The 72,089-nt window shown below is 34.0% G+C and overlaps 2 protein-coding genes across 2 annotated transcripts in view; both read left to right on the forward strand.

The window, feature by feature from the left end:
* The first annotated feature begins 5,035 nt into the window (after positions 1 to 5,035).
* On the forward strand, positions 5,036 to 34,704 carry LOC129225299 (uncharacterized). The gene is made up of 5 exons (XM_054859889.1): positions 5,036 to 5,115; positions 15,194 to 15,332; positions 16,568 to 16,710; positions 29,794 to 29,887; positions 34,533 to 34,704. The coding sequence occupies exons 1-5, from the start codon at positions 5,082 to 5,084 to the stop codon at positions 34,678 to 34,680; spliced, it is 558 nt and encodes a 185-aa protein (XP_054715864.1). The 5' UTR covers positions 5,036 to 5,081; the 3' UTR covers positions 34,681 to 34,704.
* Positions 34,705 to 68,098: 33,394 nt separating this feature from the next.
* LOC129225110 (uncharacterized) overlaps positions 68,099 to 72,089 on the forward strand; it is an 8,766-nt gene continuing 4,775 nt past the window's right edge. Inside the window, exons 1-2 of the mRNA XM_054859669.1 lie at positions 68,099 to 68,154; positions 69,660 to 69,798. Coding sequence (XP_054715644.1) covers positions 68,121 to 68,154; positions 69,660 to 69,798 — 173 coding nt within the window. The 5' untranslated portion in view covers positions 68,099 to 68,120. The remainder of the gene's footprint in view (positions 68,155 to 69,659; positions 69,799 to 72,089) is intronic.

Consider the following 72,089-nt stretch of genomic DNA (forward strand, 5'->3'; position numbering starts at 1 on the left):
AGCATTAAATGCAGTCCAAAATCCAATTCGAAACAGTCAGGAGTGGGGAATTATGGAGCATTTATTGAGTTAGACAAATGATAATGTAGTTAAAATAAATATGAGCGGGTTTTTTTTTTTTTTTTTTTTGAAAGCAAATATATATTGCAAAGCTTTAATTATCATACTTATATTACATCATTACTTAATTAAGCTAATTATCATAATTATTAATTGTAGTTTTGATTGGAATAGTATTATTTTTTCAATTAACAGTTAATGCTTCTGATTTAGCATACTTCCATTTTTAAAGTTCGTGCAACCTTGGACCCCCCCCCCCTTAACAAAACCCTAGCTACGTGCTTGATTCAACTACGTTGTCTCAAGTGAGAACAACGAAAAACGCTAGTCAACTAGTTAACTGGCAACTTTTTCGAAAAGTTGTTTTCACTAACCGCCTCGTGTGTAAGAGACTTATCAACATATCATGGATGTCTGAGATCTCATCTCTTCCACCTCCTTTCAGGTATAAATAATCACATAACGAAAATATACTAGGCGTACATTTTTTTCATATCGCCAAAATGTCACTGAACTTGAAAATGCGTCACGAGTGCTTTTTTCCTTCGCTACCTATTTTAAGGAATGGACTCGTTTTCTCAAATAATTGACAAGGATCATTTGTTCGCAGTCGGACTATACTACTATGTTTTGCCCCAAATACAGAGGAGAGGTTCACCTACCATTTGTACTGGTTATCTCTAAATTTTTTAATTTTGCCCCTTACATCTCTTTGCTTCTCACTGCCTCTTAAGTTTTTCATCATCTACTTTTAAAGAGATTGTTTTTCTTTCTTTCTTTCTTTTTGTCGAAAGAAGGAGTTTTCCGTTAATTTGATTCCTTTTGTATTAAAGGGCACTAACCAAAACTCTTAGGTGTTCAGCACAAAACAACATTTACAAGTACTGTGTGGAAGTGGCAGTAAGTAAGAAGGAGAGAAGGCAACCGAAGTCTTTAGAACCCTTTACGTAGCTAGACTCAGTTTGAACATAGCGGGCTGTGAGAACGTTGAACACTAAAGAAGAAGTTCAAGAAATCTGCTATTCAATGTGCATGCTTTGAAATCTGTAATATGAAGTTTAGAACTGAATAAAATAATATTTTACAAGAAGTTTTCTTTTTTCCCCTCACAATAGAGCAGCTAAAACTTATCTTTAAACGTGTTTTGCTCAGAACTGTAAAATGTCCAGTTACATCCTTTTGCTTCTCACTGCCTCACAAGGCCATATACAGAATTTTTTTCGGGAAGTTCCCGGATTCGCACATTGCCCTTACACACACCCACACACATACATAGACATACATACTCGCATAAAAATATTTAGCATAGAAGATGAATTTTGTTCGATTTTTAATGATTCCACTGTTGAACTGTTGTTATTTTTATTTTAATTTCCTCTTTTTTTATTCACCTTGTAGTGGCGAGGATAACAGGAGAGTGTCCCTTTTAGTCGGATGTAGAACATTCCTAATTTCAAGAGGTCCGGGCGTTTCTCCCCCGGAAATTTTTTTGAAAAATGGATACAATTAAAAATAGATATAAAAAGATGGGTTCAAACCAAAGTACGAAGCCTAAGCTGAACATTTTCTATCTAATCGATAAAAAAAATTAAAAAAGGAATTATAGAAATGGATTCATCTAGTAATTGATGGAGACGCAAAAAAACATGTACAGAGTGAAGAGCTTTCCAACATTGCTAAGTGTGTTGAAAACAAAATTGTTTTCGGTATTTTTTTTTCCATGAGTGTTTTTGTGCGTGTGTGTTGAAAATTTTCACCGTGCGGTGAGGTAAAATGGGTCAAGTTCAATGCAAATACAGTTAAAATGGATTTTTTTTTCTGAAACCAAAGCTTGCAATAATATTTATTAGTTTATTTGAAAAAGATTTTAAATTTCAAAAACAGTCTTTCTCCTGAAAAGACAACATAAAGAAAACATACTTTAAGCACCAAGTATTGGTTTGTCAAACAAACGGTTAACAAAATTTATGTTTATCAAATAACAGGGCAAAATAAAATTGCTTTATAAACAAAGGATTATTGAATCTGATGAATACAATCAGATAAGAAGATACTGATTTTTTTTTCATTTGATTGTAAATGGGTGTGGTGTAAACTAAACCTTAGTTAGGAGTAGCTGACTTCTTTTTTACGTTAATCTGCATTTTTTTTTTTTTCGATTTTTTAAAAATTAAATAATCATTAGCTTAACACCAATCTTACTTATTCTATTCAAATTAAAAACTAACAATGTTTATCAAAGTACTACAAAAATCTATCATCATCAACTTTTCAACGAGATAACTAGAAAAACATATTAAGGGCAAAACTGGACCGTAAATAAACTTTCGTTTCGGAGAGGGTTTTACCAAGCACATTACTCGTGAAATCTACATGATGACTAATAGTTAAATTCATTCCTATAACATATTAATGTTTGTTATAATAGGTTATTTAAAGTGGGGGGCAGACTATGAATAGTCTGCTGCTTTGAAGGCATTAACATGTGCAAATATGAGAGATGACGTGTCCATTAAATGAAGAAAAGAAATCTGATGTGCACACTAGATAACTTCATCCTTGCTAAAAATGTGATGCATTTTTAATAAAAAAGAATAGATGCGTGTACTCATATACCATCATTCAAAGCAATAATTCTCAAATGCATATTTTTTGACACTTATGAAATATGTTAAATGCAGAGTTTGGTACTTCCCAATCTCAAAAAATTATGCTTTTTTTTTGTTAGAAAAAGCAATTCAAAATCTGAAGCGAAACGCTGTATTGTTTTGTAAGAAATGATGTTCGCAGTAAATACAGTAAAAATAAACACTACAGAAAAAGCACCGAGTTTGTACCAATCATCAACAATTACAATAATTTAATTTTACAAATGAAATTGAAGATTTGAAAAAATGATAAACAAATGAATAACAAATAACCCAGTAGTAATAGCTTTTTTAGCGATAAAAAGTTAAATAAAAATCATTTTTTGAAACAGATTTGAAAATTTTCGGATGGGGTTTGAACCTTGAAAACCCACCCCTTAAATACGACCATGGGACAAAAAGCTCAAAATGTAAATTTTTTTAAAAAAAGCATTTTTTCCTGAAATTGAGTACAGAGAAAAAAATCTACAACTAGAGAATAAATCAATCATGCTGATTGTCAGGAATCACAAATAAAGTAGTATTTAACAAAATCAAGAATAACGAATTTTTCTGTCTTCGCCAAAAATTGATATTGAGAAAAGGCTGAAGGTCTATTGAAAATATTGGATGATTCGGTTTTTGACCAATGTCAAAACGATTATTTTATAGTAATGAAAATTAATAACTTAATAAAACATTTTCATATATGTTTTCTGTAGTTACTTCCTACATAAGCAGGTCCGTCATTATTTTAAATTAATATTATTTTCTAATGATGACCCATTTTATCCCATGATGGGGTAAAATAGAGCAAAATTTTAGTGGTTGATTTTTATTCATATAAAAATTTTGTGTTATTCAAAATTATATCCATATATTCAGCATGAATCTAAGTCAAACTGTAATAAATATTAAACATGAAAATAAGTTTGTTGTAACAAAAGTTTAAAAGGCAAAATAGGTCAAAAATAACCCATTTCACCCCACCTTACCCAACTATATTGACGTGCAATCAATTAATTTACAAACGCTGTCAATTTAATCAATAAAAAATGTAATTTTCTGTTTTACTGTTTTTTTGAGCAATCACGATTGCTTCTCGTTCTTACTTGACCGTCCTTGATGTTGTGGTTCCTTTTTCAGTTTGGACCAGGGGCCTCTGCAGCACCACCCCTCACCGGCGCGGCTCTAGCGTCCATGTCCTACACACACATGCTCATACATACTCACATTCACACACGCGCGCGCCTTTATACACGAACACACACCTACGTGCACACACTTAAGCTTACACATACACACACGCTCAACTTTACACACATAAACAACCAGGAGGGATATGCTGGGGGGGGAGTGTTTCTAGAAACAATAACCCTAATGAGTAGGGTCTTGTCGCAGCTCGTGATTGCAGAAAACATAATTTTAATTCAAATTTTCAGAATTCAAATTAGAGTTGATTGGGGTAAGTGGGGGTCACAGGTCTTTTTTTTTTTTTTGAGCAATCACGATTGCTTACTGTTCTTACTTGACTGTTTTGATATTCTATCATTTTATTTTCCCTCCAGCACCCTCTGCAGCATCACCGTCGACCGCCTCCTCACGATGCTGCTCCTATAGCGAAAACCATCTCCAGGTTGCATCCATATGCTACACACATGCGCGCACACAAATACATACACCTACATACACATACACAATCACATACACGCACACAAGCACATACACACACTCAAACACATACACACACACGCATACATACAGACACTTACACATACACACACAATTACCCACACACTCATGCCTGCACACAGACACAAACACATATGCCTACACACACATACACATTCCCCACCACACACAAACACACATACCCCCCCCACCCACACATAAACATACATGCCTATACACACACACACACACACACACTTACACTCGTGATTGCGAAAAACATAATTTGAATTCAAGATGTCAAAATTAAAATTAGTCTTTTTTTTTTTTCAATGTCTCTTCAAAAAAGTTAGTTTGCAGAACCTCTTTTTCTTCTCCTTTTTCTTGGGGAAAATGAATTCCTTGCGCGCGAAACAACATTTTTTAAAATCTAACTAAATTCCTCGATTGCCACAAAAGGTTTTAATAGTGATGTAACAACACATTTATATCATCTGCATATGGCATGGTTTCTGCGATATTCCCACAAGCTTTGAGGGAACAAAATAATGTGTTTTTGATTAATATATTTTGATAAAACAGATGATTATTTCAACTGCATCTGCAGAAAAGATAACAGATATATTGACATTGATTTTATTGAAGAAAAAAGATAAAATTCATTCTCACTGTTTAAATGCAAGAGCTTGGGTCAATAACATTTACTTATTAACGCTTTTCAAAATGGTGAAAATGATTTTCGTCATCGTAGTTTCGGGTAAGAATTCGACTTCTTCTTTACTTCGTTGTGCGAAATAGATACAATTGTATTCACAAATTATTTTATTGTGAACTTTTAGCTAAAATTCCGATTATAATCATCTTTGAATCAACCTCTTTGATCACCATAAAAAACAAATTTGGCCATTTTTACTTACACTAGAGAATTGCTCGTCAAGGTATGACGGGTGGAAATTGCTTCTGCATTTGAACGAAGCAATTACTTGTTTAATGATATTTTGATAGTTAAAATTTTAACCCTAACACCAGTGGATCAACCCTAAACTCCAGTAGATAGCGTTCATTGTTGACCACTTTTTCGTTTCTTCATTCCCCTGAAATGACATAGTCTTACCAGTAAAACCGTTAAGATACCGGATCCAGTTCAGCCTCGTCAAAATAAAGCATTTCCCTGCATGTCAACATTACCAAAACACATTATCAAATTATAATGCCGTGGAGCGAGTTTCATTGTTGATCACGTCAGGAGCGTTACTCGATCATTCGCTATTATATATATGATGATTCAGAACGTTGAACTTTCTCGTAAGCAAACAAGGTTCATTCATGAAATATGAATGAAAATCTACGAGCGTTTTACATGTTTACTCTGGTTCTCCAAAAAGTGGGGGGGACAAGGGAGATCATTGTGACCTCCAATCAACTTCCTGATTTTGCCAATTTTCTATGACAATTTGGAAAATTTAGAGACAGCAGAACAATATTGCAATTTCTTGAATGCCTATGGTTCGTAAAATAAAATGTGTGCATGCCTGCATTGCATCATTTGATAACATTCGAGGTTCTCCCCTTCAAAAAATTAAGTTAGAATATTACTGTATACCTGCGTTTTTAATAGCCTATATTTAGAACTTGGGGATGATGCAAACAACTTCCCGGAATCCACAGCATTTTTTATTCCGTCCAGCAGAGTTAGGTTTCCCTTTCCATCCATCTTGGGAGATGGAGTGCCCTCAAAAAGCATGTTACCTGCCGTACTGCAAAACTATCATACGAAACCAGGGATAGAATGTGTGAAAAACATTTAAAATAAGATCATGGGAATTTGGGAAGCTCTTTGTGAACTGTCTGAAGTATCCGTTTCTGATGGAGTAATCTGATGAAGCAAAGAACTTTCGGCCGAGGCTACAGTTTTTCAGTAATGAATAATGTCTGGTATGACACCTTACACAATGTGAATGTAGTCAGAAAAACTGAGGACAACACTCCTCTACGGAACAGAATTCTTTAATTTAAATTAGTGATGCACTGATAAGCAAATTAGCTGAATACTGATTACCGATTAATCGACTGCTGATAATCGGCCGATTAATCGGCTCAGCTGATTAATGATCACTTTTTTTTAACTGCTATTTCTCCATCACTTTTTTTTTCTCTATTTTATTTCGACAAGAAATATTTATTAGTTTATTTTTGAGAGATGATTTGCCTCTCTCCTCTTTCCTAATTTTCCCGAACCCATAATTTCTTCCATTTTCTTTGAGCCAGTTTTCTAATTATTATTGATGTATTTACATAACGTTAACTAGACATGAAATTTTCAAAATATTAAGGGGACAGCCAGTGGTCAACATGCTAATTTAGGAGCGCTTTTATTTTAAATTTATTTTTTAATTAATAGTAGCAATTTTGTCCAAGACTTCCTTTATGAAAATTATAAGATTATCTAAAAGAATTATTCTAAAGGGGGATAAGTGTCGACGCGTGAAAAATGTTGCAACAATGTATATAGTATGTAGGGAGCTTTTGATAAGGTCCCTACTGAGACTATTAACGATTCTCTCGCACACAAGGGAATTGATCCCATGATATGTACCTGGGTTAATAGTCTGCTAACAACCTGTATGGCAAAAGCTTGCATGCTGGGCAGAACTATGATGGTGGGTAACTGCCGTGGCTGCCCACAAGGGGGCGTTCTCTCCCCTTTGCTTTGGTGCCTGATGGTTGATGAAGTTCTGGAAAGAATTCGTCGCAAAGGTCTGCACTGCATTGGCTATGCGGACGACATAACCGTTGTTATTAGGGGTAGGTTCCATGAAACTGCTACAAATCTCATGGGGTCTGCCCTTAAGGAAATTGAAAAGTGGTGTTTGGAGGCAGGTCTTACGGTCAATCCGAATAAGACTTATTTGGTTCCCTTCACTCGTAAACGTCTCAAAGACTTGAAGATAATTAAGTTCTTTGGTTCGCCTCTTGCCTACTCCAGTGAGGTCAAGTACCTGGGTGTGATCTTTGACAAAACTTAGACATGGAATTCTCACCTTAAGCAAATTACTGATAAGGCCAAGAGAATCTTTTGGTCTTGTAGACGAGCAATTGGTATTAATTGGGGCTTTTCTCCAAAAATCGCTCACTGGGTTTATACTAGAGTAATTGTACCTACGGTTACGTATGGGGCGATTGTCTGGTGGGGTAAAACCTGTACCATTACGGCTGAGGGTTGCCTCGCCAAAGTACAAAGGATGGCTACTATTACTATCACTAGTGCCATGAAAACTACTCCTTCCCATAGCCTTGATCTACTTCTTGGCCTTCTTCCGTTGCATAAGCAAGTGGAAATGGAGGCGATTCTGTGTGCATACCGCCTCAAGCTCATGGGTCTCTGGAAGTCCCCTCGTTACCTGTCTCTGTACGATAAACTGAGTGCAAAGACTAGTAAGCATCCTTACTTTATGATGCCTTCTGACTGGATGTTAAAACAATTCAGCTTCAATGCCAATTATAACATTGTGTTTCCGTCCAGAGAGCAATGGAAGGATGTACAGGATATCATTGGCAATGCACACGAAATCTGGTTTACAGATGGTTCCAAGACTTCGTCTGGAACTGGTTCTGGTGCATATTGCAGCAGCAATAACACTAATCTGTGATTCTCTTTAGGGAAGCTAGCTACTGTCTACCAGGCAGAAACTTTAGCCATATTGGCTTGTGTAAACAACTGGCTAGATCGAGGCCTAAGCAGGAAGGTTATCAGAATATTCTCCGATAGCCAAGCTGTGTTGAAAGCTCTCAATCGTAACTGTTTTACTACCAAAACAGTTTAGGAGTGCCATAATGCACTGGTAAGACTAGCTGGCAGTAATAGGGTCTCCCTTTACTGGGTACCTGGTCACCGTGACATTTTAGGTAACGAATTGGCAGATCAGTTAGCTAAACAGGGCTCCAATGTACCGTTTATGGAACCCGAGCCTGTCCTCTGCCTGCCCTACAATGCAGTAAGGACCACTGCAAAGAACCTTCTTATGGATGAATCTTATGGCCTGTGACTTCAGTCCGAGTCTCAAAGACAGGCCAAGACTCTGAACCAGCAGCCTCCCTGGCTCAGGTCCAAGGAACTGCTTAACTTGACAAGAATGAGATCAAGAAGTCTGTTGGGTTACTAACTGGACACTGCTCTCTTAATAGGCACCTTAATCTGATGGGTGTTATCGACAACCCTTCGTGTAGAGGATGTCATATGGCTGATGAAAGCTCAATTCATGTGCTATGTGAATGTGACTTCTACTCTGCACAAAGATTTGAGCACTTGGGATACCACTATGTAGATCCCTGGGAACTGCCTAGAAATTCTGTTAGGCAACTGCTGAGATTTATTTCTGTTACTGGGCTCCTTTAGTAGTCTAAGCGGGGATTGTACAATAGACCTGCGGTCTCGGTGCTCGCGCTGTTTTCAAGCGCCCCCCCCCCCCTTTTCACTTCATACTTTATATAGTATGTATGCGTATAATTCCTCAAAACAGAAAAAGAAATTTTTAAAAACATTGCTTCGGCTATCAGTTTGAAATAACAATAATGATCTTAATAATACTGATAATAACAATAATAATAATACAGCATGTAAATATTTTTTAACCAAAAAATATTTAATAAGAATAGCTTTCTTGTTTAATCAAAAAGTAATAGTTTAGGGAGTAAATTGTAAAGTGTATGATGTAATCCTATATATAGCTACAAAAAACAAAATGACTGAACAAAAATAAATGTTGAGACATCAAAAGCTGGTGCAAAGTTATAGTAATCTAAATTTAGAAAATGATCCTGACTTTCTTTAAGAAGCAAAACAAGCATTAGGAACATTTTCTTTTTCATGGGAGAGAGTTAATGGGAGATTGCAGTGGGATCATGCATACACATTTGTTTATTTCTGCTATATTTCTAACCTTTAAAAATAAATTTAAATAACATTCATGACCTAAAAACAAAATGTTGCTATAATTGGCAAAGTGGCTGATTATGACCGACTAATCGGTACCGCCGGTCAATCGGTGCATCCCTAGTTTAAAGAATGAATAGTGACACTGATCACTAAATGGATTATCATGCAAACGGATACGAAAAACCCCCAAAACATGATTAAAACGAAACAAAGATTTCAGTTTATTTTTACCCTTTTTTTTTCAATTTTTATTAATTATTTATCCACTGCGAAAATACTCGCGCCTTGTAAGACTTATACTAGGTTTATCTAAATTTATCAAAATCTCTCAAAGATTTTTTTTTTGTTTTGTTTTGTTTTACATCTTGCGGCTCGTTTTAATAATCGCGGATCATAGAACAAAGAAACTAGGTGTTTTTCTAAACTTATCAAAACATTTCAAAGATTTATTCAGTAAATTATTAGATTTATTCAGTCCCATTAGCCAGGGCTAAAGCAGAAATACATGAAATACACCGCCAGCTTAGTCATTTCCAGCCGAGGACTGCAGTTTCATGCTTATTAGCACTCATCAGCCCGGCATAGGAAAGTGACTGAGCTGGAGATGGAAAACCTCTTATGGAAGCCAAGAGGGCCAAACTAACTGGTAGCTAATGTAGAATTAGTACAGACCAGCCGAGTGACCGAAACAATGGTTCGGTTTTACTCGAAAATTGATGGCAAGGCATGGTATATTCAGTAAATTACCGCCCATTAGCCAGGGCTTAAGGAGAAATACATGAAATACACCGCCAGCTCAGTAATTTCCAGCCGAGGACAGCAGTTTCGTGCTTATTAGCACTCATCAGCCTGGCATAAGAAAGTGACTGAGCTGGAGATGGAAAACCTCTTATGGAAGCCAAGAGGGCCAAACAAACTGGTAGCTAATGTAGAATTAGTACAGACCAGCAGAGTGATCGAAGCAGTGGTTCGGTTCTACTCGAAAATTGATGGCAAAGCATGGTATATTCAGTAAATTACCTCCCATTAGCCAGGGCTAAAGCAGAAATATATGAAATACACCGCTGAGCTGCCGGTGTATTTCATGTCATGGCGGTGTTTTTCATGTGCCAGTCTTTTGGTCGCCAAGTTGGCGACCAAAAGACTGGCTATATATCGCCAAGTGTCCGCCAAGTTGTAACACCATTTGAGTTTACATCGAAATTAACAATTATTTCTCCCCAAAAAGGGGTAAAAGATCCTTTTAGAAACACCCAAATGCAACCAAAAGGGGTGGAGGTTCACAACTAGACCCCTCTAAGAGGTTACGTACCAAATTTCAACTTTCTAGGACATACCGTTCTTGAGTTATGCGACATACATCCGCACATACGCACATCCGCACATACGCACATCCGCACATACGCACATCCGCACATACGCACATACGCACATACATACATACGTACATACAGACTTCACGAGAAAAGACGTTGTAATTAACTCGTCAAAAGGGTTATTTCGAGTGTCTATACGTTCTTAGGCACTTATCCAAGTGTGGTCGAGTCGAAAAAAAAACTCAACATTCATTCGGGGGTGAGCAAAATGGAAATTAAGGTCGATTTTTGAGTGAAAATTTTTTCGCGAATACAATACTTTCTTTTTTGTAAAAGGAAGTAAAAAATCAAACATGCTAGCTTTCTTGAGAAATAAATAAATACCTTCATGCTGAGGAGCAACTGCAGAAAAACAAAGTATTTATATCACAAATATACTGATCCATTTTGTCTTGTTTGTTTTGTTAATAGCTATTTTGCTATTTAAGCTGTCTGCTGTTTATTCTTGTTTCTTTTACTGGATGTCTTTACATCCAAAAGCTCACATCTTTTGCATTGAAAAGGGAAATCCTTGAAACCCCGAAACATATGTACGCAGTAATCTGTAGCCCGGTCAATTTAGACATAAAAATAGTGATCAAATAACAAAAATTCCGGGAAAGCTAAATTTTTGTAGGGATCTTGGGCTTACTATTACAAATAAGGTGCCAAAAGTCCCCATCGATCCCATGTGCGCTAAAAAAGTTATTCGGGGTCAAAGGTCAAAATTTTAGGTTTTTTTAATTTTTCTCAAAAACGGTAAGTTTTATCGAAAAGTACCGCAGACCAAAGTTGTAGATCTCAAAATTCCTATAAAAATGTTCCTTATCATTTTTTTTCTCCAAGACCAAACCTTCCCAGATATTGCGTACTCTCAAAAGACAGCCAGTCATTTAGAGAATCGCCTCTACTTGCATGGCCTTGAATAACATCTGGCTATTCTAGTCCGTGTGGCATCGTTCACGTACCCAAAGGGGCCGGACCTACTATGGGCATGGGCGCACCCCTCAATATCGCGGAGCCCCCCCCCCCCTAAGAAGCAAAAGTCCCCCTCCAAAAACTGAGAAAAATACCCCTCAAAACAGCCCCCCTTTAAATGTGTTTTGAGCTCTCAAACTGTAACCACATTTCATACAATAAAACATAGTTTGGCTGGCGAGTCGCATTATTATCTTGACTTCTGACAATGTTTGGCCTTAGTGATACAGTGTGAGTAAGATTTCTGGACTCTAATCTGACTCTAAATCTCTCTTGGTTAGACAACAAACTGTGTTTGACGCTTCTTTGTCTAATTTTACGCATCGTCTCACTGCTTTAGTATAACGTGAGGTATTGGAAATCATATAATTCAGTAGTTACGCCCTCAAGCACCATTTCTTTTAAAGTATTATCTGATATTCTTTTTTAAGAAGATGATCCGAGCTTTCCCGCTTCTGCTTATCAAAGAACTCAAGTTGAAATCTGAAATTGTAAATTTTCGCTATACAATCGAATTTTTTAAACTTGCCAACGTACTATGTTTAGAACATCAGCTCTTGTTCTGTAAACTGGTTACTTTGAGAATCTAAAAAATATAACACTAGGCATTGCGGATGACCATCATCAGAGAACTTGTTTCAAGACGGATTACGACGATCAGTTCGAAGATGGACAATGAAACATGTATAATTCCAGATTTCAATTTTGAAGCAGAGAGACTGCTATAAGCTCATCGATAAGCAGAACTGGTAAAACTCGGCAGCTCCCTCTTTCAAAAAGTGGACTTCCGATAAAACTTTGAAAGAAATTGCTTGGTGGCGTACCTACTGAGTAGTATGGTTTTCAAAACTTCACGTCATACTAAAGCAGTGATACGATAGGTAAAATAAGAAAAAAAAGTGTCAGGTACTCAAAACCTCACGTGTCATACTAATGCAGTGAGACAATAGGTAATATAAGAAAAATAAATGTCAGGTAGTTTGCTGCCTAACCAAAATGGATGGATTTATTCGAGTCAGATTAGAATCTAGAAATATTAAGCCACAATACCATCAAGCCACAATTTCAATTAAGACTGAAAATTATGAGAAGTAAAATAGTTCAACTCGCATGCCAAACTTATGTTTTATTGTAATCAATGTGGTTGCAGTTTGAAGGCTCAAAACCCATTAAAATTTATTTAGCAACGTCTTTTGTTTCAAAGGGTGACTGATGTGGGCTGTTGCAAGCCACATTATTTTAAAATTTTTATACTTAACCTTTGTTCTCTATCATAGGTAAATTTGACATTTTGAGCCAAAGTTATCTGCTAAGTGGAGAATTAAACATTTTTTTACTAGATAAGAAATGCTTTTATTATTTTTTTTTCGTATGTATGTAAGAATTAATTAATATGAAAACAAACTTTTACAAATCATAACTTCTAATTTTTTTTCTCTAAGTACGGAGCAACACGATGTTATTCAATTCTGACTATAGTGGTCAAATTCAAGACTCAACGCATGTGTGGAACTTTAAAATACAGTTTATTATTAAAATGATCTTATGCAATGTGTAATCTACACAAAAAGCCTGCTCTTAAAAGCGATAACATTAAATTTCTCAAATTTTGATATTTGATGAAATTATTATAACTTTTTCCAGTTTTTACGCATTTATGGTCAACTTCGAGGCGCGAGCGACACCTCAAGATATTTTTTGCGGTCGAAATCCTTTTGTTGAACCAAATATCTCTACAAAAGGCAACTTTTCCGGGCTATTACTTAGCGTTTATCAGATTTTGATTTTTTTCAATCCACCCTAATGAGCATGGTCAGTAATTCAAAAGTAAGTCCACCTCGAACAAGAGCGGGATTAAGTGAATCTGAATCCAGCTTTTGTTGTAAAAAACACTGCTTATTTTGTGGCGAGGAAGCGGATGAAGAGACTGAAAAGAACAAAACGCAGAATTATCGCAGAAAAATTTAAAGTTTCCACACTTACATTCAAAGAATCACTTTTAAAATTAGCTAAAGATCGTTCTGAGGTGTGTCAAAAGCTGCTCTTGCACGTTTTAATTTTGAGTATGATTTAGTCGCTGCTTTATGAATTTTTCTTTCATTATTCTGCATTTTCTTCTTCTCAGCCTCCTCATCCGCTTTACAGCCACAAAATAAGCAGTGTTTTTAAAAACAAAAGATGGATTCAAATTCACTTAATCGCGCTACAGTACGAGGAGGACTTACTTTTGAAGTACTGGCCTCTTTATCCTCACGTTGCTGCAGAGATTGAATTTTTCCGGGTGTATGATTTTCTGCAATTCACGCGAATTGTAACGGACTTTTGACTTCTTAAATAATTAGCATTCTTATAACTTCTCCCGAGACATGCATCGATTAAAGTTGGCATTCCATAACTGCCCAGCACAACAGTTTCACCTTCAGTCAAAAGTTTATTGCAAATAAAGCGAAATTGTTACATTTTTCTTAAACATTGATCAGCACAAACAGCAGTAGACGCTTGTGATAAATACGTTTATTCACTCGAACTGCACGTTTAACTCAAAAAGAAGCAGGTACGTCAGGAGTGCCCTCCCCCCCCTAGGAGGGGTCATGGCCCAGACTGCGCCATCGAAATTTTTAGGGGGATTGTTTTGAGGAATATTTTTCATTTGGGGGGAGGCATGCTTTTTGGGGGGGGGATTTCCGCGAAAATGAGGGGGTGCGCCTTTGCTCTTAGCGGGTTGGGCACCCCTGGGTACGTGAACGATGCCACACGGACTAGAATAGCCAGATGTTATTCAAGGCCACGCGAGTAGAGGGGATTCTGTAAATGGCTGGCTGTCTTTTGAGAGTACGCAATATCTGGGAAGGTTTGGTCTTGGAGAAAAAAAATGATAAGGACCATTTTTATAGAGAATTTTGAGATCTACAACTTTGGTCTGCGGTACTTTTCGATAAAACTTACCGTTTTTGAGAAAAATCCAAAAAACCTAAAATTTTGTCCTTTGACCCCGAATAACTTTTTTAGCGCACATGGGATCGATGGGGACTTTTGGCAACTTATTTGTAACAGTAAACCCAAGGTCCCTACAAAAATTTAGCTTTCCCGGAATTTTTGTTATTTCAATTGTCTAAATTGACCGGACTAATGGCCCCACTTAATTCTTAAAGGCCGTGACAGTCGCTGAAACTCAGAGGAACAAAGAGGCCGCTACAAGGAACCCCCTATTTCCATTACGTTGCCATTGATTGGTGGATGCAGGGGTTCCGTTTAGCGCCTCTTGCGGTCAAAACGGGCGAAGTCCAATCAAAAATAAGCAAACTTTGAAACGTTGACATTAAGTGGTGAATGCTTGAGCGGATCATGATTGCCTCGGTTTAACACAGAAATTGTCAAGGCCCGTTAAGCGTCAGCGTCATCTAGTGGTGCCATGCGTAAACTATCAATGAATGTACGAATTTTAGGAGCGAAAAAAAAGCCTCTATCAGCTAAAATAATTTAATTATTCCAGCATGCATTGTGTTTTACATGCTCTTTTTACCCATGTAATATTTTTTCAAGTATTGGCAACACGTTTTTTCTAGTATTAGGCTGTGCAGTAGCATCTCCAGTTTGCACCAATGAAGAATCCCAGAAATGCGTGCCCGAAGATACCTCAACCGCGTTCCTAGAAATGGAGCGTCCGTGGACATATGATGGATATACTTTAGATGCGGAATGCCCGTAAGATGATACTGTTCACCAAATTTGAGATTTTTTTTTGTAATTTAAATGAAACTATGGGATTAATGTATAAGCAAAACGTGCTTGATTGATGTATCAAAACCCAAATGGTCCTTCACGAACCATTTCTGCAAAAGACTCACTTCTCATAGAAGTCACACTAATTTGAATATCGGTAAGGCTTCCTAATCTGCTTCTGACAGTTTATTCGCAAACAGTTCACCATAAAGACTTAAGTTTATGGGGCCCCTCATCTACTTTTGCATCACTTAAGTGTACTTAAATGTTTGGACTTGTTTCTCAAATGCAACAAATTCCCTCCTTCTTATTCAGATATTTTAAAATAATTTTCATAAACCGAGCTTGATATGAAATGAGCGAAGAAACGCAAATTGGTTAACGTGACGTGTTCTGATGAAAGAAATGAAGTTTTTTCTTGGAGTCCACTGTTTAGAGACTAGAAGAAACTGGGAAACTTGATCCAGATTTTGTTTTTTATTTTTATATATTTTTTTAATTTTATTTTATTTTTTTTATTTATTTATATATTTTTAAGTTAAAACGAAATAAAATATATATGTATAAATAGTTTGTTATTTTAAACATTATTATGAATAAAAATAATAGCATAAGTCTTAAGTAGAAATGGTACAAAAGAATTATATGACCCCCTTCATGAACGTAAGAAGACTCATGGATATTGAAATCAAAAACGCAGGTTTGATGGCGGGTTTTTTTTTTTTTTTTTTTTTTTTTGATAAATGAAACTTGAAGTAAAAGTACAAAATGTTCACTCTTTATATAAAGTGCTGCATATATTTCTAGTTAATCTTACCCCACGTCGGCAGAAAAGCAGAAGTCGAATTCAAAACTTGATCAGCACAGACCTAAGCAATATTTCAGTTATTTTTTTTTTAAGTAACAAATCATTGGACGTAAATGTTATTAGCATTTTAGTTATTAATAAAAACTATTTAGTAGACCAAAGTATTATATATTTTAGCTATTCATTAGGTTTAAAAAAGAAAAAACATATCTGGCCTTCATATTCACAATATTAGAGTTATTGTTGAAATAAAATCAAATCATTAGGCCTAAATTACAGTAGTTTAGCTATTCATAAATGAAAATTCATTGAAGAAATATGAAATTAGTGTTTGGGTCAAGTCTCCCACGGCTCTATAATTTTAACTTTATTACAAAGGATGTTAAAATGTTCACTTCTCTTTTTTCAGTGATAAGCTTTCAATCATAGAGTGTGGACTTGCTTTTTCACAAAGATGTTATAATACTTCACTAGGAGCTGGTTTGACAGGTTTTCAGAGCTTAAAAGATCTCTATGATAAATTATGTGACAAATCGAGTGCATTTAGAACTGGTATGTAACCTGAATTCAATTTTATTCTTCGTAAATCTAAAAATCGCTTTTAAACTAGTTTAACCCTTGTGATTGAACAATGTCAGTTCATGTTAAAATAATTTTTGCAAAACATATGAAAATAATATACTAAAACATTTAAGTAAACTTTTGTGTACTTCTTCAATATTTACATAAATCATATTTATTGTGTGTTGTATTTCCTCAAGTATGTGATAAAAACTAAAATACTTATTTAAGATTAACGTCAAACGTTTTCTTATTTAATCGATTCGTTTAAATTTGCTAATGCAAGCACTGTTGGTTAAATTGCTTCTGAACGTTTTAAGTAGTTCATAAAGACGATTTTTAATATAAATGATCAAATTATGTTTGAAATAGCAGCTATAGGAGACTGCCGCCAATAAATCTCTGGTTTTGAACATCACCCAAAGCATTTGTGGGAGTTCAAGGAATCACTGTAGAAACAAGCCGACGAAAAAGGAAGAAATTAATAATGGGAAATTTACAAAAATTTTAAGCTTAATGCTGAAGACATTACTTTTCCTTTTTCTTCTATTTTAAGCTCCCCGTGCAAATTTGAGGCTGTAAAATCGTTTTATATGTTTAAGTAAGGAAAAGGACGCCAATGCCGACGTGGTACATTTTACTAAGATAACAAAAAAATCCTGAAAAACTCTCAAGTAATAGCAGTACCAGTATCATCTCTTTGTCAAACTTTTTGCACAATGAGCCATTTTAAGTTTCAGTAGTGGCAACCTCTTTGTTTTAGCATGTATTTTATGTAATTTTATCACTGTCTTTTTCTCTTGAAAACATCTTTTATATGAACTACTAGCAAAAATACCCTTCAATAATTGTGAGAAACAATCGCTACTTTCATTCGTTTTCTGATTTAACTGAAAGAACTCAAAACACACCGCGTTGACGTGATTAAAAATCGAGCTTCTTCCTTACCCATAAAAGTAAAATAGCAATAAATATAAAAAACAAAGTAATATTCAGTTAGAAACGAAAGCACGACAGTTAAGCGTATCAAAATTTGATAAATTTCCAAAATATGAAATTTCACTTGTATAAAAAGATTTATCAGTTAATATATCTTTCTTTCTTTCTTTCTTTTTTCTTTTTTTTTTTTAACGTAGTCTAAAGCTTTTTCTATATGGCTGTTGAAATACAAATGGTTTTAAAAATTGTAGCCGCCCATTGCTTTAGTTATTTTGGAAAATTTCAATTATTGCAGGTTCTTGTTGCGATTTAAAATGCTACCAAATTTGTGGAGTAATCATTTTGGGATATCTTGGATAATGCTCCCCCTCCCTGCTTTGTAAAACTGTTCATTTATAATTTTCTCCAAAGAGATATTGTTGCCAAGTTTTGAAATATTTTTGGTGACCATAAAATAATACTAAATATTTTCTTCCGATATAAGTAGTAAAACTTGGCCAGTGTTTGAAATTGCTCACAAAGACAAACTAATGGAAGTTTTTGTGCTGTTTATAGATTTGCCTAATTTGATTAGAGGATTTTTTTACATTTCGACAAAAGTTTTAAAGATTCTTTTAATTGCGATATTTTGGTTATTTGGTGAAATGAAAGCCGACAAACATTATTACGTAATCTTTGGTTGCAAAAACAGCGCCAGTTTAAAAGATTGACTTATGTAATAATTGATAATTGAATCGTTGTGATTAATTATTACTATGTTCTTATTTCGATGAAGTTTAATATATATATATATATATATATATATATATATATATATATATATATATATATATATATATATATATATATATATATATATATATTAAGTAACTGATTTCCAATTGTACGTTTGATGCATAAACTCGTTAGTAAGTAATACACTTACACATATTTTGAAAAGACTTTTCTCTAAGAATAGGGAAAAATAGGCTTTTCTGCCTATATGCTCAAGCCCAAGTGGTCAAAATCTCTTATGTGATTGAGAAAAATGGATGTCGTATTTGAAATCAGAGCATCCAATAGAATAAAAGTCACTCATTACCGTACAATCACTTTTTCATGACCCGAATTTTGCAAGCCTGTGTAGTTTTAGACGATAAACACTTTCTATTTTCAAACTGCTGCCAAAATCAATTGTCTTTTTACTTAGCACCGTTACCGATTATTGGCATAGATGAGGACAAAAATCCTAAGAAAGCAATAAATTTCTTGCTTGCTCCAGAGAAGCCTTGATTCAAAATTTTCATTATGATTGCTATTAATATTGCTGTTGTAAGGCAACGAATTTTTGCAACAATGGGTTTTATATTTAATCATTTAATGGGGAAATTACATGAAATTTACTGTTTTCCATCATAACTTTTTTAAACTAAATTTTTTAGGAATAAATTTTAGCCTAAGTTACTTCCTGACAATGTAGCTATCTATGGTGAAAAAAAGATGGTTGAAATCGATCCAGTAGCTTTGAAGATTATCCCGGATATCCTTACATACAGAAGTAGCCATTTATGCATATAGATTAAGCGAGAATCTTAGTTTAATTTTTTTCCATTAAATTAAGGATTCTCCTTTCTTTTTTTTTTTTTTTTTTTTTTTGTAAGTAGATGATGATTTATTTTGTCATTAATGAAAATGCAAATAATAATACAGAGTAGACATTGAACAGCTTAAATTAACTGTCAGTAAAAAAAATATTTTTTTTTTTTTAACTTCTTGAAAATATTACAGATTCAATGCAGTTGTTAGTTTTATTTTTAAAATGGATGTAATAGAGCGGACTATAGAAAATTTTGGGACATAAATTAAAAATATATATATATATATATTGAGGATTTATTTTTTGGTAATGATATTGCTATTACCATTTTTATGTGAAATCACGTTTTTCGTCCTAGTGGTTTAAAGCTGGGACAATTAATATTCTCCTTCTCCTTAAATAAAATATTTTTATGCATATGTCATAAAATTATTTTGTTTTGCCAGTACAAAAAGTGGATTGCACGTCGTTTTGTTTGGATTTATATGTCATAATTTAAGTACAAGTCATTGGTAATTGATCATCTGAAATAAATGGCGAATCAAGTTAAAAAAATATTAATTCCTGGTAATTATTAAAATAGATGTGAAAATTCCAAAGTGTCGGGCCTTATTTGTTCTGTTTTCTCTAGAATGACCCTGTTACATCACAAAGACAATGCCCTTAAAAAAATTAGGAGGCGTTAACCCTCCGAAACTCGCGTAAAAAGAAGAACCCGAGAACACGCATGCAAGAATTTTGCTCTATTATACCTACTTCCTTCAAATTCAATAACTATGGAATGTAACTGATTTATTCACTTATTTTAGGTCATTTAGATACATATCTGATTCAATATTTGACGAAACAAAGTAAAATCAAGTTTTCGATAAATCACCCTAGCATTCGCATGAAAAGAAATTCCTCAAAAGGCAACAAATTGCCCCATGAATATGCGGTTTTGAACAAGAATAACAATAACCACAAACTCGTTGAGATTCAGAATTGTACTAACCAGGCATTAATAAGAGGGCACTATTTTTAAAATGGCGACAAAACAAGAAAAGTCTTAACTTGTGTGTGTTACGTCCTGGTAGCGTACAGCGTCGTCCAAATATTGCACAAAGGGATTGCGTATTAAATTTTAAATAGATGTCCTGGGAGGCCATGGTGGCTGATCAGAAAGGCAAAGAACTCGTAGCTGAAGGGTTCCGTGTCCGATGCGAGCCGGTCAAAGATCCTTCGTGTTTGTTAATTGCGACTGGGGCATGTTAAATATTTCGTAGTCACAAAGTCCTAAGAAGGAAACGATACCTCAAAGGGTGCAGGGTAACGGATTTCTCTGCCTATAGTCCAGATATAAAAAAAAACACAGCTCTCTTCAGAACTCCATCCAATCAGTTAAACTACAAATAGTTGTAAGTACGGGGACCCTGGAGTGTGATAATGTCTTGGGCTGTCATCACTGTGGCATGGATGCTATTTTTGAGTTCATCTAATGCTTTTTGGGAATAGGGGTGCATAAAAAAGGTCATTAATGTGCCTCAAAAGCAGTGCAAGAACAGATGAACCACATGTGTATTGTAACACACACAAAAAAAGGCTTTGTCACCATTTTAAAAATACTTCTCTCGCATTACCACACTGTTGAAAGAATTCTGAATCTTGATGTGTCTGTGGTTATTCTTGTTAAAACTAGAAAGTCGCCCGCCAAGGTATGACAGGTGAAAATTGCTTCTACATTTGAATGAAGCCATTGCCTGTTTAGTGACATTTTGATAGCTGAAATTGTAACCCTAAATCCAGTGGATTCACCCTAAACTTCAGTAGGTAGCGTTCAATGTTGACCATTTTTTCGTTTCTTCATTCCCCTGAAATGACAATGTCTTACCAGTAAAACAGTTAAGTATACACTGCAAAAAATAATTGTTGTTTTTATAGTAATATACTACTTTTTCCTACAGTTTAATACTGCTCTGCCAAATAACAGAGAAAAACTGTAAAAATATTTTAGATTGCGCAAAACGATGCGCAAAAGCTGTTTCTTTCATACGGGAACAGAAACTAATGAATTCAAGATATTGGCAGCCATGTTTTTTGATGATTCGGGTGTGCTGAGGCAGGACTGCTCAACTGTAATCCAAATTAAAGGTAAGTGCTGGTTATATTATTCATTCCCTTTTCCTCAAAATATAGTTTTCTTTATCATCGAGAATGTATGTAAAATAACAGTTTATTTTGAAATCGCAATTCTTATCCCAATATTCGTTGATGCTGACTTTGCAATTTCTTATAGTTGCTAAGTTGCAGCGATTGCTTTCTAGCAAAAATCTGAGTAGTTGTTGTGATTCTGAATATTTTACTGCACGTGTGATAGTTTTTAAACATTTTCTGAAACTCAAATTTTATTTAAAAATAAATCAATTCCTTTCTTGATCGTATTTAAAGTTATTAGAACATTAAACTTTGTGTACGATTACATTTTGTGTTATATACTATGTCCGTACTTAAAACTTGAATTTTTATGTTCTCTAGTGATTTTTTAACATATCGCGATTGACTTCTTTCTTCTGTTTTTTTTTTTTTTTCTTTCCTATGTTCAGTTTTAAATTCTTTAACATTTTGCATTTAACCATTTTAATGAAAAACTTTACGTTATAGCGTCAGTAGCTTTTATATTCTGTACATAATTCGATTAATAAACTGTAAACAAATAAAATAACAACGTGACAGAGAGACATGCAAACAGTATACAATGTACTGATATTTTTTGTTGAAGAATTTGACACTGTGGAAATACAATACTCTGATGTCTGAACGACTCAAAATTCTCTGAAATCTGGAGCCAGCTTTTCATACTTATCGGTCGAAAGTAAAATGATAATAATTAAAAAAATCATCAATAAAGAACTCAAAAAAAAAACTAAATAAATAAATAAAAAAATATATATATATATATAAAAAAAAACTTAAAAAATAAGCATCTTAAAATACAAACACGAAACCCTTGTGTTTTAAAAGTTTTATATTTGCGTCAGCAGGAAATTAAAGTTTTACTTCAGGAAAATTGCACTAGTACCATTGAAATTTGTGAACATAAAAATAATTTTAGAAACTATATTTAAAGGCACTCGATTGGAGGTCACGGAAAGTCTCTATGACCTCCCCAAAAATGCCATATTGGGAAAATTTTGTCTGGCTATTCGGCAAATTTGGGGACATAATTGTAATGTTGCGATTTTTAAATTTTCGAATGACCAAATTTCATTAGATATTGTACTTAATTGTGCGTACTTAATGTGTGCATTCACCAAAATTTTATTAATCGGCAAATATTTAAGTTCCATTTGGCAAATTGAGATTATACGTCTTCCCAACATATTTAAGTTCAGGCCGTGCCTGGCTATATTTTAAAAATTTCGGCTTTTCATTTCTGATCTGGAAGTGTTTCGTTCTCGTCAAAATTACAGCTTTTAAATTTAAAGTAGAATATTTACATTATCATGCATTGTTTGTCATATTTTATTCGCTTTGATGGACATGCTCATTTAGAAAAGTAGATGCTCGAGAACTACAGTAGAATTTGAAACTCTTATAACCTTGAAACTCATCAGTTTCCTTACATTTTAACTTTTAGAACACTTTGAGTCTTAAATTTTGGCATCAACGTGTTCAGGATGAAGACAAAAAGTATATTATAAATAATGAAAAGTGTGATTCTGTACTTCACTGTCTTTCACTGCTTATCAAAAGTAAAAATATGTCAGATTGTTATCCGTGTAAAATGAAAAAATCGGAGAATTTCGTTTAAACCTGTAACGGAGATTCAAGCCAACGCCCGGTAAGATCTTTTGCATTTGAATACGATGGGTTCCTTAGCAGTTGAGTTCTTTAAAAGGGGGGGGGGATTATTTTCACAATAATAGACGATTTTTCAAGAAACTCTCCAGTTTATTTCTTCAAGAAGAAAAGTGAGGTTTAAGAACACTTTGTCAGGTTTCAAAAGATAAGAGAGATTTGTGGCAAAGCTCCGATAACGGAAAGGAATTTCTGAACTCCCGGTTTGAAATTTACCTTAGCGACCAAAGCATAAGAATCGAAAAAACCAACAAATCCTCTAGTTAACAAAGTAGCGTCATAGAACACTATAAGTTAACATTAATGAATGGAAACTTTTAAATGAATCGAATGTGCCTCAGCAGTTTTGAGCCGAAGCAGCTATGTACTTCCACTGCTTACGGACTAGAGCGATTTTAAAAGGGAAAACCAAACCCTTTTTTGAGTTTTTTGGAGGAAGAAAGCCATCTATTAAACAAAACCTATTAACAAAAACAAAACGCTCTCCAGCAATTTCCTTTTTTTTTTTTTTATTGATGCTTTCTCTTCAATTTTTGTGTATAAGCTACATTGGTTCCATTTCCAAACTAATGTTTGCAATGCGTATCTATATGCGGATTTAAAAGAGGAGATTTGTGAGACAAGCTGATGGGTTTGTCGATCCCTGAAATCTAAATTTTGTCTGTTAATTAAATGCAGGGATAAGTATTATTCTATTAACACGACGGTTCTAAAGTCCGAATCGTGAAACCGAGGTTTATTGTTCTGAAAATAACATTGAATATGACACAAAATATTTTAATTTCACTTGTGATGATAATTCAAGAAAAGTATAGGATTTTTATGAAGATAGGGGGGGATAATTCAAGTATGCTAGAAGCTAACATTTCCGAGATTTAAAATTGGCAAAACGGAATGGCTCAAGAAATTAAGGTGATATGAGAAAAAAACGTTTACGTATTGGTTCCACTAAATGAAAGTTTTAGAAAGAAAAAATTGTACAGATGGTTTTTTTTATTTAAAAACAAATGAGCAGAATGAAATAATGCGCTTCAAGACCAGACTGGTAATTTTAAATACCCACCAGGTGGGGGGGGGGTACTTTTCGGAAGTGTTCTCTTTTGAATTTTTGTGTATAAGCTACATTGAGTCCATTTCCATGTAGATGTTTGCAATGCATATCTATATGCGATGTAAAAGAGGAGATTTGTGAGACAACCTAAAAGGTTTGTCCGTCCCTGAAATCTAAATTTTGTCTGTAAATTGAATAAATCATTGTCATTCTGATACAGATTACGCCTCGAGTCACGACGACCGGATTTCAATGGGGGGGGATGAAAGCGGAGTATATTTCAATTAGTGAATAATCTAAGGATGTGGGTTAAAGGAATTTTAAATCAATTGGCTACGAAAAGAGTTCAGAATTTTAGATTGTCACAGTACAGAGTACTATTAATGAATCTAGTTACAATCGATTTTTCTAGTTCTGCAATAGAAAATTTCAGAACTAAGCAGATTGATGTGGGGTACTATTTCCTGAGGAATTTGATTGATAAAAATGAATTTGGAATACAATTTGTTGAAACTAAAATAATGTAGCTGATTGTTTTACAAAACCTTTCTCTAGGGAAAATTTACATAAAGCTTGAATTGCAATGACATATTTTTCTAGAGTTTTTTTTTTTTTCTTTTTCTGAAATGTTTCAGTTATTCCATTATGTTTAACTTACAATTTGTGCACACAAACGGATGGCCTGTAATATATTTCTATTTTTTTTATTCATGTCTTAAAGAATTTCATTCTAGCCGCCTGAATTTCCTTCATCTAAATTTATTCACTAATGCAATATTATTTCTAGGAGTTTAGTGGTATGCAAATGTAAAGAACTACGTAACTTGTGACCAGAATTGAATGGGTGGTCTCATTTTATCAAGATGGCAGTTCGTGGTTGTGTTCCGCTTGGAATTTCAAAGAAGCGTCTAGTCTGAACGATGTTGCGATGATTCACTTAGTGACATGAATGCTGGTATTGGAAGTTTATAAGTACCTTTTTCATTTATATTTTTATGTTTTAGGATGTAATTTGTAATCACAAATGCTTTTGAGTTTTAGAGCGTTCTTAGGCACTAAAGCCTATCCTACGGACTGTATGCCATATTGGGCCCCTAAAGCTGATTTTTGTGTGCCCGTTGTCAGGTTTTATGTTACAATCAAGAACTATGTATTGGAACAAGATAAACTAAATTTTTTTTTATTTAAATGTGATGGATCATACAATTCATTTACGTCTGGGTTTTTTAAACTTGTAAAATTCAACATTGGTTTTTATGGGTAGTTGAATATTATCATTTCAAGAATTACCGGAATATAGAAATTTCTGTTGCTAGTGCTAAATTAAACGTAATTTATTTCATTATTTATTTATTTTTTATTTTTATTTTCCAGTAAATTTTAGAGCACTGATTCTTTGTTTTTACATGTTATTAAAATTGAAGGAACCAAATCAGAATGTTAAGTACTTTATTATTTATTGTACGTATGTTTGTAAAAATTTAAAGGAACAAAATTTAAAGTCAACTTCATAATAAGAGCAACAATAAAGTTTAGAGTTTAAAATACGATGTATTACAGCGTATGAAACTTTCTTCGTATATTCAGACTTGTGACACTTATCAAACAGAATTATAGATTATTTTTATTATTATGCAAATAAAAAGCAGTTTTTTTGCAAATGTGAGCATATTTAAATTTACAGTTAAAAGAGGTGCGGTCCTCTGTCAAGCATTTCCAAGAAGGGTAGCATTGTTTACAACAAGGACGGCGGGCCAAATGTGGACTTACAATTTCTTAATGATTAGAACTGGCAGTATCAGATTTAATCTATTTCTTGACATGTTTGTCGATTTATTCTTTTGTTAAAAACTTTCAACTTTTCTGATCGATTTTCACTTTTTACTGAATTGACTTTAAGCCATCTTGATTTTGGGAATATAGAATTGTTTCTTCCGGGTTTCAGGTAAATTCTGAAAAACTTAAAGATAAATTGTCTAAATCCTATCAAAAGAAGTAGCACTTTAAAAAAAAAGTCGCTGGTGGATTAAATAGGGACATCGATAGCTGTTCAAAACGGGGGGGGGGCGTCCACATTTTGAAAGACATAAAATATAAATGAAACATCTTAAATTATGCTTAAATATTAAGACAGATATAAGATAGAATGCTCTTACGGTATTATTTTATTTCAACTCAAATGATTTTTTTATGCAATTCCTTAGTACTTAGAAAAAAGCTTCAAAAAATTAAATTTAAACAATATAATAACACAATTGTGGAATAAAATATATGAAAAAAAATATTTTAAAAAATTATAAGTAAAATATTTCATATTAAGTACAGAAATCTAAATAATTATTTTACATCACACATTGTTTCACATTCAGATTTCTAATAATGGGCAGCTGTCAAAGAAAAAGAATATGAAGCTGGTATCAGTTGAACATAGCTCGAGCTGTTAACAAGTGTTGGAATGGAATATAAGTTTAAAAAAACGAAAAAGAAAGAAAACACATCTACGGTTTTCAGTGCTACTATAGCAACTCGGGGAGGGGGGGGGGCTAAAAGAGGCTAGATGCAGTATTCATTGTTTTAAATGAATACCTCAATATTTCCCAATTGGTTGTCTTAAACGTCGACCTTGCTCCATCTTCTAAAAAAATAATTCTCTACCGCATCCTAATTATTGCTTTGAAGTAAACATATTGCAATCCAATAATCTGTAGCCTATTATAAGAAGAAACTAGTTTCAAGTTTTATTATCCTTAAGATATATATTCTCCCAATCACCGATCACTTCAGTTATTCGATCGAAAAAACTAAATATTACTCTTAATCAACGGTCTCCTATGTATTACAAAATCCTTCACAACTACCGAAAGTTAGAAGGATTTTTTAAAATTGTATTTCAGAAACCAGTATAAATGCATTTCTTGACATGGAAGATAAAATGTAAGATTATGATCTTTCTTTTTTCTTTTCTTATGTAAAGTATTCAGATTAGGTCTATTTTAATTAGACACTAATAAACCACCGTTTCAATTGCGTAGTTTCCAAATTGCTGCACAGCAGTTTTTTTTTTTCTCCTTAAAGCAACCTATTTAGCGCTTAACTGGTTCCTGAAATAAACGATTCAATTACAATTTAGGTATATGTTAAGCGGTTTAAAAATAAAAGCAACTTCCCGGGGCAATCTTAATTTCAGATCATTCAGATTCATAATTTTAATCATTTTAGGGCGTATTTTTATACCTACGTAATTTGATTTTTCCATGAATGTTTTTTGGTGTCCACAAGTTTTATGAGATTCTAACAATTTTTATTTTGACAGATGCTTTCATGATATAAGGCCTAATGATGGTACCTAAGTCGGCAAAGATGTCACAAAGAAGAATCAAGTTTGTAATATAAAAATGTTGACGTTGAAAAAATTAGCATTCAGTTTTAAATGAATTTCTGCAATTTCACTGTAAAAACTACTAATCGATATTTATAGGTGATGTATACGAAATAAAATAATTTGGCAATTTTTAATGGTGTGAATGTTTCATTTTTTCTCATGAAAACAGTATAACATAATATAAAGTTATATAATTTTTGGAGTAGTAAAACCAATTTTTAACTTTAATACTAGTACTCATAAACCTGCAGATTTTATTATACCGAGTAAAAAATTGTTTCTGTTTAGTAGTTCTGGAATTTTAAACCGTCACATATTTATAGTTTTCATCTATGTAAACTTTAAAAGGTTAATAGGATAAAGTATTATCTAATCTATAATAATCAGTTTAGAATAAAAACCATTCTGTGCAGTCTAAATGCTGTATACTGCACATATGGTGTGAAATAAAATTAGTTTGTTACTAATATTTCTCAAATAAAGTAGATCCAAATGCAACTTATAACATTAAAAAAAGAAGAAAACCATGAAAATATTCTGTTTTACCATAAAAGAAAAATAAATGCACATAATTGCATGCATAAAGTTAAAATAAACTTAAAGGTTTAATGGATTGCATATTGCAAAACATTTCCCTCGTTATGATGCACATTTTAGCATTACAATAATGAAAAAAGTACTTTTAGTGAAGATACGATGTAGTATTTTCAGTTATATATAAAAAACTTTCTCATTTTTACTACCTTCATGGATCAAAAAGTTTTGTATTATGAAAAAGCTATAACTGTTCTTAAAATAAAGTTTCAGACCATATTTTGCAATTTCCCTCTATTTGTAAATTTTTAAGTCTGCAATAGAGCTAAAAGTTTTTTGTAGAAATGAAAATGCACCACTTTTTCTTCTTCAACAGGTGTTTATAAAATATTGAGATGGGGCATTGATTTTTTTTGTGTACATGGAAATTAATATTAATAAAACATATATTTAGCAGCAGTTAACTATTTTTATGTAAAAGTGTTTTATATTTCTTTATTTGTCACTTTTCATAGCTGAAAACATTATTTTTGTTGTTGAAAAACTTTAGAAAAGGAACAGATTTTGTATGTAGGGTGATTTCTACAACATACATACAGAATCAAATGCTTTACTTTTCTATATTGTTCTTCAGCTGTAAAAGCAGTGATTTCGACTATGAAAAGAGACAACGATAGGGTGAAAAACCCTTTTGCATAAAAATTGATAACTTTATTTTATGGTTTACTGCTGTTAATTTTACTGTACAAATCATTTATAAAACCGTATACTACTGCTGCTTTTATGGCGCAATTCAGTTGATTCCGCAGCATAATACTGCTAACTTTACAGTTTGATACTGTTAATTTTGCAGGGCAATTCCGTTACAAAACAGTATATTACTGTTAATTTTACATATTATCTCTGTTAAATTTACAGGTCAAGTCATTCCTAAAACGGTATATTACTGCTAATTTTACAGTTTGATACTGTAAGTTTTACAGGGCAGTTCTATTAAAAAGCAGTATATTAGTGCTAATTTTACAGTTTGATACTGTAAGTTTTACAGGGCAGTTCTATTGAAAAGCAGTATATTACTGCTAATTTTACAAATTAATCATTGTTAATTTCACAGGGCAACTCCATTAAAAGACAGTATGTTACTGCTAATTTTACAGTTTATATCTGTAAATTTCACAGTAAAAGTCTGTTATACAACATTATATTACTGCAAATTTTACAGTTTAGAATTGTAATTTTTGCAGTTTTTCTTTGGAATGTGAGCTGCCAGTATTTTACTGTAAAAACAACAGCTTTTTTTTTTTGCAGTGTATAGTTGCCGGATCGAGTTCAGCCTTGTCACAATAAAGCCTTTCCCTGCATGTTAAACATTACTAAAGCATATTGTCAAATTATCATGCCTTGGCGCGAGTTTCACAGTTGAAACACGTGGGTTACTCGATCATCGGCTATTATTTATATGAAGACTGCATATTCATACGACGATTCGTTGCTTTTTCGTCCAGCGTCGTCCCGGTAATGTCCTGGGATGCGGTGGTGGCTGATCGATAAGGCGTCAGACTCGTAGTTGAAAGGTTCCATGTTCGATGCCAATTTATCAAAGACTTTTCTAACGCGCGGTACTTTTTCTTCATGGTGGGAGCGCCTTGCTCGCGGCGCGAGTTCTAGGGGTTAATGATGGTTATCTTGAAAATTATTTCTCAGTTTCTTCTCAGATCAGAAAAAGTCGTACTAAAAAAAACTTCTCTTTTTCAGACTACTTGGAACACATAATCTGCCTGAATGAACAGATCGAGGAAAGGAGTAGCGTATGTACGGATTTCTTGAATCCTCCTCCTGGCACTACTACGTAAGTCAAATATTACTACATTGATAGTGCAGTGCCGGCTAAAAAAATCTTTACATTTAACTGGTAATTAAACATTTCACCTGCAAATTTCTTGTCATGATTTTATTGGCATGATCCCTAGCGATTTGACCGAATATTGAATAATATTGAATATTCGGCCTAGATTGTGGCCGAATATTCAGTATTCGGCCAAATCACTGGAGGTCACGCTAATTAAGTCATGACAGGAAGTTTGCATAAAAGCTTTTAATTGCCAACCAATTTTTTTTTTTTTTTTTTTTTGCCGGCATTGTATGCCTTTTTTTTTAATTCTCATCGCCTTTGTAATGGTCCATATATTTTTTTCCGGCACTATATGCCTTCTTTTTAACAGTCTCATCGCCTTTCTAATGATCCAAAGCCCTTTAAATTAACAGTCAAGGTAAACCGACGGTAAGACGTGAGACTAGTGACTGAAAGATCTTGGGTTTGATACTGGCCGGTCAAAGATCCTCCGTAAATTGTGACTGATTAAACATATGGTAGTCACAAACTCTTTAAAGTTCCCATTCTAAATCAATACCTTTGAAGGTACTGGACAGGGAATTCTCGTCTCCTGGTCAGGATCAAAACAGTTGTCTTCAAGGCCCATTCCAACCGGTAAAATCGAGTGCGGTGGTAGTCGAGGCCGTAGCCAGCGGGAGGGAAGTCATAACTCCCCCCCCCCCCAAGAAATTTTCAAAGTTTCACATGCTAGGGAAAAAAAAGCCAAATATTTCGTTTTTCGGATTTTAACTTGGAAAAAATTAAGCTGTCAACATTCCTCTCTCTGCCCCCCATATTACCAAAGATCGTCTAAAATTTTGTTTTTTAGGGTTCAATTCCAAAAAAAATCCGGGGGCGCGCCCTCGAAAATTACCGAAAAGTGGCTCCCAAACCTTTTTCCCACTCATTATCAAAGATCTTCTAAAATCTGCCTTTTTGAAAGCTAACTTCAAAATTTTTCCGGGGGAATGTCTTTCCGCTCCTCCCCCCCCTCCCCCTTCTCTCCTTAACATCATTAAAGATTTTTTTTTTTTTTTCATTGAAAATTTTCTAGAGAAAAGTTTCAAAAACTCTTTCACCTAACATCATTGAAAGTCAACCAAAATTACGTTTTTGGAGCTTCAATTGAGAAAGATTACCGGTCCCTTAACCTTACCAAAGATGGTATATTACAATCGTGTTTTGAAGATTTCAATTTCAAAAAATTCCCGGGGATTGGCCTCGAATTCCTCTTTCCTCAAACATTTTTAAAGATCGTCTAAAACTGCGTTTTTGCAACTATAATTTCGCAAAATTTCGGGGGAGAGCCCCCGATCCCCCTCCTTTCACAGCATAATAGGTCATAATCAGTAATTGCATTTAAAAAGATTTGATTTCAAAAAAGAACCGTGGAACTCCCTGAACTTCCCTCCCCCCTTTTACATTACCAAAAATTGTCTAAAATGCATTTTTAAAGCCACAAATTAAGAAAATTTTCGGAGGTGGGTCCTTGAATCTCTTTCCCCCTTAACATCACCAAAAATATTTCAAACCTGCGTTTTTAGAGCTACAATTTAAAAAATTTCGTTGGAGAGCTCCCGAATTTATTTTATAAACATAATTAGGGATATAACAATTTCAGTTTCGAAAAATGGACGGGGAGCAACATCAAACCTCTTCTCCCTTTAACATTATCTAAGATCGTCAAAAATGATTTTTCAAGACTACAACTTTCTGGGGGATTCTCCCCCTGTAGTCAGGGCCGCGTCGTCCCTATGTGCAAGGTCGTGCAGCGCACGACGGCGCCAGAGTTAAAAATGCGCCTAGCTCTACCAATCAAAAATGCTCCAAATGAGTGGAAAAAATTCTCCAACCAAAAAAATAAAATATTGAACTTTTCATTACATCTAATAGTGATGGTGAAATTATACTGCTCATTAAAATAAGCAATCCTCCTCGCTGCCTTTCTAAAAGGAAAAATATTGCCATGTTGTGTCCAAACATGCTATTCAAAAGTGCAATCTTTTACACTGAAAACACATGATGCTAATTTATGCATACATGAGCATTTTTCTTCATTTGTGGAGCCGTGAATGCTGTTTCAGTATATCTATAATTTCACAAGCTTGAGCATACGAAGCGCAAGAAATTTGCTATTCCCCATTTTGGTTCTTGCAGTGAATATGTTGTATTGTAATTTATGCACCTCCAGAATGCTGAGTTGCATGCTTTTCAAAAATATTCTTTATTATTGAAGAGAAAGAAAACGCGTCTTAGGAAAACAAAGTGATTTTGATAAGAAAAAAATAATGATGTTGGGGAAAAACTTAAGTTCCTTTCAAAAAGAAATCTTTGAATTAAAAATTTTCAGTAGGTATAGCTAACTGTTCAGCTATTCCGACCTCCGTCCTATTTCTTTCCTTTTTTCTTTATTATTCTTCTTTTTAAAGTTCGTCTGAAAGTAAGATTGTCTTCAAAATGCTACTCCTCCATTCTCTCCGTCTCCCGCCGCCAAAAGAATTACGGAGCATCTCAAATTTCGTTTCCAGATCAGCATTTTCGCATAAGTTTCAGGGAAAGTCCTCGAATACCAAACAACATCGTTTGAAACTGCGTGCGAAAAACACCTAAAATTGCGTTTTTGGAGCTTCAGTGTCGAAAGATTGCCGACCCTAATGTTAGCAAATATGGTCTTTCAACCGCGTTTTTAAAACATTCGGGCAAGGGCCTCCGAACCGCCTTCCTTTAATATCAAAAAAGTTTAGGTTTTTGAAACATGATTTAGGTTTTTAAAACATGACTTACGTAAAATTTAAGTGAAATAGCCTCTGAACTTCTTTTCCTGATGCCATAGAATATTGTTTGAGTTTTTTTGGGCTTTAATTTTGAAATGTTTTCCAGGGGGAGCTCCAAAATCTCCTTCCCGTAAACATCTTTGAAGTTGTCTACAATTGCGTGTTTGGAAGTTCAATTTAAAAAAAACTGGTGGGGAGAAAAGGAATTGATTTCTGTCTGTTTTACAAAAAAAAAAAGTCGGGTAGAATTCCAGAGTTCCATCTCTTATTCTAACGTCAATAAATATGGCCTATAATCGCGTTTTAAGGCTTCAACTCTACAAATTTCTGCGGAGCCCCTTGTACCGTTTTTCCCCGAAACACCACCAAAGACCGTCTAAAATTGCGTTTTTAATGCTACAAATTTCAAAAAATGTAAAGGAGAATTTTTTTTCAACGTGCCCCTCTAAAACTATTTTGTAGTTGGCCACTGCTCCTGATGTCTTGTTTTGACAGGCATAACTGTTTTATTAATTATTTATCACTTAGAGATTAGATAGATACTCTCAGTGGCGTGATCTTTGATATTTCAAACATTTTCTTTTTTCCAAAATTCATTATTAGCATATCAGAGGAGCTGCTGAACTCTAAATAATTTCGAGGCATGAAGTAAAAACGTACACCATATTTCAAAATTAAATATTCACACATTTTTTTAATAAATTAAATGCCAAACGATTTTTTTTTCATTATATATTTGTTTACAAAATCTGTTTCCAGGTGTTCAATATATTTTCCCCAAAGGCCAGAGCATAAAGGCGCTCAAAAGACATTTGCACGACGGCGCCGATCAGGCTTGGCGCGGCCCTGCCTGTAGTTAAGACACATGTGATATAAAAAATTAAAAATTTCGAATCAAGAGGGAAAATCGAAAATCCTTTTAAAAGCCTTATATTATTAAAAATCAATGCCAAGTATTTTATTTGCTATTAAATAGAAACTGGCAACAGATAAAAAATTTTAAATTATTGCGTTTTATTTCCTTGTCGACCAACAATGAATTCGGTTATCAATCGCATGAGAAAAGGTTTAGCCGTTATTGAAATCTGCTTTTAAAAAACGTTATAATTCGAATTCTATGAAACATTGAAGTTCCAAACACATTTTATCAGACGCGGAAAAAAATTATCTTTATTTTGGTATTAAATTTTAAAATTTTCAACTATGTTTTCACTGCAAAAATCGCGAAAAACCTTTTAAAGGTTTCTAATTAATATCTTAGTTAATCAATGTCTTCCAAAGATGCAACCTAGCTAAGAACACTTTCGATCTACTCTCCTTTCGAACATTTTTTTTTCCAAAATTCGTCCATCCGTTAAGGCGCTAGAGTGCCACAGACAGCACAGATGCACAGATATACAGATATACAGACACGTCAAGCTTATAGCCCCCTTCCTTTGTGTGTCGGGGGTTAAAAAGAGGTCTTCAATTTCTGAAACCTACCATTCATTTTTCAACTTCGGCATGATCCTGAGAGTTGGATCATGCTGCGGCAACAACTTCTGACTAAGAGCAGCAAGTTTAAGTGTTGCGATAGTGTTGTGCACTTACTGGTGATCCAAAAGAAGGTTTTAACCCCTTAGCATTAGCATTTGAGTTCAACAGAAAATCGATACTTACAATATCGATCGATCAAAATAGTGATACTTTACTAACAATTAGTGATGAAACAACTACTACTTTAAATCATTTTTACCACCAAATATTTAATAGCAGTTCTTTCTTGGAAAAGGCGTCTATTCATTTGCATTTAAGCGCACTGGTTTCCTTTTTACTTCAAAGCAATTACAAATATTCTTATCCTGCAGGTGTTCAGCACAATTCAACAGTTATAAGTACTGTGTGGAGATGGATGTAAAACAATCTTGCGGAGAGAAGGCAACCAAAGTGTTCAAAGCCCTTTACGCGGCAAGACTCAGTTTAAACATAGCATCCTGTGAGTTTTTAGAGCACTAGAAATTAGTTTCAAGGAATCTGTTGTTTAATGTATCTGCTTAGAACTCCATAGTATGAATATTTGAAATGAATAAAGCACAAATTGTCTTGAAGACTTCCTTTTTGTCACTCTCATGTGGGGTTTCAATACCGGACCAAAAATGCAGTACCGGTATTCGTTTTTTTTTAACGTGATACCGGAATGCCGGTATTGATACCGGTATTAGATATTTCCCAAGAAACATTCAAAGACATAATGTTTGGTTGCCACATTTCATTATTTCGTTTAAAAAGTGCATTATTTACTTATTGTGAACAAGTATAATATAAAGGAATAAATATCATAATAAAAAAACAATAATAGCAAAAAAAACACTATGCTAATTTTCACTAAGCCTGGAACTCATTGTATTGAACAAACTTCCTGTATTTTCAGTAAGTTATACCATGCCTTGCCTTCAATCTTCGAGTTGAACCGAGCCATTGCTTCGGTCACTCGTCTGATCAGTGCTAATTCTATATTAGCTACCAGTTTGTTTGGCACTCTTGGCTTCCTTATGAGGTTTTCCACCTCCAGCTCAGTCACTTCCTATGCCGGACTGACAAGTGCTAATAAGCACGAAACTGCAGTTCTCGGCTGGAATGACTTAGCTGGCGGTGTGTTTCACATATTTCAAACTTCCTGTACTTGAAAATATTCTTTCTGAATTTATGCTGACCGGTGGCCGCGTCGTACCTCCTGTAGTTGCGTGGAAGTTCTTCATCTTCAAATAATTCGGTCTTTAACTTGTTGGTTTTGAAAAAAAAAACATTTTTGTGAGTGTGTAGGTGTTTCTTTTGTATTGAAGGTAGTTTTTTTTATTATTATTATTTATAGCTTTTGCAAATGTTTAAGGCATAAATACTATCTCGCTCAGTGTAAAACTGAATAGCCAAAGAAAGAACAGCACGCTAAAACCGATAACAACAAATTACTGTTTGTTATACTAACAAGAAAAAGTTTTTCTCAAAATTCAGTACAGTCGAAACAAATTTTTTTCTTTAATATCATAAAGAATAGCTGCATTTGATTGTTGGAATAAACTTCTCATAGCGCAACACTTAAATTCCGAAACTTTGATACATTAAAGATTAATTTTCACAAGAGGGCAGGTCTAAAAAATGGAGATTTTAAAAACGTGGTTCACATAAACTCACGAAAGTAAGACTCATCACAACTTCTAGTGATGAAAATATCATTATGCAATATTTCTGCTACTTTCATTCATTGATGTTCTATAAATTCGTGCTTTTGAAGCCAACTTTAACTTCAATAGATTGATTTTGGTACTGTACCTCATTGAAAAAGAAATTTATTTTTAAAATAACAGTATGTATCCAAATTATTAAATTCAAAACTCTTTAATTACAAGCTGTTTAATTTTTTTAGCCAATTCCGAAAATACTGGTATTTTAGCACAGCAAATACTGGTACTACGAATTTGTGAAAGAACTCCAAATGCCGGTATTCGGTATTCCGGTACATCGGTATTGGAATCACTACTCTCATCCATACGTATAATGTAGTCATCTAAAATCGTGCACTAAAAATTAAGCCGTTATTTACTTAATATTTTAAGAAATCTCTATCCGTGTAGACTTTGAATCCTTTTCATTTCCTCATCTCTCCTCATCCTCTAAAGATTATAACGTAAAACTAGTTTGTTATGCCATTCATCAATCAAAATAACTTCACAGTTGAACTTTTAACGTTTTCTTCTAAATTTAAAGCTAAAAATAATAAAATACACGAGAAAGCTAAAAGGACCGTGTAGTAGGGTAGGCAGAATAAAGAAATGTTTGATAAGTTTCTTCTAATAGCAAAAAAAAGTTGCGTATTGGCATCCTGAACATTACAAAAATAGTTTTAAAAATCTTTCTTTAGAGCGCTCATGAACTTAGAAAGTAAAGAAAAAAGTAAAAAATGGGCATTTTTAAAACTTTTTTACGAAATTACTAATGTTTTATTTTTACACTTCTTTCACCTATTTTTAAAAGTATTTATTCTTTCATAGTTTTTAGTTCGCGTATAAACCATTAATTTTGGCGAAATTCACTAGAAATCGACTTTTGTGGGGGGGGGGGGGGTACTGTACTTTGTATTTTATTACATTTACCTAGAATCCCCCCCCCCTTTCCCCAAAGATATGGCTGCATTTCATACACTATATCACCAAACGTATTAAGACATTTCTTTTAAGACGGAAATTCACATTTTTAACGATTTCTTGAGGGAATAGTTGACCAATTGTTTTGTAACTTTTTTCACATAAAAGGTAGGTTCCAGCTGTCACTTTCCAATAAAAGGTTAATTACCCATGCTTTTAGGGGATCAGCAACAAATTGAGGAAAACGAAAACGTTTTTTGATCATCCTTCATCGTAAATAGCAGAGAAAAAGCTGTAAATTTCAGAAATTAGTTAGCTAGCAATTTACAACTATTTTACTTACTTTCGAGGAAGTATCACCCATATTCACGAAAATATCAGCATTTCTTTCAAAAAAAACGAATTTTATGTAAAGGTTTTTGGCTCATAACACGCAAAGTTTTCCATCAAATCTTAACAAACTTCTAGAAAACTTGACAACATACAAGAAAAGTATCATACTGAAATAAAAGGGGGTTAGCTCCCCTTGGAGGGCTGACACCAACTGTTGGAACTGAAAATATAGAATTTAAATTGCAGAATATTCTCAATGTTTTGAGTTCTTGTTAAATTATTAATGCTTATGCAAATTAACCTTGTTCTACACTGGTGTAAGAAATTCAGAGAATTTTCAGATTTGATCAATTATTTCCTGAACTACTGGACCGATTTCAATGACATTTGGTATGAACATACATTGAAACAATACAAACCGAATAGCCATCAAAAATTTAAAATATTCACGCATAGTCATAAAAAACGCTCGTTATAGTCGGATGGTAAAAAACAGCGGTTGCAAAATTGAACAAAATAATCGGGTTAGTAGGGGATATGATCCCTTGTAACAGACAAATAGGCCTCGCAGTGTGACTCCTTACTTGAAATGAAGCAGTTTATGGGATCCTGAGGAAATTTTTTCCACTCGTTCAACAACACTATACTCAGGCTGTAGAGGTTTCCCAGAAGGGTACTGCGAGTTGCTATTGCCCACCCGAGAGCGTCCCAGACATGCTCTATAGGATTGGAGTCTAGAGATCTGCTTGGCCAATCTAGCATGTGAATATGCTCCCGTTCAGGAAATTAATCGATCAGAAGAACTCTATATGGTCTTGTGTAAACAACGCTTAAAATTAACTCAGGGATGACAGCGCCCCTCAAGAGGTGAGCGTAGGGCTCTAAGACCACATACCTATACCTCGGAACTGTAACAGAGCCTCTCTCAAAGACATGGAGGGGCGTGCAGCCATTTAACATGATGCCTGCTCAGACCGTCAAACCTCCTCATTCATAATGATCGATTTCACGGTTATTGGAGGGCAGGTAGTGGCTCCCGGTTCAGTTTAACCGACCATAATTGGCCTACGTTCATTGGATAGAAACAGGAACTCACTAAATACCCTCCAATATCCGCGAAATGGACCATTATGACGATGGTGGTTTGACGGTCCGAACAGGCATCATGTTGGGTGGCCGCACACTCCTCCATGTCTTTGAGAGAGGCTCTTTGACAGTTGCGAGGAATAGAGATGTGGTCTTGGAGCCCTACGCTCACATCTTGAGAGGTACTGTTAGTCTTGGGGTAATTTTATTGGACGTTTACGCAAGGCCACATAGAGCTCTTCTAGTCGACGAATTTCTGGAAAGGGAGGATATTCACTAGAGGGTATAGTCAAGCAGATCTCCAGACTCCAACACCCTGTAGAGCATGCCTGGGACGCTCTCGGGAGAGCAATAGCAACTCGCAACACCTCTCCGGGGAACATCCATAGTCTGAGAACAGCGTTGTTGAACGAGTGGAAACAATTGCCCCAGGTCACACTGCAAGGTCTATCGGTTTGTTAGAGGGTGTCATACCCCCCATTAACCCACTTTGTTGTTCAATTATGCAACTGCTGTTTCATACCATCTAACTCTAACAAGTGATATTTATGATCATACGTGTGTATTTTAAATCTTGGACGATTATTTGTTTTGCATTGTTTCAATGTATGTACATACTAAATTTCATTAAAATCGGCCCAGTAGTTCTGGAGATCATTGACCATATCTGAAAATTCTCTTAATTTCTTACACCAGTGTATTTTTTTAATACCTATACTTTTTGTGTGGCATCAGTGTGTTGTCCAATGTATAACACTGCCGGTGTTGTGGCGGTCAGTGCTTGCTTCATTTTTCTTCACAAGCGTGTGTAAACCTTAACCATGTTTTAATCTGTTTTTAATAAATATCGTTCTTGTTGAAACTTTGTGCTGTCTCTCGTCCTTAAATTTAGTTACATTATGCTGAAGTAAGAATTCAGGACATTGGTTAAATGTCCCGTACCTGAAACCCTCAATTTAAAGATATTTAGATTTAACACCAACACTATGAGAAACATAATGTAATTACGAGGAATAAAATAATCGCCGCGTCTTCAAAAATACGCAAAATCCTGATTTTTTCATATGATTAATGTGTCACCAATTTTCTTCCTTATTAAATCCGTTTATACACGCTAAAGAAAAATGTCCCCAGCAGCCTAATTAAGTAATTTAATAAAGATTTCTATCTGTGCTTTTTCTTCCAAGTAGACTTTTATTAAAATCAACTATTGAAAAGAGTGCTCTAAATGTTGCGAGTAAAGCAGCTCTGGTGAAATAAAAACTTAGTTCACAGTAACTTAATTTAGTAGTTCTCGTTCTCTATAATGAGACACATTAAATTAGTTGATGCTCTAACAGTACTCAATGTACTTAAAGATTGTTTTGAGAAGGGGAAACGGAAGTTCCCACAGCGGCACAACATCAGAATATTTATTCCCATAAAATAAAGCATTATGATTAAAATAATGAAGGAGATTAATGTTAAGTATGATGCAGAGAAAAGTGAATTAAACTTCTGAATGCTTAAGGTTTTAAAATGACTCATTCGTACCACTGAAATAGCACATTTACTATAAAATTTTATTAATTCATCAACTTTAATACTTCCGTGGGAAAGTAAAGCGCAGTATCTGCAGTGATGAGTTTTTCAGTGAAAAAAAAGCGTTTTGGATTAAATACAAATAAAAAAATGTTGAATTTGACGGTTTTTTTTTTTTTTTTTTTTTTTTTTCGTGCTTATGTTTAACGGAAACCAAACAAGCAAGTTTTGTACAATAACGATCAACTACGATCTATGACAAAAATGTAAAAAAAAATGGAAAATTTTCAGATATTGCGCTCAATAACAATCGGCAATAAAATTGACCAAAATCCAAAAAACTTTGAAGAGCAGGTCTGTCATTCGGACATTTAGGTTGGGAGGTAAATTAACCTACCTCTGGATTTTATTTTTTAAAAATGTAAATATACTCGTACATCAGTACCCATATATGGTACATTCAAGAGCGTGTCTTGTTTATAGACCATGGTTTTAACGCTAATAAAAAACAGATAAAAGTACGATTTTCAATTTAAATATTGTGAAAGGTAACTAATTTGTGAGCAATAATCAAATTGAAATAAATCAGTGTTACGATTTATGGTATATGTCGGAATAAAAAAACAATTTGTCAAAATGCGGGCAAATTGTTTTTGAATATGGATGTAAGCATATTTCATTTGATCCGAATTCGGAGCATTTGAAATGATACTCTTTGAGCAGATCTCTGAACAACAAAATCTTCAAAACACTTGGTCATAATGAAAATTTTAAAAAATTCAAATCTAAGAGAGTTTTTGTGAATAATTATCGTTTGCTAACTTGCGTTGAAAAAGTTTCCGACGTCTTAATAGTGTCTAATCTTTTGATTTCAAGTTTTGCCGCAAAAATAGAATTTAAGTGGGAGTATGACAAATGTTTCCTGATTTTTCTAATAAAAACCTATGCTACCTCGATTTTATTTATGCGATAAAAAAAAAAAAATGTGCAAAAAGTTTTGTGATAACCGCTTGAAACTTTCCTTATATACAGAAAGTTATGTCATTTACTTTCTCTCACATTACAAGCTCTTTAAATATGGCGAGATTTGTGTACCTTCTTTTGCTATCCGGTAAGATTTTTCCTTGTTTTACGCAATGTTCGTAAAATGTCTTACCTTTTTTGAAATCTACTGGTAATAGCTGGAAGAATACATTGCTGTTACAAAATGTAATTGCGATTTACTTCAGTGAAAAAATGTCAGTGGTCATCAAGAATATCAAATTTCTGAAAAGCCTAAATCGAATGTAAAATTTCCACGCAATTTTTTTTTTAATTGTAAGCCTATTTAAAGTCAAGGTAAGAGTGTTTTTATATTCTAAAACAGAGTTTCGTAACGTGGGCACACGCCCCACCAGAAGCATTTAAATATTTTCAGAGGGCTAACATAACTTATATAATTAAAAACTGAGCGTATGTATCTATGTTCGAGTTTCTTCTCTCAAACCCCAGTGAACTGACCGTCGATCCAGGTATCGATAGATTCGTAATTTTCCAGTCTTTATGTTTGACTATTTAACATATTCCTGCGATACTAATTAGCGGAGACATAAATTAAAAACTATTAATTATGATGCTTAGATTTTAACATAAAATCCCTATTTTTCAAATTTTTTCCTCCATTCAAATTATTGTTCGGTGCTTCATCTCATTTTTCCGTAACAATACTTCCATTAAAACTTGTAGTGAAGAAAATCATTGAGAAGAAAGATCTGTTGCCATTTTTTCTCGAATATGAATAAATAAAATTCTGGTTTCTGGTTGTCATCACTTTTACTTTCGAGGTAGAGGGTGCAAAGCCAGGCGACGCAGCTAGCAATGTATTGTTTTGAACTTCAGTAATTTCTTTTGATGCCTTTTTTTTTCTTCTTTCTTTTATTTCTCACGTGTTGTTTCAAAACTTGTTTATACCTGGTTGATGGTCTTCTAGAGTTATGTCACGTTAAAAGCATTTATGCTTTGAATATCAACAGGGAGGCACAGCATATCAGATGTAGAGCCCAGCCAAAGTTCAGGAACACTGTTCTAAAGCAATATTACGACTGTCACGTTCTTTGAATTACTTGACATAATTTCATCTCAAGAAAAAGCAGTCACTTTACAATTAGTGTTTGGGTACATTAGTTTAACAGTCATCTATTAGATATAGATAAATATCACCATCACCAGAAAAAGATAACTTTCACTCAAATAAATATAAAATTTTTCACTCGGAAATGCTTTTTACTCATTTTGGATATAACTAGGTCTGTTTTTCATAGCTTGCAGGGAAAATACTTTGAAAATGGGAGTAATAAAAATAGCAAATGCTCTTTCAGACAAGTTTCTTGAAACTAGAAATCAGAGGTTCCCAAAATCTTTCTATTCAACTGATCCCTCGCAGATTTTTTTCTGTTTTCTGAAAACCAACTACCTGGAACTAGCTCCAAAATTAGTAAGTCAATGTTAATTTGCACTCGCTCGCTTCAAAACAGGTTCAGGAATCCTTCGGTAACGTTTCGCCAAATCACGTCTTATTTGCAACTTATGCACCCCCAGTCTTTTCTTTCATCGACCTAGGGGTCTTTGCGGGCTACTTTGGGAACCACTGATATATGTATTCTAACTAGGGAAAATATGCTTGGTTTTACTGCAATTTAATGATAGTCACAAAAAAACCATAAAATCCAGTGAATGAATCCCAGATGGATATCCACAGAAACTAAAAATAAGAAATCCAGGTTTTAACAAAATGTAACATATTTCGGAGTTTATAATATCTGTGTAATATATTTTCAGTTTTCGGAGGTGTATTAGCTTCTCCAACTTGTACTGATGAAGAAGCAAACAAATGCATGTACGGTGGTGGAAATTTTAATTTTCTGCACCTTGAAGAAACCTTCCCGAAAGATGAAGAGCACCTCACGGAATTTGGCTCGTAAGCAGATTACTTTTAGAGTACAAGTATGAATTACACTATAAGTAACTTGTGGTGATTTTATTACATGAACGTTATTCAGTCATGCTGGTATAACATCAACTGCGAGAAAGGCAAAAATTTCATAAGGCAATTGAGTCAAAGGTGAGCATAAGCTTTGATGATTTTTCATTATTTTCCGGTTAGGTCAATTTGAACGATTTTTTTTTATGTTGAATTTTAAACTTACCTGCAGCACACACACTGTAAAAACAATTCAGAAACAATCTTGGAAAATAAAAATCGGCTGATGGGCCCAATTTTTGAAGGAACATATCTTATAAGAAACGGGAACGTTTTCAGGCAAAAGTCAGTAACCTTCCTGAAATTACACTTGAACCTTTCTGACGAATTTGGAAATCTTCAAATATAAAACCAGTCATGTCTCTCGAACCTTCAGGGGAGATCAGTTAGATTTCATGTGATTGCTTAGAACCCTCCTGATGTACAAAGGAAGCTTTGGGCGCATTAATGCAACCATGACCAAAGCCATGGTTGCGTCAAGTTCTTACAGTAGTTTGTTCTTACAGAATTGCATGTAAGAACCAAGAATCTCCATTGCATTCCATTCTTGCATTGCAGAAATGCAGAGACAGCCTGGACGGGCCGTAATTGAACTACAGTCGATACACTAAATAAACACACTAAGTCAATTTTTAAACCAGTTGCTATAAATATTTTTCACAACAGTGAAAAGTTTGAATTCGTGCACCTTGTAGCAATTCAGGAAACTTTTTTGCTAAGATACTTGATTTTAAGGGGGAAATAGGTGAAAACCAGTGCAATCCCAAAACGCTCCATCACGAAAATAATCAGTGACGTTTCAGAATTTTTTTACAGTGAATCAAGTACAACTTTTTTTAGATACCATTTAAATATTTTTATAATACACTAGCGGGTAAACAATGTGTATAATTTCAAAATTGTAGCTTATGGCCATCTTTGGAGCATAGTGTTCAAAAGGTGGACTGTGCGCTGAAATCACTCGTAAAATGTGCAAAACATTATCGGCTACTTATTTTCGCTTCTGGAAGAGTAATGTAAACGCTAAACTAAAAGAAAAATATAATTGCAAGGAAATTGCGAGAAAAAAAACGTAAAAAGATTTTTTTTCGATCCAACGTTGTTATGACTTTAATTGAAAAGTGTGTTTCAAAAACCAGTCTAGCGAAATTGCTAATTTTAAGAAAACATATCACCATATTAAATTATTCAATGATGATTACAACATTGTTTATTGAAAGAAATATACTAAAATATGTATTCCTTTTAGTATAAAACCTTGTAATCCTTGTAGAAAAATTTTAATGCGAAAGTAAAATGCTTTTTTTTTTTTTTTTTTTGGAAATTTTGGAATTGTCGCTTGACTGATTTTTGAAATAAACGGTTCAATTGTTCGGGGTTTTTTTTAATGATAGTAGAACAAAGATAAAACATATTTTTTTTGCCGGAGTACCAAAAACACCTTTCTGCAGTAGTTTACATATTTATTTCTTAAGGTGACTCACTTGGGAATACGCATATGGCCACCATCTGAACGACGTAAGTTTATTATTATGTTTAATCTATTAAAGTTAAAATAAATTAAAGTAAAGTGATTAAGGGGTCAAAGGACTCTTAAAATGTTAACGTGACACGACAAATACCAATTATTTAAAAGCTTGTAACTAAATTTCTATCCAAGCCATTATTAAAATTTTAGTTTTAAATGAAAGCTAAAAATCTGAGAAAAATACATGACACGTATAACACAGTGCAATTAACAGACAACAAATTACAGATTAAACAGTACAATTTTATTTTAAGAAATAATAATAACAATAATAATAATGTCATAAATCACATTGCAAACAAGCACCCTGTTGGCTGAGTGGCAGCTTTGGTACATGAAATTTACTTTAAAATCTTACTCTTAAAAAATGTTTCTTCATATATTAACGATGTTTCTTTTAGCAATGCCATTTCCCTACTAGACTGTGCAATTGGTTTTATTGAACGTTGTCCAAATAGCAATTACACGGACTATCTTGAAGGTATGAAGGGACAGAGAGCCGTTTTTAAGAAGTTATGTGACACATCAAATTCATTCAGAACAGGTAAATAGAAAGGAAGAATAAACTTTTTGCTCCTGAAAGTATGCAAATATTCTTTTTCTTCACGCATGCGTTCTATATTTATACATAGTTGATAATTATATACATTTAGGCAAAACTTTAGCACGTTCAATGCATTATAATTCTCACTTTAGAGTGGATAAATTTGTGACTATGCTTTACTGTGTACCATTTCACTTCGTGAAAAAAAGGGGCAAGATCTTTTGCACATTAGGCGACTTACAAGGAGACGGCATGACCGTGTGGTCGGAAATTTGCGTCAATTTTTTTTCGTGGTGAAAGAGGACCCTTAGAACCTTACGTGGTTAAAGTAATACGATGCAATACTCAGAAAATTATGAGAAAAATCGATTTCAAGTCGCCATGGAGTCTCATAGGCACTTTATGAGTTTAAAATGTCTGTCTCTTGACGCGCCGCCACTAGCCTAGTTGGTTAAGGCGCGTTCTTTTGTTCCAGAGATAGCCCGATCGAATCCCACTCTGGACCTTTTTCTTTTCTCTTTTTTTTTTTTTTTTTTTGCTGGTCACAGCAATTAATAGTAGCGAAGTAGTGGTAGAATGAAAAATATGAATTGTTTTAAATTGTTTTGCTGGAGGAAAAAGAAAATGATTTTTAAAAAAATATGTAAATAAATTCTTAAAAATTATGTAGGGAAGTGAAACTATTTCAATAATTGCTGTGATAACAAAAAAAAGATCCGAATATCCTATAAGCAGATGTTCCTTATAACCGTAAGGGAGCCACAGATCAAAAACCTTTACTAGGCAAATCAAACCGTACAGAATAACGAGAAAGAATCTTTTTCAGTGAATGAAAAAGTTTGCGATCCTTGGCAAAAATAAATTTTAGAAAGTAATATAGGGGTGAAAAGCGTTACCACTAGTTGTTGTTATAGCCAAAAAAAAAAAGAAGAGAAAAGAAAAAGGTCCATAGTGGGATTCGATCGTGCTATCTCTGGAGCACAAGATCGCGCCTTAACCAAAGTGGCTCGTCAAACAACTGACATTTTAAACACATAAGGCGCCTAGGAGACTCCATGGCGACTTTAAATCGATTTTTCTCATAATTTTCTGAGTATTGCATCGTATTACTTTAACCACGTAAAGTACTAGGTGTCTTCTTTTACCACAAAAAAAATAAAATGACGCAAATCTCCTACACCACGTTCGTGCCGTCTCCTTGTTAGTTGAATCAACTTTCGAACGGTTATCAGGATGTGTAGCCCGGGAGAAAAATGAAGGAGTCGCCTGGCATCCTTTCCACGACAGGCAACTGTGCCTGGTGTGTCGGCACACCGCCAATACCATTTTCATCAAAAGTTAATTAGCGGATGTGCCTGGGTCACACCAGGCACATCCGCTAATTAACTTTTGATGAGAATGGTATAGGCGCATGTGCCTGCTGCACCGGCACACCAGATTCAGTTGTCTATCGTGTAAAGGATAACAGGCGAATCCTTCATTTTTCTACCTAGTTACACTACTTAATAACCACTCCGCTCGTTCCTAAGTTGATTTAACTACGTTACCTAGTGTGAAGGAGATCTAAAAATATTTCTTTTATTAGTAATATACAATTTTGAAAAATAATAAAGTAGTTTGGATGCTAAAATGTTAGATGAAAGTAAACTTAAGATATATTCTATATGGCAGAGAAAAATAACACGATGTGAGTGGAGGTAACATTCAAAAGGTTATATAATTCCGTGACAAAACAGTCTAGCATCAGGTGAAACAAACACAAACTTTGTTGTAAAAGCATCTTCGGTTTATTCTATTTTTGTCTTACTGTGGACTACTTTCTACAAAATATTTTTTTTTTTTTTTTTTTTTGTAAAATTCGCCTACACTATGAAGCAAAGAGGCAATTCAACTTCTGAAGAAATGGAAATTCAGGTATGGTCTTTCAAACGATTCGAAATGCAGAGTGTGTTAATGTTTGTGATGAGCTCATGTGTGTTCTGAGCTTGGTTTGATTTGCGACTTATCCAGCCATTTAAGAGCTGGATTAGGATCTTGAAAGTTGTTGCTGGAGTTTACAAGTGTTTCGTAAATTCCATGGGGCAAGTTCAGTGATGAATTTCCCAGTCATTACTCGTTTTCATTACTACGCGAATAGTGTAATAACGAAAAAAGTTTAAAAAGATAGCAATCAAAAGAGTGTATAGAACATATTTTTGGCGCAAAAATCATCTGGATCTAGTCATCGAGATATAAGGGCTTAAAGTCTGCCGAAACTTAAGAAAAGCGTCAAATTTAAAGACTTGGCGATACATTTGTCCCGCAATTTCACGGTCTACACCCATCTACGAATCACGTGAAAGACATCTTCCATTTCTGGCAGAAACTCGCTAAATTTGGCGACTTTTCTTAAAATGTCGGTACATTTTAAGACCTCATATTTCGATAACGGGACACGAGGACAAATCCTTTATGTGTCCAGAATCATGTTATACAATGCTCTTTCTCTCGCTATTTATTTAAATTTTTTTCATCATTATTCTATCGTGTGGTTTCCCAGCCCTTCACTGCTTCTAGACGATGATGTAATTCTCTTTCAGCACAATTAAACGCTTTCGTGTTATCAGATTAGCTCACTTTGCTATAGCCTCGTCGACACAAAAAAATGGCGAAACTATCAGAAAGGATCACGTTGACTCAAATTTCTGCTTCGAAGTAAAATTACCGGGTTTAGTTCAACTTGAGGGAATTGAGAATGACCGTCTGGAACCATTTTGCAAGTCCAGTCTCTTATCGAAGTATGATATCCAAGTACATTGATCTGCGGTCGAGACTTGTTTCAGATATTTTATTTCCGCACTGCAAGTCTGGGTTGGATATGAGTGACTAAGTAGATTTTCCAACATTTAGCTTTTTTCGCCCACAAAGGTTCCTTTTCTTTGCTTAGGTTTCGAAAATTGTTGAAAAAACGAAACATTCCAAAGACACTATTCTAGTGATTTTTAAAAAAGCGTTTAATTTTTTGAAGAATAAGTAGCGGTTTAGTTGCGTCAGGAACACTTCAAACTCGAGGTACTTCAATCAGTTTTCTTGCTTCAGTCTCTTTGAGCTGATTGTCTACTTTCTTTTTCATCTTCTCCAGTCAGAAAACTGGTGATTGAAGTAGTCAGAAATGTACAAACAACCAAAAACCATTTCCTTTAAGCTTCATTTTCAATACAAAGGGAGATCAGGGCCAGTTTACGTCCGTTTGTGCTCTCTGGCATAAAAATGGCGGCGATAAGTCTTTAATACAGTTCAATTTCAAAGATTTTTGATTATGTCCGTAATACTGATATCTTTTCAGAGTACTTGGAGAACGTTGCTTGTCTGAACAATAAAATATCGACGTTTACGGAAAAATGTGGAGTTCACATGAGTCTATTCGCTAAAGACTTCAAGTAAGTTGAGTTTTGTACTATCTATCCTTTTTCATTAGTGGTTGTCCACAAATAAAGTCTCGCTTCAAGAGGGGAAGGAGTATCGTGAAATTGGGAGTTTGTGACACGGTAAAGTGAAGTGTGACACTTTGTTACAAGGAGGGGTACAAGCATTTTGAAAAAACGTATGACATCATTTATGGATAGCCTCTATATTTAAATTTTAGAAATATTTGAGTATATTTCTATACTATGAGTATAATTCTCCGATTCGGCTCCCCCCCCCCCCAAAAAAAAAAATATTTCCTTTTAGAAAAGTAAATAAATACAAGCTTTATTTAGTTATTGCGGAGCCAGGAAACTAAGTTGGAAAAAAAATATTTTTGTCTTTTTGTTTTTTCAAAACTCTCATTATTGACATAAATGGTTTTGCTTCTGATATAAGTGATTAGTAATTCGTATAATCTTTATTAATAATTAACTTTGTTGTTATTTTTATTCATTTTTGTTTTGTTTTTTGGCAGCAGTTAAAAAGTTTCTTCCAACTCAAACTAACACCAAAGCAGAGAAATATAATAAGAGCTTTTAAAAAGGTGATGTTTCGATGATTGGAGTTTTCACTCTTTCACCAAATTTTTTTGTCGCTACGTTCATCATAGCTGGACAATATCGGCGAAGCTGAAAAACGTTTTTGCTTAGCTTTCGGCAGAAAAACCAAAAAAATCAAAAATGGGAAAAAATCCATGTCGCAGTTGTCGAAACCTTCCCTAGAAAGAAACTGCGGCAAACTGCACTTTAATACTGCTGTTAGAAGTCTGAGAGCCGCTCTGTCTAGTGGTCAGAGGAGTCTACCTGCGATGAGGTGGTCTCGGGTTCGAATCCTGGCGCGAGCATGGATGTACTTTCTGTCTCCTGTCCTTGCCCTTCCTTTGTGTGATTGCGTTGTTGTGCTGTGAATGTTTGCCTACCCTATAAACGGGTCCTTATGGCATGTGTGTACTGTAGAAGTTGGACTTCACACCAAATAACGGTACAGTTGGAACAGTGCAGCAGCGCACCCCAAATTGCCAGCCTGGCTGGCACAAGACAATAACAGAAGTCTGAGACATAAAATTCTGACCAGTTAACCGCACGATCGAGGAAATTTGAAAAAAATCCTAACAAGTAACATTTAAAAGAGCATAGTAAAACATGTTTATGGACAGATAAATTATGTGCCCCTCGTAACCCCATGATCGAAATATTAGGTCTTAAAGTCTGCCGAAATTTAAATAAAGTCGCCAAATTTTGATAAATGGAAGGTACGGCGTGAATTCAACATCTGCATCAGATAAGGCACCTCATTTCCGTTTTTGGTCAGCACTAAAGCTCGTGAAAAGTGTTACGTGTTAATTTCTTTACTTAGGAGTGACACTACTGGGGGGGGGGGGTGACAACAGACTGCACTATTGAAATTTTTAAGAAGTTTATTTCAGGGGTATCTTTCTCTCTTCTCATCGAGATTTCGTTCTTGTGGGGTCTTCGTGGTATTTGGGAGGGAGGGGGGTAGCGCTATCACTCCTGGAGGGTAAAGCAACTCTGCTTTACTTGTATGTGTTAAAGTTAAGAACCATTACCAAGCCTATGAAGAGGAAAATTTAAACTTAAGTTTTATCTCATTATTCGTGACAAAAGCAAGTCCACCACTTTAGGGGTCAGGAGATAGAAATTTACTCTTCCGATATTAAAAAAAAAGGTATTTACATGTACGTACAATGGTGTACAATGTTAGGGGAGGAGGAGGCAAGAGAACTCTGTCACCCGAAATATTTGGTTTTTTATTGTAAAAACAATGCAAATATAATGTAAATTGATGTAAAACCACCTTCTTCTTCTCTTTTTTTTTTTTTTTTTTGTTGTTGTTGTTGTTTTTGTTGTTATCGAGTCCCCTAAACCCGAAAGGTGAGTTCCCCCAAACTCTTTTTCCAACTACGTCAATGTGTATGTGTGTGTGGGTTTTGTTGCTTTTCGATACAATAAGCACAAAAGTACAATTCTGCCGTGGAAAGGCAAAGTGCAGTATCAGCAAAACTTTAATTTTTACTTTCTTACCTTTTTCTCATCAACTGTACTTTAGCTTTATTGAACAAATTTGCTTATTTGGTTCCGCTGAAAATTAAGCACGCAAAACACGTCATATTCCAACGTTTCCCAAATGTTATTATGGAATATAAAATGAGTTTCTTCAAATATCTCAAAAACTTATTTCTGCAGATACTGCGCTTTACCTTCCCACGACAGAATTGATCCTTTTCCCTAAACAATTTTGAAGGGTTGAACTGGATAAAAGTGTATTTGAATTAGATTTTACTTCACTACTTTAAGTGTTAATTATTATTCCTTAATACGTTTCGTAAACTTATTAATAGTTAAATCGGTAGTTTGAAGAAGGAATCAAGCGGCAAAATAAGAAAATTTGAATTTTGGAGGTTATAATTTGTTTGAACCTTCAAACGATATTTTGCTGCTAAAATTCAATTTTTTTATATTTTGGCGCTTGTTCCCTTCTTTAAACTACCGATTTCATTATAAGCATTTCCTTTAGGTTCTCTGCAAAGTTTTTTTTTTTACTTTAAGCAATATAAATTTTAAAGAAAAACCTTTAAACTTTTCACAGAATTTCACAGAATTAGCAGATTCATATTAAATACAACTAAAAGATACAGTAAAATTAAAAATGAAAGAAACCGGTTGAAAAGGAAAAAATGTGCTATTGACAAAAACGTATGCCCTGTCTATCACTCCGAAAAAAACTGCAATACATGAAATACACACAGTCATTTCCAGCCGAGGACTGCAGTTTCGTGCTTATTAACACTCATCAGCCCGGCATAGGAAAGTGATTGAGCTGTAAATGGAAAACCTCTTAAGGAAGTCAAGAGTGCCAAACAAACTGGTAGCTAATATAGAATTATCACAGACCAGTTTGTTTGGCACTTTTGGCTTCCTTAAGAGGTTTTCCATCTACAGCTCAATCACTTTCCTATGCCGGGCTGATGAGTGTTAATAAGCACGAAACGGCAGTCCTCGGCTGGAAATGACTGAGCTGGTGGTGTATTTCATGTATTTCTGTTTTAGTTCTGGCTAATGGGCGGTAATTTACTGAATAAACTGCAATAGTTTTAAAAATGATTTTTTTCACAACTTTAAAAGAAAGCAAGATCAAAGATTCATCAAAGGGTTGCCTTCAGACATTAGACAATGTAAAAAGACGTTTTTGAAGCTTAGTTTTTCATCTCACATGATAAACGAAGATCAATTATTGATAAAATATTATACCTGTTCATCAAACTCTTATTTCGGGATTGACTTTGAAATAGCACTCCTAAAGTGCATTGCAACGGGTAACTAGTCTCGGTGTTTTGGCACTAAAGAACATAGTTTTAACAAACTTCAACTTCGATGAAGTAATAAATCATTTCGCAAATCAAAAAGTAAGAAAGATTGATTTGAAATAATTTCAATATTGTGAATGTGTACAGTTTGAATGCATAAAAATTTGGTTTTGATATATGAACTTCTGTGTTGTATTATTTTTTTTCTTTTTGAATTAATTAGCAAGCAGTATTCCTGAATTAAAATAGTGATTGTTTGTAAAATTTATTCTTTCAGTATTTACTGTTGTGGCACTTAAAAAAGAGTTAATTGTTTTCTAGTAAGCAGTTTTGATTTTTTTCTACTTTTTTTTTCTTCCTTTTTTCTTTTTTTTTTGGGGGGGGGGGGGGATCCCGGTGACCAAACTAACTAGGGACCCGCATTGGCTCTTGGTCCTGTAGCCAAGTGTTTGCAAAACAAGTTTGTTTGTTCGTTTGTTTTTCATGAATCGGTTCCTGCGAATTCGATGTTTTTGACTTTTCCATCGAGTCAAGTATTTCGATTTAAATACTATTCAAAACCATTTTGTTGTGCAGGTGTTCCACTGCTGTCCCTAATTACAAGGATTGTATTGAGGATTCTGTGAAAGAATGCGGTGAGAAGGCAGTTGAAATCTTCAGAACCTTGTACCACTCGAAGCTAAGCATCCAAACAAAAATTTGCGAACAAATTCTCCAGAACCTAAAAGATGAGGGAATCATTTCGTAAAGATTCCCTGCAAAGGAAACTTGTTGTCTTCATGAAATGTGTAACCGAATATTTGCGCTTTCCTGACAAATAAAAAAAGTATTTTTCAGTATGTTGTCCTTGAAATTTTGTTTCATCGTCTCAAGTACCAAAAACTTTTAAACACAGAAGCATTGCTCCAACAAAAAAAACTGAAGTGTTTTGTCAAAGGCAAAATGCCTCCGCATTTGAAAATAGCTTTTATAAATAAAACAATTCCATTAAAGGAAAAATAAATCTACATTTAAAAATTCTTGTTTTTCCGCTATTTCAGAAAATTTAAGGAATATTATGAGAGTCCAGTGCCCCCTGAATACTAAATGCCTGTCGATTTCTTGCTTTTAACATAGAGCAAAAGTGAACCCAAATCGAGGGAACGATGATGAATAAATTTTGGTACAGAGGCTACTGCCACCTATCAAAGGTATCAGAATTTAATAGTGAAAAACACAATTGGTCAATTTCTAAATTTAAATTTTGAAATTAACCAATTAACAGTTTGATGTGAGTTGTTTGAATTCATCTCCATCTCAACGCTTTTGTCGGATTGCTGCCAGGTTGCGCTGCTCTCTGTACTGGAAGTCAGCGCTAGCACACGAACATTGGCCCAACGTTATCATATTACATTGGACCAGCGTCGGCATCTCACGTCGGAACGTACCTTAAAACGGTACGTCGAAAAACGGTTATCCAATGGTTAGTTATTGGTTAGTTTCAAACGTTATTCTAATGTAAAATACAACTGTAAACTAACCATTTACAAACGTAATTTCGATGTAAAATACAACGTTCAAACCAATGTTATTCCAATGTAAAATACAACAGTAAACTAACCATTTAAAAACGTAATTTCGATGTAAAAAGCAACATTTAACCAACATTTTCTAATATTGTTCCAATGTAAAAACACAACAGTCAACTAACACTTTCCAAACGTAATTACGATGTAAAAAACAACGCTTAACCTATATTTTCTAACGTTATTCCACTATGAATTTCAACGCTAAACCAACTATCTTCTAATGTTATCTACTTTAACTGTAGCATTTCATTAATAAAATAAGTATTACGAGGTGCTCTTAGAAGAGCGAGTGTAAAGAATAATTTTCAGTCATCTTAATATATAAAAATCAATGTCCTGAGATAACATATATACATATATATATACATATTTATATACATATATCAATGCACAGTCGAAACCGCTGAAGCTTCAGACTTGAAATTTGGCAGGCATGTCCGCATGATTACGAAAGTAACCACTAAGAAAGGATTTTTCGAAATCTCAATTAGTTCGGGAGAAATTAATTAATTCCTCTTAATTTCTGCGAAATTAAAACCTGTCATTGAAATTCAAATCCCTTATTTTCGAAGGCTTTCCTCCATTCAAATCATTATTCAGTACTTCATCTCAACTTTTGGTCGATAGTGAACTATAAATTTGATATTGTTTTTGTTTCTCGCGTGATTCTTTGAGGCTTTTCTCAAGTCAAATCATAATGTTTCTGTCTTTTGCTTTCATATTTTTCAAAACTAGAAACGAAGTTTTAAGAACATCATCACAGGCGGACTATCCTTTTGAAGTTAGAAGAGTGCAGTCTCCTGTAAAAGTTTGCTTTGCAATAACCGTTAATAAGTCACAAGGACAGACATTAAAAGTAGCGGGGATCGATTTAAGAGAAGACTTTTTTTTCACACGGCCAATTTTATGTAGCTTGCTCCGAAGTCAGTTCATCAAGCAGCTTAATAATTTTAGCACCAGAAAAAAAACTAAAAATGTTGTATACAAAGAAGTTCTTGCTTAAACATAGGTATAACAATAAAATGTAGATGGCCTGTGTTTGCAAAGATAATCAGTACTTTAAAAGAATCGTTAGTAACAGTTAAAGATCGGTTAAGGACAAGGGCATATATATAAGGAGCCCAGGGGCCCCGGGATCCTCCCCAAATTAGAAAAAGTTATAGGTAATAAGTAATTATTATAGGGGATTTTCGAAACTAGGTGCACCAAGCAATGTTAACCTCTTCTAATTCCATTACCCGAGCAATGCCGGGTACGGGAATGCTAGTATTAACATAAAATGATAAAATGACTGAATTTGATACAATTTATCATTTTCCTATCATTTACAAACGTTTCAATAAAATATGAACAAAAATTAAGATATTGATAATTCTTACCTTTTTTTTTTCTGAATAATTACTCGAAAATTATCTTCATAAGCATACATTAGTTTCTTTTTTTCTTTTTCAGGAAATATTAATTACCAGCAAGGTTATTCTTAAGACAGAATAAAACTTTTGACTTTAAAATTCTGCCATGAAAAATAACCTAGCTTGTTTGAAGGTTCAATTTTGCTTTGACCTGAAATAAGAATAAAAATTTAAAAAAAAAAAAAAAAACATACACTCTCAGAAATGGACTTTCAAATTTGACGAAATTTTCTTCGTTTTTGACGAAACCACTTCCAGGGATATGCTCCGAGCGAACATTTCGTCAAATTGAAGAAACTGCTTTTGTTAGTGGTTTGAGGATGCGAATTTCGTCAAATGTAACGAAATATTTCTTCATTCTAGTTTCGTCAAATTAACAATCATTTTCGTAGTTTTGAGAGCATTAGTTTCGTAAAATAAATTCCGTCATATATGAAGACGTTAATTTCGTAAATTTTTAAGAAAATTTCTTTTTTTTTTTCCTTTGAGCACATTGGTTTTTTTTTTTTTTTTTTTATTTTTGAGAATACAATCGAACCTCGTTAATTCGAACACGCTTCAAACAAATAACTGCTGGATCAAACTACGTTTTAAAATATTCGATTTTAATGGTCCTTTTTAACGATGTTCGACTGTATTTTATAAGATTTGATCAAATCCTAAATTCTGAATTTTACCATAGTAATTTCCCAATTTAATGCGTGTATTCACTCTCACAGAACCGTCAATTACGACGATCTTTACAGTTTTTGAAAGTCATGTTTTTACACATAGGTGGCCGTCGTTTTAGTTGGTTTTTTGTAAAAATTTTATTGGGTGCAGACCCTTTGCCATATTTGGGAAAGAAAATTGAAATAAAGGGCCTGCAGCTCCCACCCCCCGCTTAAAAACAGAGAAGTTATTGTTGAAAAAAGAAGTACACAAAATACGTCAAATAAATTTTATTACTGTAAAAATACAAACAAACCATTTCTTTAAAACAGTAAAACTAGTTATTGCAGATAAAACTCCCCATGGTATCTAATTAAACCCCCATAAGGGAAGATTTCAGTCAATAAATCCAGTTTTTGTCCGATCTTTTCCAAATTTGCACAGAGGTCCGTTGATGCTCAGGAATTCACACAGATTAAGTTTCGTCCTTCTGTGTGTGGGGGGGGGCACCCCATGGGGGTTTTCCTTCAAAAAATCCAGATTTTGCGGAACTCTTCCAAATTTGGCACAGAGGTTCGTTCTTTGATGCTCAGAAGTTCTCCTAGGCTAATTATCGTCTTGCTTTTGGGGAGCAACCCCCATACGTGGAGTTCTCCTATAAAAACTAGTCTCTGCCGGATCTTTTCCAATTTTTGCAGAGAGGTCTTTTGATGCTCGGGAATTCACACAGGGTATTTTTCGCCATTTTATGGGGGGGGGGCGACCCTCACGAGGGTTTTCTTTCAAAAAATCCAGATTTTATCGGAACTCTTCCAAATTTGGCACAGAGGTTCATTTTTTGATGCTCAGGAGTTCTGATAGGGTAATTTTCGTCTTGCTATGGGGGGGGGGAGGGCAACCCCCATACGTGGAGTTCTCTTATAAAAACCAGTCTTTGTCGGATCTTTTCCAATTTTTGCACAGAGGTCCTTTGATGCTCGGGAATTCACACAGGGTATTTTTCGCCAACCTATGGGGGGGGGGCAACCGCTATGGGAGTTTTCCTTCAAAAAATCCGGTTTTTAACAGATCTTTTGCAAAATTTGGCACAGAGGTCCTTTGATGCTCGGGAATTCACACAGGGTATTTTTCGCCAACCTATGGGGGGGGGGCAACCGCTATGGGAGTTTTCCTTTAAAAAATCCGGTTTTTAACAGATCTTTTGCAAATTTGGCACAGAGGTCCTTTGATGCTCGGGAATTCACACAGGGTATTTTTCATCATTCTATGGGAGGGGGGGGGGGGACCCTCACGAGGGTTTTCCTTCAAAAAATCCAGATTTTGTCGGAGGTCTTCCAAATTCTGCACAGAGGTTCGTTCTTTGATGCTCAGGAATTCTCATAGGGTAGTTTTTCGTCTCGCTATGGGGGGGGGTGGGGGGATCTCTTCCAGATTTGGCCTAGAAGTCCTTTCTGCTGTAAATCCACATAGGATAGCTTCTCATAGGGCAGTATTCATTACAACATGTGAACAACTAAGCATTAAAGGAAAACTTCCCTAATGGGGGGGGGGTTAGTCCCCTATAGCGGGACGAATATTCCAATCTGCTTGAACTACATCGCGATATTGCGATGCATCGCGATGTAGAAATTTTTACATTGCCCAGCCCTTGGAAGTATTTTCGTCCGACTTCCACAGCAGATATTGGGTTCTGGAAGAATAAGTCATATGCCACTTTCATGCACAATTAAATTAATATATGTTCGGGGGAACATTGCTGGGGATTTTCTTCTTTATTGCATTGCATGTTAAATTCCAAAGAAAAAAAAGATTTTTATCCAACTAATACCATAAATTTCAAAGAAAAAGTACAGTAAAATGGACAGCTTAAAGTTTGTATATCTTTCTTCTAAAATTAGATATAGAAAATGAAATTAGATAATCTTAGGAAAAAGCTTACCTTTTTATTTTTCCAATCAGTTATTTGTTTTATTAATTTTGCTTCTATGTAGAATGCTTGTTCGTCAAAATTTATGTTTGATACAGGAATTTTATTATTGCATGCATTAGATACTTCATACTTTGATAAGAATTGTCTGCCAAAATGTAGAAGAATATTTAAAAATATTAATTTTTAAAAAATGCAGATATGAAATAAATCTGTTGGTAAAGTTAGTTTAGTATAATTATTTTTAAAAATATATAAAATATGCCTGTGCTTTCAGCCGCTAAATTTTTATTATTTTTTCCAAACATGTGTAACATGAAATCAATGCATATGCATAATGTACGAACACTTAGAATATTGTTATAACTATTGAAAAAGTCTTCGTCTGTCCTGGTGTTGATCATCTCCGCGATGTTGGATCCTTCCTAAAAGATTTCTAAGAAGAAAAAATATATATAATAAGTAAATGTGTAAGTCCATATGGGTGTATGCCATCATGCACATTGATCTTTTTTTCTATTTCGAGGAAAATTTTACAATTAAATGCAGCAGCTTATTTCTGAAATAAAACATTTTTCCACGATTTCTTTATAAAATCTCAGTTTTTTTTTTCTTTAGTTAAAAAGCTTAGATTCTCTTATGTCTTTAAAGAGCTTCTGGTTTTATTTTCACATTTTTCAAAATGCATGATTATTTTGATGCTGATAGCTATTTTCCCAAGCAGATTGCAAGAGTGAGTTATTTTTACAGCGGATGGGCAAAATTTTTATTTAGGCAGCCAGACAATAATTTCTCTCAGTTGGTTTCTGAAATTAATTTCTGAATAGTGTTCTGCCTTTTAGTCTGGTTTAATGTAGACCGGGATTTCTCATTTTTTGCTTACAATAGCTTGAGTTGGGAAATATGGCAAAAATATTAATGCTGCATTTGTTTTTGCTACATAAACTATATATAATGGAAAAATTCAAAATTGTCACAAATCATGTAACACAAATTGACACAGAAAAATTTATAAATTGAGCGTATTAAGTGTGAAAATAAACAAAAAATGCCTATCATCACTATTATTATTTTCAGACATACTGCTATCTTTTCTTTTTTTTTAAATCGAGGTTAAACGTTAAAATTCTACCTTCAGTAACTTATTTTAATTTGCGGAAAAACTGAAAATCTTCAGTTGAAATATCAAGCAAAAAGATAAGAGTTCTTTATGGAAATTAATATTTTCTTTAATTAAAAAATATTTGTGTTAAATTGATAGCTACTTTACTTCATGTTTTATACAAGTAAAAACATAGAAAACAGGCTTAGCAAATAATGAACTGCCGATATGCAACATAAATACTCAAACATCTGCAAAGGGGAAAGAGATTATAGTAGTTCTAAAACTAATCGAACCATTTGTTTTCAATTTTAATGTGTTTTAAACAACAATAAACACAACACTAAACAAAAATGTAATAATAAACAAAATAAGGCACATTGCACATACTAATTTCAATAAATACTAACCTTTTTAATGAATCCTATAGGATACTTGCCGTAGAATAATCGGATAATTTAACGAGCGAGTACAAGAGTGAAATGAAAACTCCCAGAATGCACTGCAATGTGACGAAATCCGGGGGAAAATATTTCGTCAAAAATTTGAGATTTCTGGTTTCGTCAAACATCACGTGATTTGATGACGAAAGGATCGTCAAAAATAACGAAATAGTGCTCGAGGATTGCAGAATCGTCAAAATTGAGCGTTTCATTTTTGACAGTGTACACGTACACATTCAGTTAGTAAATCTTCATAACAATTAAAATGACGTGGGTGAAACTTTAATACCATGAAAAGTATTTATTTTATTTTTTTGCCGAACTATTATACTCTCCCATTTCATTCAAAAGTTCATGTTCATTTATTTTTTTTTTTTTAATTTTATTATTAGGGAAGGAATTTTAATGTATTTTATCCATAAACCAGAAAAGTTCATCCAAAGACACAATTTTATTTCTATGGTAAATTGCACGTGTAATTTGTATGATTAGCAAACTATTTTCAAATATTATGCGTTTAAAATTACCGAAGCTAAACAAAGGAACAACACGAAATTCTGAAACGAATTCAAAGCATTCACAAAGTTCTCTAGAAAACTAGTTACAACATTTATTTTTAAAAAAAAAATCAGTTCGAATGCGAATTTTAAGAATTTTGATTCATTGGAGGACTTTTCCCTCCCCCGAAAAAGAGAAAATACCCCTAGAAACAACCTCCTCCTAAAAACCCCTGCCAAAACGAATTTGTAGACAAAATTCAAGTAGTTTAAAACGAAAAAATCTGGGCCTGCACACCCACAATGATTTGTCGTGCTTGGAAAACAAATAACTGTAGAATGCATTTAATAATCACACACACACACACACGCACAAAAAAAATGTTTTATTTTTGTTTTAAATTTATTGAAAGAAAGAAAAATAGTTGGAAAAAATGAATTGATTTACTTTGAAAGACTTGAGTACTTGCGAAGATTGGACACTCGCCGTTAGCAAGTACGATACGTGTGAATGTGTATGAGACCCTGGAATGAAGAAGAAAATGGCTATGCCCCGGCGCACTCCTCCCTCACCCCTTTCAAGTCCTGGGGTTTCAACAAAACTGCAGGGAGGGGGGGGGGGGGCTTATGGAACGCATTACGCACACTTCGCAGAACGTGCAAATCAGCAACGAGCTTGCAATGAATGGGCGTAAATGTGAAACAGGTTTGAAGGTTAGAAATAAGTTGGGAATGCGTTTAGTCGGATATAGGTTGGTTTTAAACCATCCTCCGATGCTTCGAATGATCGGATGAGCGTATGAAAAAAAGCCAATATCTAACCAAAACGTACTTCCAACCATTGCGATGCATTTTCAACTTTTCTCCAACGTAAATCCGATGGTTTGTGCTATCTGGGATGGAAGTATACTTTTTGAGGCAAATGCGATCGGCATTTAGTATTAAAGGAGCGTTGCGGAAACATGTGTAAAAAATTTTTTGGTTCATCAATAAATAGCTTCTGGTTCCATTTTGGGATCGAATTTCCGAAAATAGTTGAAAACTGTGTAAACTTTTAGTCTACTGAATTTTCCTGTTTGTGATATTATCGCTATTCTACAACCCAAATTCAAAATGATAGAATTATTTTAACTTTTTGGGAAAAAAAAGTTATTCTAACAAAACACAAAAAGTAGGTATTAAAATGCACGTGCCACCTTTCTTTAAGACTATAAAAAAATACAAACCATTATTTCATGTGTACTTATTTAAAAATGATCTTAAACAGAATACCCTAAAAGTTTTTAGTGTTGATGGTTTGCATGGTTGTCAAAAAATGGATTAAAAAGGAAAAAAATCATTTTCAAACGAAACATTATCAATACTTTTAGTTCGGCGGCATAACGAAAAGATTGCATTTTGAGGTAAAAGCAATTTCTTTTTTAAACTATGTTTTAGGGTCATTAAGGATCATTTTTAGCCACGGAGGTATTCGCTACGTCATTTGGATTGTTTTTTATAGCATCCCGAAGTTATCTTGCACGCGGATAGGAGTTACCTTAAGTAATTTGTTATGAATAGATGTATTTCAGACAATTGTGAGCGTAATTCTACCTTTTCATATATCCTCATAATAAATATTGTTAAAAACAGCCAGTACCAAGCGTGCTTGAGAACTGAATCCACGGAGTTCCGCGTTCGGCTGACCACCTAATCAGAACATCTACCTAGAACCTTTCTTTTGTCAAGAAGACTGAGATGGGCAAAGTGGGGCTTGGCAGTCATGGTCTGTCGTGCCACTGTGTCTGGCTAAAAGCAGCGATAGAAAGACATTAAAAAAATTGGCTCCTGAAAATGTGTCTCAAAATATAGCACTAATGATCCTCTACTCAACTTTTTCGAAAATAACCAAGTTTCCGTCAAAAACATTTTAAATTGTGATCAATTAGGTGTTTTTATTACAAAAGCAGAGTTTAAACATTACTGGGACATATCTCAGCGGGTCTCATCATTTTCACAAGAACATTTGCACGAAGTGCAAGGGAGACCAGCTTTTCCACATGGGAATCGAGAGTTACGACACTTGATCTTGCGATTTTTTCTTGGCAAGCTACAGAAGCAGAATAGATATCCATTCGACCTGAAAATTTGATCGCAGTAAAATTGATTACAGATTGATTTGCAGTAAAATTTAAGTTAATATAAAGTTAAATGAGAGGAAAAAAATATAGGTATATCTTCCAAGCCACCGGCCATTCGCTCGATTTTATTCAACTATACTATTGAGGGTAAGAAAGACTAGAGTTACTTTTTTAGACGCTTCTTCGAGGTATGCCCTGCTTGAAGCGACGTTCGAAGAGCATTGTTATAAGTACGTCCTAGGTTGTGGGGAGGTTTTCAATTTTTCTTTGAGAAGAGTACAATGTTTTCCATGAGAAGTTGATGTTATCCTCTTCACTGCATCTATTATATAGTTTTATGAAGTACTTTTCCAGCCCAAATACAATATACAGTACCTCTTCTGGAGTAAGGGATAGCGAAAGAGATTTAAAAACGTCATTTACTGCAGATAAGGCTTGCCATGCTGCCCAAGCTGATCGTTTTCCTTCGTTTCTGAAAGACGAGGTTGTGTCACAACACTCAAAGGCGTGAAAAGTCAAAAGTCCGACCCACTTTTCCGGACCAAGTCGTTGCTTTATGGCGCAGCTATCGAAGATTCGGTACGATTTTCCAGTATCTAACCCAATCCACAGCAGCTGATCACTCGAGGTTCTGAAGAAGCGCAGTGGCCAAAACGACAACGTCGTTGTCTACTGTCCTGGTGAAAACTTGGTTGTAATCATGAGATGCACCGTGTGCATATGGAACAGCATTCTACCGTCAGCTTCATCATAGGAGCAAGTAATCAAGCCTATCAAAATGAAAACCGCTATTGCAAAGGATACTCCTGCGACGAGTGACAGTAACGACGTTTTGTTGAAAATTTATTGTGCTGAAAGGTCCTAAGCATTCAAATAAATCCCGCTTATTTGAATCGTTTCTCAAAAATTCAGACCAGTTTTTAAGAACTTGTTTTGCAGCCTCCATTCTCAGCGACGAGAACCTTTTTCTCTTTTCAATATTAATGCAGACTTTAGAGAAGCAGGTACATACTCATCAAATGCTACATCCTTTCTCTGTGCCTTATCGAAATGTGGACTGTTCAAATAAGCAACGAATTTCATTTCATAGTCAAAAAACGTAATTCTCGGCTCTGGGCGAAGGTAAATTACAGTCGCTGCTCCATCCATCAGCACTTTATAGAAATGCTGAGATTGCTGCTCTGTGTTGTCTTCGTCAGGCTGTAAACAAGCGGAAAGATAACTTCAGAGATATTAGTTTATAAGTTGCTTTTGTTTAAAAAAAACGTCAGCTGACTGTACACCGGTGGAAAAGTCGTCAGCTTGCGCAGTAAACATGATCAAAATGATACTTCGTATAAAAAGTTTCACTACGTCAGCTGACGACCTTTCCAGTGGATTACAGCCAGCTGACGGTCTTTTTTCATAAAATTAACTTATAAATTAATGTCTCTTAAGTTCCCGAGCGAGAGTAAATGATTTTTTAAAAAACATTAAAAATTTATGCGGCCAGCTGACGCATAATCCACCGTGATGCAGCCAGCTGACTTTTGTTTTATGTTTTGGTTTTACGTCAACTACTTACTGGCAAATTTTCAGGCGTGAGTAAATGATTAATTATTTTTCTTTTTTTCACATGTTTGCCCTTAAATCTTTACCCACCCATGGCACCGCAGCTGACGTTCACTAGCTTTTTTTACGAGTTTAAAGGAAGCATTTTGAAAGTTTTCAGCCGAGAGTAAATGACTCACAAAAAAAAATGTCGCTGGCTCTCGGACTATGCAGTCAGTGTGCGATAAAATGCTTTAAAGAAGAAAATCAGATCGAAAACAAGATTATAAAAAGTCGACAGGCAAAGTGAACAAAACGTGATCAGAGATTTATAATTGGGTGATTTTCAAATGCATTGACACATTAGGTTCGGCAAAATTTGAAAATCTTTGTTGTTACAAACATTAAAACGTTTCTAGGTATAAACTCCTTACAATTTATAGCTTTCTGACCAGGTGATTATTCGTGACTTAGTTCGCTTAGACTTTAGAAATTCTAAAAAAACTTCTTGGCAAGTCACCGTTTTTCTCATGAGTGTGACCTTTACAAACATTCTATAATTTCTTTTCTAAGAATTAGTAATGTAACAAATCTTGATTAAACCATCTTAAATACTCAATAATAGGTCAAAATGGCATAAATATTTATTTATTTATTTAAGAAATTTTAAGTATTTGTATAGAATTGTTTTTCTCATGAGTGTTACTTTGTTTCCTAAATAAAGGGTTAAGTTAACGATAAAAACATATTAAATTAAATATTAAATGTTTTTATTGCCAAATTTCAATATTGAAACCAATTTTTAAAGATTAAAGAAAATATGTATTAATACAAATGCTAAATTTTAGCCATAGTAACACTCATGAGAGATGGTAACACCCATGGGATATGGGCTCATTAAATAATTTATTGTAGAGTTTTGGCTGCAATTCCTCTAAACTATGTAGTTGTTTGAATACTATATCTTAAGAATTAAGAGTTTTTTTTTTAAAAATAGCACACAAATTTCATTTTTGCAAACATTAGCTTTCTGTCAGTGTCCACGCTTCAATTTTTTATGAATATGAATTTATTATATATATATATGTGTGTGTGTGAAAAATATATCTCTTTGATAAAGGTATGAGTTAAAGGTAATACAATAACTGTGTGGATCTACTCATTATTTGGGTCTCTTTTATCATGAGTGTTACTTACGTGCTTCTCATGAATATTATCTGTTCAAAGTAACACTCAAGAGATTTATAGACTTTTTTTTTTTTGAATGAATTCTATCGCTGTTTTTAAAAATTTAATTAGTTCTCTTGTTTCCTTAACAAAAATTAAATTACTGCCTAGCTATATATTTCTATTCCTAAAAAAACATTACAAAATAAATGGATAACACTCATGATAGATGATTAAAATACTCTTCACATTGAACTGTACATTTCAATGTACAACATATAAGGAATAATTATATCTATTAGTAGACTTTCACATTCTAAGAAGAAACAAATATGGTTTCCCTAACACTGTTGCTAACTGCGATAAAGAAATATTTTGCACATAAAAAATGTTTAATTCCACGGGGTGACCCTCATAAGTTGCACTTAAGGATACAAACTGCATTGAAATTTTAAAATGTTAGATGATCAGTTCAGTAAAATTAATTTCAGCTGTGTTAAACTAACAAATATTACTCCTTTCTTTAAAGCACAAAGTATAAAAAAGCTGCTTGAAAGCGTACAAAAAAGATAATGTCTATGCGAACATTTTAGTCAGGACAACGAAATTTCCATTACTAGCAATCTCAAGTAATAGAAAACGCTCATTAATTTACAACTATAAAAAAGGGCACTGAATGAAATGAATTTAATGTACATAAAACAATGCTTCTCTACATGTTTATGCAATGCCAAAACAATAATTTTATCAACATTAAGTTGAACAGAAAAAGTCAGGACACCAAACTGCCAATCGTTTTGACAATCACCCAATTAGAAAATTTGTGAAAAACCCACTTTTGAGTGCTGAAAAAGTTTCTGCAGAATTTAATGAAAAATATTCCGTTGCAATTTCACCTGAAACTGTTCTCCGCGTTCTCAGAACAACTCGGTTAAATGAGCGCTCTACCCGCAAAACTTTTTTTGTAAGTGTGAAGGACAGAAAACTTAAGCCTTCCTTTGCAATATCAATCTTTAATAATAATAAAGCTGAAAGTGTCTCTGTCTGGATGTCTGGATCTCTCTCTGTCAGGATGTCTGGATCTCTGCGACGCGCATAGTGCCTAGACCGTTCGGCCGATTTTTATGAAATTTGGTCCAAAATTAGTTTGTAGCATGGGGGTGTGCTCCTCGGAGCGATTTTTCGAAAATTCGATTTTGTTCTTTTTATATTCCAATTTTAAGAAAATTTTACCGAGCAAATTATCACAACGTAGACGAATAAATTACGAAATTATCATAACGTGGAACCGTAACATGGGCAAGCAAATGAATATAGCAAATTGGCGAGAAATTCGTCATCCATTATTTGTAAATATACAGGCGAACCAAATGACCTTTTAATTTTCTACTACGGGCAAAGCTGTGCGGGTATCATTAGTGATAAATAAACCCATTGCATTGGAATTTTCATCTTCGAAGTACAGTGAAACCTGTGTTAAGTTGACCACTTGTGGAGCACTACTTTAGTGGTCAACTTAAACAGGTGGTCAACTTATAGAAGTTGATTTATATGACATAAGACTAATTCTGTACCTGAAAAAAGTGGTCAACTTACAAGGGTGGTCAACTTTACAGGTTTTACTGAATGAAGTTGTCTTTTGAGCACTGCTTACAGACATCTGGAGTAGGGTGACTTTGTAAATTTATTAGTGCCGGAACGCTAATCAGATATCCTTGAATCTTTAGTCGTAACAAGTTTTATGTGATAGTGTAGCGATTCTCAACTGGTGGTTCGGCGGACCATCGCCGGTGCGTAGAAAAATTTGATCGACCCTTTAGGGATTTTTGGTCGTCCACATTCAAAAATTTTCTTTGCTCAAAACAGAGAACTCCGTAATAATAAAAGTAATATCCTGTTACATTTTTTGCATAAATTTTGTGATTAATTTGTAACATTTTTTAGCACTAAGTAAAGTTTTATTTTTTATTTTCAAATGCATTTATTATTATTATTTTTATATTTTATAAAAGAAAAAGAAAAAACCCTCAGTTGTTCAAAAAAAAATTTCACAAGTATTTAACGGCGCTCGAGTCAATTCCCCCCCCCCCCCAAAAAAAAAGGTAAGAAAGGAACCTCGTCGGTCCGCGCTCTTTTTTTTTTTTTTTTTTTCTTTCTATTCAAAAAGTCTCGCCGTTCGGCGAGACAAGAATGCCGGTAAAGGGATGGCCTTCCCTGATCGATGACCGTGCATTGCTGGGCGGTGGTTGACAGCTGCCTTCACGAGATTGTTGTAAAATTCACAGCAAAAACTACTGATATAATCAAATGAGCGTTTCATAAGTGCTGTAAAAAGTGCTCCAAAAAAGTGTTCTAAAAAAAGAGACGCATGATGGTGTTCAAAAAATGTTCTCAAAAGCGCTCCCAAAAGTGTTTAAAAATTGCGCTGAACCAAATGAGCGTTCGGAAAAAAAGGCTTTATTTATTTATTTAGAAGCTAAACAGCTTCACACATATAGAGGATTGAGTGCCAGCACCTTGCCTCGGACACACACAGGAAAGAATTACAACACAAGAGAAGGAAAAAACTCCCAAAGCACCTGTGGGAATCGAACCCACGACCTCCGGCTTAGAAAACGAAACTTCTACCACACAGCCACGGAGGCCCCAAAAGGGTTTTCAATTAAGTGTTTTGAAAGCTGTTCCAAAAAGTTATCTTCAAAGTTTTCTAAAAATTCAGAGTTCAAAAAGAGTCTTAGAATTTGCAATGCAAAACTAAATACTGAAGCTGTCAAGATTTTGAACCTGGTATTCGACTAAAGCAGCCAAAAATTCAACCCAAAGTTGGGACACGTAAAATAACCTTTTTTCCCCGATAACTCGATGTTCAATTTTGAATTTTAATTACTTTGTTACCAATTGAATTTTGTATGATCAATTTCGTTTTTGTTCCCCAGAATTTGTAAATAAAGTTAAACATTGTGAACTATACCTACCAACTGCTTTTTTTTTTTTTTTAATAGTGATGTTTTCTTTTTTCCCTTAGTAATAGCTAATAGTTCCCTTTAGTAATAGTTAATTCAATAAAGTTTAATTAACTGAAAACTACACGTATCTATACTACAATCTAATAATAGGGGCCAGCACTAAATATTGATCCATGAAAGGGGTCCGCTGACCATAAATTTAGGGAAGCCCTGATTTAGAAAAAAGCATTTTCTAACTCAAAACTAAAATAAACCTAACTAAAGAGATAACTTTCATATGCTGTAAAGATTAAGAACGCTGGCTATAAAAAAATATAAAAAAGCAGGCGATAAATAAAGGTTATGTTCGAATAGAGCACCCTGCTAACGCGGTCGGTTGTTTTGATGACGTCAGTCCTACTAAAACAATTATTAAAATGTTATTTTTTAACACATATGTAAAATGGTGACTGAGAGAAGTCAAATTCATTGCTTAGAATAAAAGAGAAACAAATTTAATTTTTTCAATAAAATTTAAAACGAAAAAAGTGCTAGTTTTAGGATTGTTTGATCTGGTTGATGATCTTTATCGACACTCAACTCACAGCGATTCTCAAGAACACCAAGTTTCAGACAGACCGACAGCGCAAAGATTTTAACAAAATGATGATATATGTTGGAATAAAATTATATTTTCTTCAAAATACGGGAGAATATGTAAATATGGGTGCAATCATTTTCAAATTTGGACAGAGTTCGGAAAATTTAAAATTTTTAAAGAATAAACATGCCCTTCAAACAGATTTTTGAGCTACAAAATCTATGCAACGCATAGTCCTATAAAAAATTTAAAAAAATCAATCTAAGAAAGTTTTGAGAATAATAATTTTATTGCTTGCTAACTTACGTTGAAAGATTCTGATTCCTTGATAGTCTAATCTTTTGATTTCAAATGTTTCCGTAAAAATGCAATTTGAGTGAGAGCATAACAAATGCTTCCTGATTTTCCTCACAGAAACTTATGCTATCTCAATTTTATTTAAGAGATAAGAAACATGTGCAAAAAGTTTTGCGATTACCGTTTAGAATTTCCTTTATATACAGAAAAATATGTAATTTATTTTTGGTCCCATTACAAGCTCCTTCAACATGACGGGAATTATGTTCATTCTTTTGCTGTTCGGTAAGATTTTTCCTCGTTTTACGCAATGTTCGTAAAATTATCTTACCTCTTTTGAAGTCTACGGAAGCTGGGAGGATACATTGGGTTATAAATTTTTTTGTGATTTAGTTGAGTTAAAAAAATTCAGCGGTTGATTAGAGTTTTAAATTTCTGAAAAGTCTAAATTGAATGTAAAAGCTGTCACGTATAAAAATTTATGAAACAGTAAGCCTATTTAAAGTCATGGCAAAAGTTTTTACATTCTAGAGCAATGTTTCTTAACGTACCCACTCCCTACCAGAAACATTCCAATATTTTCAGAGAGATTAGAATGTATTATTCATTGTTGACGGTCTAGAATTATGTCACGTTAAAAAGCATTTATGCTTTGTTTATCACAAAGCTAATGTAAAAACAGTAATTTTATTAAACATTAGTTTGATATTCATCTAATAGATATAGATAAATATCATCTTCACTAGAGAGATATACTTTTTACTTAAATAAAAAAACCTTCACTCAGAAATTGGTTGCTTTTCAAGTTTACAGGCAAAAAACTTTGAAAATGAAGTAATCAAAACCGCAAGAGTTATCTTCGACAAGTGTCTATCGAGATTATAAGTGAGAGGTTCCCAAGCTTGTTTTAATCTACAGACCCGTTACAGATTTTTTCGGTTTTTCGAGGATCAACTACCTTGGGCTAATTCCAAAATTAATAAGTCAATGTTACATACCGACAGCTCGGTTATCCCATCCCAGACTGTGGTTTCGTCCTTGTCATGGACTCATCGGTCTAAAATAGGGAATAACCGAGCTGGAGGCAAATGCTGCTTGTAGTTCTACCTTAGCCCTGGCTTAGGCGTGGTAACTTAATGCTTTAAACCCCAAATGTTGTTTTCAATTGACGAGCTGAACCGCACCATGTCTGCGAACTTTCATTGGTGAGATACATTAACTTTACTGCCAATTTGTTGGCACTCTCAACTTCAATGGAATGACGTCTGCCTCCAGCTCAGTTATTCTCTATTCTAGAGTGCTGATTCCAAAACAAAACTGCAGTCTGGATGGGATAATCAGGCTGTCGATATAGTGCATGTAGTTTTGCTTTTGTCCTGGATTAGGAGCTGTAAATTATTGCTTAAGTTAATGTTAATTTATATTCGATCGTTTCAAAGCAGGTTCAGGAATCACATGGTAACGTTTCGCCAAATCGCCTTATTTGCATCTTATGCACCCCCAATCTTTTCTTTCATTGGCATGGGCCCCTTGGAGACCACCGTGGGCCCATGAGGGTCCATGTGGGCCACTTTGGGAACCACTGCTATTTGTGTTCTATCTAAGGAAAGTAAACGTGGTTTTCCTACAGTTTGCTGATAGTCACAGAAAAAAGTAGATTCCATAAACAATGAATGAAACCCGGGTGGATAACGACGGAAACTATCTGGATAAATCCAAGTTATCCAGATTTTAACAAAATGTAACATTTTTTGGAGTTTATAACGTCTGTGTGTGTTATATATTTTCAGTTTTTGGATGTGTATTTGCTTCTCCAACTTGTACTGATGAAGAAGCAAACAAATGCATGTCCGATGGCGGAAATTTTGATTTTCTGCACCTTGAAGAAACCTTCCCAAAAGATGAAGCGCACCTCACAGAATTTTGCTCGTAAGCTGATTCTAATTACCTTAAGAGTACAATTGTGAATTACATTCTAAGTAAATTGTAGAGCTTTTTATAACATGGTAGTTATTCAGTCATGCTGGTTTCACACCAACTGCAACTAAGGAATTTTATTGAGGTCAGTAAACCAAAGGTAGAAATAGCTTCTTTGAGGACTTTTCATTATTAGTTAGGTTCATTTGACTGTGTTTTTTTTTTTTTTTTAACTATTCTCTTTTTTTTTTTTTTTTTTTTTTTTTTTTGTATGTACAATATATTACAATTTCAAAATTGTAGCTTATGGGTCATCTTTGGAGCATAGTGTTCAAAAGTTGACCAATGAGTTGAAATCACTTGCAAGATGTGAAAAACATTATTGGCTAACTATTTTTGATTCTGGAAAAGTAATGTAATGTTATATTAAAAGGGAAAAATAATTACAAAGAAATTACGGTAAAAAAATCATTAACAGATTTTTTTTTCTTTTTTTTTTTTTTTTTTTTTGATCCAACGCTGTCATGGCTTCACTGGTTTTGATGTTTTTTATTTATCTTTTTTATTTATTTATTTTTTTGTTATTTATTTTATTTATTTATTTTTTTAGTGAGAACAGAGCGAAGCTAAAACTTAATATAATACAGCAGAACCGAAACAACACCTAAAATTACCTCCCTTACCTTTTTTTCGCCCTATTTCTTAGGAAGTTTTTATAATTCGTTCAATTAATAATTGATTACAGTCAGAGTTGGCATGGTTTTTACCGTCTGTGGTATTTAACGGTTATTATCATGATATTTTCCGCCTTCGGAAAAACATGTTTTCTCCATGGTTTTTACCATGTGAGGGGGGAGGAATCATAATATTTTTTATTGTTTCTGCCATTTTTGTGCACATGTTTTTGTTTTTAAAGTAAATTTAGGTTAAAACTGTCCATGTTTATGGTTTCTAACATGAACAGTTCCCAATTTCATTTAAATTAAAATCAATTTTCAGGGACAATAATCATTTATTACAAGTGGTTACTTAATTTACAACAGCACTCAAACTTCAGACACCCCCCCCCCCCCATTGAAATAAGCTTTGGCCTCTGGGAGGGATCTAAAAACAAAAGGCAACAGTTGTTTAATTGGTGATTATAAAATATGAATTTTGAATGGAATTTGCAGATTTTGCATACCAACGATATGATGATTTTAACAAAAGAAATTGGTTCGAAAAACTCGATATTTCAATATATATATATATATATATATATATATATATATATATATATATATATATATATATATATATATATATATATATATATATATATATATATATATATATATATATATATGTATATAGATATATAGATATATAGATATATATAGATATATAGATATATAGATATATATAGTAAAAATGTTTGCCAACTTTTGGAAAAACAAAAAAATATTTTTATGACTTACTTTTTTAAAAATATTATTTTACGTGTGATAGATATGTTATTGTAAAAATTCTCATGTTTAAAAAGTACTTATCTTTTCTATAATTTTATTCAGATAATTAATTTTCAAGAAATATAATCTGTAAGCTCATTCTCGCCGCAAAATAAATGCAATTCATTTTTTTTCTTTTAAGCTAATTTTTTAAAACAAAAGAAAAAAAATGCAAATTCACCAAACTAGTTAAACAAAAGACCAAAGATGAATTTACCCATCTAAATCTTTGTACCCTCTTAACAGTCTGTAGCAAAATAGAAGTTCGTGTGTAAGCATGCACAATGCAGTTTCAATACTGCGATGTGCATTCATATAATAACATGTATCACACATGAATTATTTTAATGTTAAATATATGAGCAGTTTACAAACTTTGAAATTTTAATGGAACTATCAATTTAAATTTGCAATAGCACAACATTTGTATCACTCCTTTTCCCCTTTATTTTGAAAAAAACATTTCTGCATCTAAAACTCATGAGAAAGATGTCATCTTATTACTTGTCCAATTGTCCAATGGTTATTTGCTAACATCTAATGTTTTGTAATGTAATAGTATATTTAAACAAAATAATAGATGATGATAAACTATAATACATGTAGAAGTTTATTGGTAAAAATAATAAAGTCACTGCCTGCTAGCAAATGGACAAGGGTAGAAAGTATTTCCTAGGTTTTATTCACGGATTTTACCGGTAAAAACATAGTTCTTCCTATATCCTGGTACCAGTTTTACCCGAGAAAATACAACCCTGAATACAATTTTACTTAACAACAACACAAACATACAAGCACACATTCATCCGATACAAT

Source organism: Uloborus diversus, chromosome 6 (assembly GCF_026930045.1).
Source record: "Uloborus diversus isolate 005 chromosome 6, Udiv.v.3.1, whole genome shotgun sequence".
Taxonomy (NCBI): Eukaryota; Metazoa; Arthropoda; class Arachnida; order Araneae; family Uloboridae; genus Uloborus; species Uloborus diversus.

Coding starts and splice junctions, on each gene's coding strand:
- LOC129225299 (XM_054859889.1), top strand. CDS start 5,082: ATGGTGAAAATGATTTTCGTCATCGTAGTTTCGG. Junction 5,116..15,193: donor TTTCGTCATCGTAGTTTCGG/GTAAGAATTCGA, acceptor CGTTTTTTCTAG/TATTAGGCTGTGCAGTAGCA. Junction 15,333..16,567: donor ACTTTAGATGCGGAATGCCC/GTAAGATGATAC, acceptor CTCTTTTTTCAG/TGATAAGCTTTCAATCATAG.